Genomic DNA, 72,089 nt, shown 5'->3' with positions numbered 1-72,089 from the left:
TTTTCACATGATTGAATTCGAAAATAGAAAATCATAAACAATTATGCATCTTGCAAAAAGTGTGGAACACATAATTTTTATCACGCAATACGCTTTCCCGCTCGAGACTCCGACAAAACATAATTTTCCTTCAACATGCAATCATAAAATATAACGAAGTTGCAATGTCACTAACGATCCTGCGCGGAGCGTTTTTAAAACTGTGAAACATGATTAATTTTAATTTTCCATTGCTTGACATTACTTTATTTAACGAGAGAAATTAATTTTTTACATTGTTAATAACTGGCACTACCTACCTATGCTGGCAAAACCGGCCGCTCAAATTAAGTTTTTAACCCAGAAGTATAAAAATAAATTAAGAGAAAGGGCGACGATAGCTTCTCCATACAAACGTGGTCTCCATATTTTTTTTTCCTTAGCCTATTAGTGTGTCCCACTGCCGCATTTTAAATTTTATTGTGTAAAACATTTTTGAAGTGAAAACTTCTTTAGCGGCGCTGGGCACTTTTGAGGTGGGGAAAAAATGATAAACTCGAGACAGCGTAAGGCGATCACGTGACCGTAAGGTTTAGATGGCCACTCATTTAGATGGCATTTAAATCAATAAAGAAAAACTCAATGACATTACATGAAAAAGGTTCTAATCTTGTATGGGCTGAAATACGAGGATCTCACAGTTACATTCTAACTTTATATCACTCAAATATAATTCAATAAAGCTACATGTTGATGAAATCGCTAATAAAAGTGAACTTTAGTACTGGTGAATAAAACTCAAAATATCATGACCAAATATATTTTAGATGCGAGGTCTGCAAGGTAACTTTACATATTTAAGCTCACTGGCCAGCAATTTCGGAACTAAAGTTTTTTAATAGAAAGGAGCATCCTCCTCAATAAATACATAGTGCTGCAGACATTTTGGACTAGTCATTGAGTTTTCACTTCTGTCGGCACTCCCGGAGTGCAACCCGTTGTTTCTTTCCTGTCAGTGTCTAGACAGAAGGTAGTCTTCGTTTGTACGAGTATATAAAAGCGGTCATTCACAAATTTTTTAAACCATATTTTTTAAATTTCAAACAGAACAGCTCAGATTAAGTAAACCAATGAGAAGCCGGATTGGGGTTCATTGCATTATACGAATACTATAAAGATGATAATTCATTCAAAATAATTTCGTAAACTAACAAAACGAGTGGAAACTGTTTGAGAGAAATCCTCAATACTTTTTGATACCTTCAAAATATCTGCGGATTACATCGGACGGATTTGCATCTAAAATTAAACGTACGGATTCACCCGAAATCTCGAACTCATGCCAGAGGGAAAATTCATCCCAAATCAAATGTAGTTCGATTGAAATTAAAATAATCGAAGTGACTTATGTAAGCTCTTATAATTTTGGTTAAAATAGCAGTTTCTCTAGAGTTTTCGCTTGCACTGTGTGGAAGGTCAGAATGGCCGTGTCGCAGATCGCGTCTCGAAATTATTCTTCACAACTCTCCTCTGTCACAACTCACCTAGGTCTCCCCTAGACTAAACAAAGCAAAATCCGCAACACTTTCATAGCCAAGACCCTTTTCGTAGTCCCAACACTGAAAATGTCAACAATTCCGTTTATGTACGAATTTAATCGCGACATCTTTTGTGCTTGTGAAGTGCCCCTTAACGTTTCGTTTTCATTTTATTTGTACTTTAAATTAAGGCGTCTTAATTACGTTGATTGTTGCGTTCATGTTGTTTCTGACTTTTATACGAAATTTTGTTTTGGAAATTCTTAAAATGAGTTTGACTTTATTTGTACTTTCAAACGTTCTAATGAACACATTTGGCCTAAAAAAATTGTTTAACAAGTAGATACGTCTTGCGAGCGATATTCCAAATTTTATATTAAAGGAAAAAATGGAAAAAGTTACGTTTCCGGCAGGACTTGAACCCGCATTCTCCACAATCCGTGTGTTGCTCTTAACCAATAATTGAGCTACGGAAGCCTACCAGGACCTCGCAAATCTTTCCATTCCTTCCCTTATGTATACGCGGAAGCGTAACTTTTTCCATTTTTTCCTTTAATATAAAATTTGACATATTTTTATTTTCATGTAAATGAAAGATCCTGATAACCAAACACAGCATAGAAATCTATTATTTCTGTGACTACTACGACAACGTATTTTGAGAATTGTGTGGTACACCATTCAATTGAAAGATTTATTAAATAATCTACTTCTAAGGATCATATTTATTTATTAAATTATTAATTATGTAACCGTCTCCCCAGCTTTAAACACTGTAAAAAAATTATAACTTTTCTTTTTCATGAAGGATGGAAGTGATGGAACTCTTTATCTATTACTTATAACAGTTTTGAATCGTTCACGGTTAGCTTTACTAGACTTATATCGTCTGGGATATGAACCGTAATTACCTTTTCTTTATTATTAAGTACTTAGCTTTGCACGCGCTCCACTTTTCTTTATGTGTTACCTAGTAAATAAATGTGGCCTATTTCAGTAGACTTCTTACCTAAGTACTACTTACTTAAATCAACATATGTAGAAAATAACAAATACGTGACAAGTCACCAAATATGATAACATGTTGTCGAAAACATCAACTGCGTGTTTATTTAATAGTATGAAGGTACGTATTTACGTATTCATTTATTTAAATACGGTGTGTTTTCGTATAGCGGAAGCTCGACATCAAATAAACCTAAGGTTGTTTGTTACCTTAAGTTTATTTGTGACAAACCTCTATCTACGATTTGGAAGCCGAAGGGCTTTTACCTTCATTAGTAAGTAATAAGTAAAAGTTAGTTACTTTATTATGCATTTAAAATTTTAAGTCCAGTCCACGACGTTTATGGGTGGCTGGATCCGTAAAACCCGAGGGTTTTTTTGTAGTTCTCATGAATTATGTGACACGGATGATGCTGTATTACGATGAATGATGATGATAGGTACTAACGACCCGTTCTGTCTTGGCTTATCCAACAAGTCTCCATCGCCATACAGTGTGGCAACGCTGCGTGCGTGATGGGAACTTAATTGGACCGGACATAGCACAGTACAGGGAGCCCATTTCTCGAACGGTATTAGACTAATAGTATTATTCAATGAACTGTCAAATTGTATGAGTTACCATGGTAACACACTAATAATATTAGACTTAGGTATACCGTTCGAGAAATGGGCTCCAGCACAGAAAATATTAGTCCAAATACTGTGTATTTAAATTGTAATTCATTCATTTGTTCATCTCCTACCTTTTTACAATCACTACAGTAGTGATTGTAAAAAGGTAACTCTATGTAGCTGTGTACCTAATCATCTCAATAAAATTAACCCTTATCTTGGCATTGTAACACCCGTGATACATGGAACCTTAAAAAATCTAACAGTTTAACTTTATTACCTAACAAAATAATTCTGCCATAAATATGTCGAGCTACTCTCCTTTATTATAGAAAAAAATAATGGAGACAAGTGTCATTGTAAATTAATTAGTAATAATCAACATGGCGCCGCCGAAACAACAAATTTCGTTTCGTATTGGAAGTTTTGCACTTATTTCTTAGATTAATATGTATTTTCCCATAATCTACATTTTGATGCATTAACTATCTGTTAGTGTATAAATATTTCCATTGCGGTCGAATTTTAAAACATTTAATACACAGAATCTTACATGAAACTGTTATGTATTATAGTTGATACATTGCCAAGAACTCAGAAATGTACATGTCAAAAGGATTGTATTACATTTAATACTTTGCCAAGTTGTCATCAAAATAGGTTTACATGTTTTTAAATATTTTTTATATTTGTGGGGTTACAAAACATGTTTCAAATGTGACATATTAGTTGTCGTATTATTTAGTTACTGAACTTTGATTTTTTTAAAGTACTAGATGTTTCTTAACTGTATATTCGTACGCTGTAGCATTATTGCTACGCCGTAGCTCGTAGCGCGGAAAATTTTGTGTATGCCCAAAAATGCCCCCTAATTTTTTTTTTTTACTTTTATTTATTTGTTTACTTTTCCTATTTTAGACAACTTTTTGTTGACGAGTTTTTTGAAACTTTACGGGATCAAATTTTTCTTCCATGTGATAAGATATTCGTGGATATAATTGATTTTAGCAGGTTTAATAGTCCTCTGATGCTTTAGATTGTGTTTAATAAGCAATAAATGATGATTTCTGTTGCACTATATGTTTTATTTTTATTATAATCTAAATTTTTCTTCTAAAAAGTAGGTAACTGGACTTGCAATGAGGGATTGGCATTGTATCAAATATGATACATATGATTTTCCGAAACTGGAAAACCTAGGATTTTTTTCCTTATTTTTTTATAGTCTAAAATGATCAATAGGTGACCAAAACTAAAAAAATATTTATATTTAAGATATTTTGAGCCTTGCCAAGATAAGGGTTAAGCATGACGCAAAAAACCAAAGTTTTCATTAGTAATATAATTCATATAGGGGTCTGAAACAACAATAAACTTGACTAAAACAGTATTGTGACTTGCGTCAATACTGTCATTCAAAGCTGACATCCATTTAAAATGGATAGAGGCCAATCGATGTCATCTTGTTTTTATCTGGTACTTGTTCGTACGTGTATTTTTACGCAGGCGAATAATAACATAATGACATTAATGACAATAATTTTGACTGTTTATACGACAACGGTTTCACTCACTTGAATTTTTAGTCGCTATTGGCGACATGTCTCGGGCCCTTCGGGGGTCCATCTTCAGGCTCGAGTGCTCGCGGCGACTGAACTCATGCAAAAAAAAACTCGTGCTAAAAATTCAAGTGAGTGAAACCGTTGTCGTATAAACAGTTTAAAATATGTCTCACGGAAATAATTTTGACATTGAAATATACGAGTAAGTTCGTATTTTCCTCATGGGCATCGATTCCTCTGAGGGTTACGTGACTCTGTCCATTGATTGGTCAGCAGCCATTACGTGCAATAGACGTTTATCTGTGCTGACACGCGATTGGCTGCAATTATTAAACTACGATTAACTTAATGCTTGATGAATTTGTTGTTTTAATACTATGAAAATGTGTGTAGCATCAAATATTTTTTATGTTTTGTTTTTTGGAACAATATAGGGTTTCTATAAATGTAGGTAGTAGTAGTTACTACTAATCTAATAATAAACTAATCACTTTATTGTACCAACACAACACAGATTTACATAAAATTTACAAAAAAAAATGTTACACTTATTCAACGATTTAATTTAAAAAAAGGAAGAATTATGGCGCTCTTTAGAATGAGAAATTTAGCATGGTAAGAAGGTTAATTTTATTGTTAATTTTTTTTCTGACTTGCGTTAACATTTTTAGTAACAAAGGAATTCTGGAAGAATCACAGCATGTGGCTAAATTACACACACATCCCTGAGACTCGGGCCCACCGCTAACAACTGAGCTATCGAAGCTGATAAGCTTCATCGCAAACGGATACGTTTGCGATGAATATTTCACCTCAGCTATTCAAAAATCAAAATATCCCCAATCTATCACCAAATTTAACATTGATCACCAACAACAAGCATTTCAACTTTAAAATAGGTCAAAATCACCCCATTACGAACCCGAACAACCATTAACGGAAGCGCCGAGTACGCCATTACAAAAATAGGTTTATGATCAATTAAAGCTATTTACTAGTTCACTTCCTCTCTCGAATGAGAGCGAACGCAGCATTGGGAACGTTGCTTCTGTTGTTAATGTGCCAAATGACATGCATTATCTTGTAAGGATAGTGGAACCTCACAAACTTGACCTCGATAAGGCGAAATCTTCGTTAACACAAAATATAATACTATTTCCCTTCCCTTCAAAGCCCAAAGCCTCACATTACTCAAAATTAGTAACTTTATTTAAACGAAGTAAACATCCATCCATTCACGATTGTCCTATACAATTTTTGCCTCCATAACTCTAAAAATAACTTTAAAAAAAACCCCACGTCTTAGTCTGCGTAAAATGATGATAAAAACAATCCTGTCTCCTTCCCCGTTGAACCTTTCCGTAAATCCTGTCCCTTCAAATTTTATAAAAAATCAGTCACGTGCAACCGTCCACTTTCCTGTTCAGCAGGAAGTTATTTGACTGACAGAAAAATAACAAGAATGTCACACGAACGATTTGTTTTTTGACTTTCCCTCCTTGCTCCTTAGATTTAATATCCTGAAAGTGTATGATAACATTGATAACATATTAGGTACATAAATGTTTATTTAATCAAGCTGATACGCTTTCAATCGATACTTCACTTTTTATATTACCTATAGGCAAAATTCACCGCTTCGGGCAAGATTCGAAATAGCGACCTTTTGCAACACCTGTCCAATCGCTTTGGACGCCAACTGAGCTACCGAAGCTTACCAGAAACGTCCAAGTTTTTCCATTCCTTCCTTTTTGGGAACGCGTTAGATCATTTTACACCAGTTGTCGTATAAAGATAAAATATAGTTTATTCAGCATATTACAATGCGCTTATGAACGTCAAATAAAGCTGCACCGGCTCCAACCCTACACCTATGCCTCGAGAATATTTAAATCCCCCCTCAATTGGAGGAGGGTATCCCAATATGAGACCGGCAACAAGCTCGGCGGGACACATCTTTTCAAAACATTACATCTTATCGCATGCATTACGAGTAAATAAGAAAAATACAATTTAAATTACTATATAATTCATACATTCACTAGGTATTTACAAACGTTACGGATATAAATGGCTTTATAGAACCTAATCTTCCGACAAATCATCTAATGTTATCGAAAGTACGATCAATGATTTCAGGAACGAGAGATTGTTTCAAGGACCCTCAAAAGATTAAACTAACTGTGCAATAACAAGTTCGCTTTGAAACTTGTACAAGCTTCAAACTACCTTCAAACTGTTGAAGAGATGTTAACATTGTTGACTGATGTTGAGTTCATCTTCAACGTCCGCTTTGAGTTTTTACCAGTTACTGAGCTCAATCCAAGCTGTCTGCCAAGCTGAATCCTGCTCCGAAGTTGGTCACAGTACTTCATTAAATTTCGAGGACATTATTTACTGCTTTTAAGGTTTTACGATTCAGGAGTTTGGGACAGCGATTGACTGCTTCAGATAGTCAATATTTGCAAGATAAATAAATATGATAGGACAATTTTACAGAGAACGACCTAGTCCCACAGTAAGGTCAATAAGGCTTGTGATGTGAGTATATAATATAAATACTTAATGAATACTTATATTACATGGGAAACATTCATAACTCAGGGCTGGACTATTTGTGATTAAATACACTTTGTTAAGTACTTATATCTTCTGTGCTCTTTCAGCTTTTTTAATGACGCCACCAAAAATAACCAAAACCATTGTCAGCTTTACGACAAACCGACAAAACAAATTCAACAAAGCGTTCTTTCTCCACTTTTTGCTGATACTTCCACAGATCATTTGGCTAGATGGCTCATGTTTTACAACGCATTTAACAACACACATTGGCACTCCCTACTTATTTGAGAGAGACAGTCCATTTTACTTGCATTGACGTCTACGATTTTGCGTTACGAACGAACGAACGTTTGCATTTGTGTATCAGGGTTAAAGATGAATATTTTGAATATAATACGTTTAGTTTTAGTTAAATAATTGTAGTTTTAATAAAATGATGTATGGCATTTTGAAAAAGACGTGTAAGGAAGAAAAATATTCAAAAAAAATTGTCAATGTATTTTGGGCCATCCTGTTGGTTTGGGCCAAGTATTGCGGAGTCTCGTAGGTAATGGTCTGTGGGTATGTCGGAACGCATTGTCAGGTTCAGTTCTTTATTGGATTTTCCGCATTTTTTTACATATCGCAAATCCTTTGTAATAAAGCTAAATGCCTTCCGGCTCATATAGACTAAGAGCTTGTCCTGAAAAACGATATACAATTTTGAGTGCAACCAGGCGTGGCTCACTCCGCGATTTCGTCGCGTCGCTACAAGTACCTACAAGTACATTCGGCCCACACCAATTTTGGTGTCTAGCCATAGTAGTTGCCGCGCACAGCTACCGAACAGACGCCTGCTGCTCGCGCTTGTGCCACCTAGCGATCATATTTGTCGTAATAGACGTGTTTTGTTAGAGAGTGAATCTTCTATACGGCTACCATCAGTTTGTCACTGACATAAACGCTATCGAGAACGTAATTTACTTTCTATACATCTCGTTCGCACTAATATGCGAGTACGAGCGATATGTATAGAAAATTAATTACGTTCTCGATGGCGTTTATGTCAGTGCCAAACTGATGGTAGCCGTACTGTACAGTACGGCTACCATCGAGTACTATTATTTAGGCCTGCCAACCACAAGTTGTGATGATGAAAATGTTGTGTGTCTTGTAGAACTTGTAAGGGTACTTTCGGATATTTGACAGTTATATTCGTCTTCGCATGAGAAATTAAAAGACTGGTACAAGGTCTTTTAATTTTCTCATGCGATGCATTATGATTGGCGATTACTCCACCGACAAGAGTAAAGCTCTTAAGTTATGATGATGGTCATGATCGTCTTAATAGGACTACACACAAAATAGACTACAGTTTTTATTGACTTTAGAACCGTTTTCCTGGCTTGCTCCTGCATATATGTAATATGAATACCTCATAGACGCCCGATCTAGTAATACAATGTAAAAAGTTTCGTTCTAAAAATTGCAGAACTTTTTCGAAACTAGCTCATGGGTTATCTCATCCGCAGCTCGGCAAATAAACGAAAAAATCTTCTACTCCCGAAAAATAATTTTACTGGGATAATAAATTAATTTTCCTGAAAGAATATTACATAAATGTTAGGCTGTATTCCGAGAAAAGATTAGTAGCCGTACCACGAGTTGACACTTGACGTTTACGTCAGTGACGCAGTCCATCTCGCTCGCACTGGTGGACTCGTGCAATAGAGAGGGAGTGCGATCGAGTTCACGCGGACGCTCGCGTAAATGTCAATCGCCAAATCGTGATAGCTGTGCAGTTCCATTAAAATTTCAATCAATGTAGAATAAATAACTTACCTAGAACTTGGAGATGTTTATTTTCATTCCGTTTTCGAAAGGTTATTACATTTTACCAATATCATCCATTGGCAGATTACTTAGGTACTTACCTAGGTACTTACATAATATATTGACCAAATTATTTCTTAATAACAAAATGTTATTCCTTAGTACAGGTATGTCTAGAATTAGTTTTTGATCTGATTTCCTTAAGGCCTTATTATTATTAAAATTTGTCTCCTACTGGAGAGAGAACCTGAGGGGTACCGTGAAAACCGAATTTCGCAAATTGCGGGGATCTTTCTCTTTTACTCCAATGAAGGCGTAATTAGAGTGACACAGAAAAATGCCCGTAATTTGCGAAATTAGGTTTTCGCGGTAGCCCCTCTGCTGTTCGGTATCTCTAGTGATTTAAAATTGTGACGAATCCATAGTGTTTTGGTCCAAGCTTAACAGGATTGACTGGCATACAAATATTTAGCATTAGATTTTTTTAAATTTTGTTTAAAAAATATATTAAATGCATGAAAATGAATTTCAATTTTTTTTTGACAAAATTGACGATTTTTTCTGTGAATATTGCTTTCCGAAATCTGTAAACGTCAGTACCGAATTATCAATTAAAAAGGTAGGGAAAGCCTTTGAAGAACATTTATTTTTATTAATTTAGCAACACATGGTCTGGTGCTGCCCTCTGTGCCCGATTTTAAAAATCCATTGTAAAAAGCACATTACTATCATAGTAACTACCTAACATTTATGTAGAAACAAGCATCTTTCTTGTGAACAACACACCTTCGAACGAAAGATTTCGACGTAAAACAATAAGAAATAAATAGTTAACTACGAATCTTTGCCACTGTAAACTATACCATATTTACGACGCCATAAGATAAAATTTGAAAACACAGATAACATCTGAATTGGTCTATTCGGAAAGACATTCCTCATTTGGCACTGAAAGGCTACATCGCGTTAATGTTCACTTTTACGACTAGTGTTGGTTAAGACTCGAGTCCTATAAGACTCACTGATTTAAACACTGATTTAAACTTTCACGATTTTTACACATTATTAAATTGTACAACGGGACTTAATCGCGTATCTAAGTTTTAAGATTTACTTCCGACGTTTCGAGGACGGCGTTGTCCCCATGGTCTCGATGAAGACTGGCTTAAGTTGACATCAGCATCTTCTAACCGCGCGAGTTTTTCGAACTACCCGCACTTGGTCTTGTTTATCAGCTTGAACGTTTTGCGCACTAGGGATGTCTCTGTCGACACACAACACTAACGATATTCGATTTATCGATTGTCGATATTCGTTTACGCTTACATTTACTAATGACTGGATTCCATGTGGAGGTAAATCTTAAAACTTAGATACGCGATTAAGTCCCGTTGTACAATTTAATAGTGTCCTATGAGACTGCTTTAAGACTCGACTCACAGGCCAATGCAACGTGCACCTGCCATCAAATAATATTTTGTGCAGTAGGTACCCATATTTTACAATAATACAGGCCCGAGAATTTTTAAATGTAATTATGTAGGAACCTTTACTACTCTACTTCACTGGCTTAGTGACGCCACTCTGCCGTATTCTGCGTCGTGTAGGAACCTTTACACTCAATATTTTTTCTAAGACAGCAGTACCTACACCTAAAATGATAAATGCATGGGTGTATCTGACATCATTCAATAACGCCTATGTTAGTATACAAAAAGTTAATTTTAGCATAAACCTACAAAATGTTTGACGGTGTCTTTATTTGAAGGCTCGTGATAGAAAAATAGGAGATATCTGTGTATATTATATTTAAGACTTTTAAATCAAATAAAGTAAAAGTAAGCTATTTCATTATATTCATTGCAAACAATGTAATGAGGGTCATTTATTTACGCTGTTACATAAGAATATGATAATAGATTTAAAATAAAAAGAAAACAATACTTGGAATAAAACACATTTATTATATTACTTACATTATATTCTGACACCGCCAAGATAAAAATCCAGGACACCACTTATTAAAAATATCAGCCTCTTCAAGGTATCGCGATGCGACCACGAAAGTAAAATAATAGACTGAAGGTGTGGAGTTTAGCCGTCCAGACTTCCGTCGCTAGCTAGAGTCAGAGCGAGAATCAGCCCCTCCACTGGTGGACAGCCCTTTTTATGCTAAAATCCCCACCTTCATTCGAACGAAGTTTGTACAAGACAATTAAGACAACTTCCGGCTATCTATATTCAATTAATTTACTTATAAACTACTGTAATAACAATTCATAATTTCAGATAATTAATTTAAGATTTATCTAAGCTTTATTTATAATTTATTACATCACAACTCTATAACACATTACACACAACTAAAATGTACAAAGTGTACTTCCGGTTATCAAAATTAATTCACTATACGTTTAAGTACTTTTTATTATTATTTGTATTGCCTAATTATTAGTTTAAATTATGACTAAGTCTCTGTTGTCATTTATTATCTAACACGGCCATTCTGATAGATACTTCGTTCTCGAAGTATCAACAAATAATACTGATCATATACTTTTTACAATATAAATATACTTGTTAATATAAATACATATTACCGTTTCATAATCATGGATTCACTGGTAATTCGTAATCATAAATAATCATCCCATATCATACTGTGTACGGCCAATCACCCGCTGTCGATGAAGCTTAATCACCCGCGACAGTGATTCCGGACATCAGCCAAAGTAATACTCATAATAGTCACTTTATATTTCCAAGTATAATCATTTAACCACACCATCACATACAACCATTACATAATCGTTTATAATTGAATATATATTTTTAATACCTAAGTATTCAACATTTATTCCTCAAATTCACCAGGCCATAGCCGTAGCTTGTCTTTCGCTACGGTTATGTTCCTTAAATAGCCAATACCTCTTAATGAATACCTATCATTATCCTCTATGTTTATTATTTCATAAGGACCTTTATATTTAGGACTTAATTTATTATGACGCCTGTGGTCCTGATTAACATAAACAGTGTCTCCTATATTATATTGAATATTGTCTCTACGGGTTGAATCAAATCGGTCTTTTGAGTTTTGAGATACTATTTTCAAACGCTGTTGTGCTAGTAACCTATCAGCCCTAACATCTATTATTTCATCGTTATCATGTAATACCTCATCTAACCGAGCCTGTACAGTGGGGATATTAGAGTTCCTACCAACTAGTAACCGCATTGGTGAAAATCCCGTTGATTTTTGCACTGTAGTATTCAAAGAAAGTTGGACTTTACTTAGAACGTTCGGCCAGTCTGACACGTCAACACAGGTGGTACTTAACATGTTAGTTATTGTTGCCACATAACGCTCAACCTGCCCATTTCCACGAGGTGTACCCGTGGAAATCAAGTGGTGCCTAACCTGCCATTCTTCGAATAATTCTCGTATTGGCCGAGAATTAAAATTGGTGCCGCGGTCAGTTACAATTAAGGAAGGTGTTCCAAACATAATGACTGAATCACGAACTTTATTAACTAGTTCTTGAGCACCCATTGTTTTAAGCGGTTTTAAGATACAAAATTTGGTGAATCCGTCAATTATTATTAGCAAGTATTTGTAGCCATTGTTAGATACAGGGAAAGGCCCCGTACAATCCAAATGAACCGTATGAAACGGAATGGGTGTTTTATCAATAGGATGCAACATTCCTTGTTTTGGTCCAGAATGACCCTTTTTCTCGATACAAATTCGACAGTGATCTATATATTTTTTTACAAATTTAGAAATTCCCGGAAACCAAAAATACTCAAATATTTTCTGAAGGGTCTTTTCGGAACCAACGTGGCAATTGTCATCATGGAACAAACGAAGAATACTCAACCTACTTCCTTTGGGTACATACAATTTCGGTGCGGATGTGGGGTCTGCTTTGTAATATAAAATATTATTTTGAACCATGTACTGATTATTATCTAAATCACCCGACCGTACTCTTTCAATTAAAGCCTGAGTCTCTAAATCCTGATCCTGGGCGGTCTCTAACCAAGAACGCGGAGAGTTTATCAGATTAATAGATTCTGTTTTTGAAACTTCAGAGTTTACCTTTGCAGTTTGGGAAATCGCGGCTGACTTTTCATTCGATTCTGGGTTACGACTAAGGTAGTCTACATGACTAACATACTGACCTTTTCTGTACTCTACTTCAAACGTAAAATCTTGCATATAACTCCACCATCTAGCCACTCGTGGAGATATATCTCTTTTATTAAACGTAGATTTAATTGCATTACAATCAGTAATTATTTTAAATGTAATCCCCAAAAGGTAAGCTCGAAAGTGTTTTAAAGCATTGTATATAGCCAAAGTTTCCAACTCGTAGGAATGGTATCGGGATTCGCAGGGGCTTGTTCTTTTACTGAAATATGCTACAACTTTATTTAAACCGTTATGTTTCTGTAGAAGTATCGCGCCATAGCCTATTGAACTTGCATCAGTATGTAATTCCGTCGGTAATTCTGGATTAAAAATGGTTAATAAAGGTTCTTTTGTCAAATGGTCAATTACATAATCACGAGCCACTTGTTGTTCCGATCCCCATTCCCACTTTTGGTCATTCTGTAGTAGTTTAGTTATACAAGCCGTTCGATAAGCAAATTCCGGTATGAAACGCCTAAAATAACTAGCAAGACCCATAAATTGCCTAACCTGTTTTACGTTTGCCGGGATAGGGGAATTGACTAAAGCAGATATCTTTTTTTGACTCGGCTTAACACCTTGATGTGATATGGTTCTGCCCAAATATTCGACGCTAGTTTCAAAGAATTTACATTTTTTTATATTGATGGTAAATCCTGCATCACTCAAGGCCTTAAGCGTTTGGTCTAAATAATCAAGACCCTCTGAAATAGTCGTGAAAGGTATTAAAAGATCGTCTATGTAGACTAAAAGAAATCTTAAGTGCTTTACTGCTTTAGTTATGGCTTTTTGAAAAACTGAAGGACCATTGCAGATTCCGAAAGGCATCTTTAAAAACTCGTATTGATTATCGTTGGTAACAAACGAAGTGTATTTTATGGCTTCCGGTGCCACCGGAATCTGATAAAAACCGTTTTTCATATCAATGGAAATAAAGTAATGTGATTTTCCTAGACGATCAATCTGGTCTTCGATGAGGGGAAGAGGGTACCGTTCCTTTTCTATTATTTGATTTAACGATCTATAGTCAACACATAATCTGTCGCTGCCGTCAGCTTTTTTGACCAATAATACAGGACTCGCAAACTCAGAATCACTCTCTCGTATGATATTTTTTTGAAGTAAATCATTACAAATATTTTGTACCTTCTCCCTCTCAATCGGAGCCATACGATAGGGCCGATAATGAATTATTTTATCACTTTTCAATCTAATATTTAGTTGGCCCGTCTTTACTGTGCTCATATGATCGTCTCCCGGAAAAATAGAGGGATATTTTTTTAAAAATATCGACAACCCTATCCTGCAAAGATTTATCCAAGTGTTCAAGGCGCAATAAGAGATCACTCATTCCCGAATTATCTTCAATTAAGCAAACTTGGGGCTGTGGCTCATTATTTTTAGTTTGTACTAAAACACTACCAGTCGAGTCCGTTACTAACGCTACATTACCATTCTTTACCGCATTTCGCCCGATTAAACAGTCATAGTGAAGATCATCATCCTTAACTATATTCAATTCTAATTCTATACATACGTCATGTGCCCTGATTGTTGCTTTTGTCGTAGCAAAAACATGAAGCTTCCCATTGCCTATACCGTTATAATATAAAGAACAAGGTAAGAAGGAACACCCAAGACGTTTCGCCACCGATTCTTTAATAACACTACAATCAGCTCCAGAGTCCAACAATGATTCTATTACAACGTCATTAATATAAATTTTTGTTAGTTTCTTGTCTAGTCACTTTGATTCAGATTCAGTGTTATTAATGTTTTTGTCTTGCTGTTGACGTTGAAAACATCTATCAGGTGAATGGCCCATTTTCTTGCAAACTGTAAAAGCCACACGGTGAAAACATTTATCGAATGAGTGACCCACCTTGTTACAAAAAGAACAAGTGGTCTTAGTCGTTTGAATGTTTTCACTCACCGGTTCCTTATTATTGGACTGAGGAACGTTTTTAGGGCAGCGAACCATCAGGTGTCCATTCTTCCCACAAAGAAAACACGCTTTCTCTTCCCTACGTAAATCGTTACTATTTGATTTAAAACGTTTTAAATTATTTGAATTTGTCGATTGTGCAACAGTTTCTAAAGGTCTTTTTCTCGACGCCTTCTCATAAGAAGAAAGCAATGTTATCAAATCTTGAGTTGAACCTACCGCACTATTTAGACTCGATATCCTTACATTCACTTCGCTTATACCCCCACATACAAGTTCAATCAACTGAGATTCCGTGAAAGCTACCTTAGTGTTACGTAACAACCTTATCTTTTCCCTAGCGTATTCACAATAGGTATCGGCTGAATCGGAAATATACATAACAGCTTTAGACAATCTATCAGAAAGATTCTTTTTTTCAGGGTATAAATCTATAATGTCTTTACGCAAAACTTCCCAAGACCGTTCGGTCTCCGGCTCCCAAGTCTCGAACCATAATAATGCAGAGCCCCGAAGGGCCTTACCGGCTTTGGCGGCTTGCTGAATGCTGCTCCATTTCATTTCAGCACCAAGCTTCTCAATCGATCTGCACCAATCTTCTGCTCCGTTGTCGTTCTTTTCGGGGTCGTACAGCGGTAGCGCGACGTCATCGTGCCGCTGATTTGATGTCACTGCGTCGCGAATAGCTTTTACAAGCGATTCCAAAATCGGAGTTGGCTCCATGGCTTGTAAACATAGAAAAAAAGAAAAAAAATTAGGGGCGTGGCCTTAGATATTTCTCTTTTTAACGATCCAACTTCTGATGATAGAAAAATAGGAGATATCTGTGTATATTATATTTAAGACTTTTAAATCAAATAAAGTAAAAGTAAGCTATTTCATTATATTCATTGCAAACAATGTAATGAGGGTCATTTATTTACGCTGTTACATAAGAATATGATAATAGATTTAAAATAAAAAGAAAACAATACTTGGAATAAAACACATTTATTATATTACTTACATTATATTCTGACACCGCCAAGATAAAAATCCAGGACACCACTTATTAAAAATATCAGCCTCTTCAAGGTATCGCGATGCGACCACGAAAGTAAAATAATAGACTGAAGGTGTGGAGTTTAGCCGTCCAGACTTCCGTCGCTAGCTAGAGTCAGAGCGAGAATCAGCCCCTCCACTGGTGGACAGCCCTTTTTATGCTAAAATCCCCACCTTCATTCGAACGAAGTTTGTACAAGACAATTAAGACAACTTCCGGCTATCTATATTCAATTAATTTACTTATAAACTACTGTAATAACAATTCATAATTTCAGATAATTAATTTAAGATTTATCTAAGCTTTATTTATAATTTATTACATCACAACTCTATAACACATTACACACAACTAAAATGTACAAAGTGTACTTCCGGTTATCAAAATTAATTCACTATACGTTTAAGTACTTTTTATTATTATTTGTATTGCCTAATTATTAGTTTAAATTATGACTAAGTCTCTGTTGTCATTTATTATCTAACACTCGCATTATTGTTTTTACTAATTTGCTCTTGACTCAACAAAGGATTCGACTCGGGAGTTTTTTAAGCAGAGTCGCGTAAAAACGAGTCAAATTCTTCAAGTTTAGACTCAAGAGACTCGAGTTCTTCTCCACCCTATTTACGACCGCCGTAACCGTTGCCATGGCTACCGCCCACCTGTAACCTCTTCTCATTTTACCAATAAAAACCTTTATTTAGTCCTTTCGTCGCGATACTCTGAAAAGAATTATTTTAGCCCGTGTAAAGGTGACATTCAGAAGGCGATAAAATGTGTTCTGACCGCAACAGCAACGCAATAGGAGGTTAAACTCTGAACACACTAACTTTGCACAAAACAAAGACGAGCAATAAGACGTCTACCTAATGCACTTTTAAGTAAGGAACATAAGCTAACTTCACATCGGGGCCTGTTTACATATTGATTAGTGTTTATTGCGAGTTCATACATTTGTCACTTAACGTAAGTAGCAAAAAAAAATGGTTGTCTGTAAAGTCGGTTTACGGACGATAATTTTGCGTGATAACGTCATAAGAAAACATTGATGAAAAATTGCATACTTTTATACGTTACCATGGAGATCTGTCCACATCGTTACCATGGAGATCTGTCCACATCGTGACACTTTTTTGTCCATGCTACCGGTGTTCATCAATTTATAAGACGTTATCGCGTCAAAATGTATGAACCCGCAACAAACACTATCAATTTGAAGGCCAGCCACACTTGCTCCTATGCCACACTTAAGGATGACTCATGCTAGACCGGGTCGGGGCCGCGCCGGAGCTTCCGGCGCTTCGTTTTCTAAGGAAGGCACTACGTGATCACCGATAAGCCGTCATAGAAAATGACATGTCGGACGTCTCGGCCCGGGCACGGCCCGGTCTAGCGTGAGTCATCCTTTACTCGTATGCTATACTTACCCGCATTTACTTACTGTTAATTAGTGTTTTTTTTCTATTGTTCAGTAGCTATATTCATTGCATGTGTTCAACAAAATGTCTTTACAAAGATATCGTTAAATGCGACCTCGACCTCAATTTTACAGGCTATCGAAGTACAATTTTATTGACTCCCAGTTGGCAATTTACGACGGTACTCGTAATTCAACTAACAATTTATCACCCTTTCCTTTCTTTGCAGATGGATTGGCAGCAGTTTCCCCGAGCGTCCGCCACGATGACGTAAAATGCTGGCCCTCTTCAATACCACCGTCCAAGATGACCTCATCTCCACCATCGACCCGAAAAATGCCACCAATATGAACGCCTCTCACGTCCCAGGAGTCTTAATCCTCACGAAAACTCTCACCGGCGATGTATTCAACGTCATAGACGAACCCAAAGTCAACAAAACAACCGATCTCATAGACTTCATAGTCGTCCAAGTAGCCTTCTGCATCCTCTATGCCATCATCTTCATTTTAGGCGTATTTGGTAATGTTTTAGTATGCTTCGTCGTGTTCAGGAACCGAGCTATGCAGACGGTTACAAATCTCTTCATAACCAACCTGGCATTGTCTGATATACTGCTATGCATTTTCGCGGTGCCTTTAACGCCAATGTACACCTTCCTTGGGCGATGGGTGTTTGGAAGATTACTCTGCCATCTAATGCCGTATGCTCAAGGGACTAGCGTCTATATTTCCACGCTCACACTGACCTCAATAGCAATTGACAGATTCTTTGTCATCATATACCCTTTCCATCCGCGGATGAAGCTAAATACTTGTATTTTCATCATAGTTTTCATATGGATCTTCTCCTTAGTCGTCACATGTCCATATGGTCTTTTCATGGGTATTCAAATAACGAATAACAAGACTTACTGTGAAGAAAGCTGGCCCGCTGACAGATCTAGAAAAATCTTCGGAGTGTTTACAAGCGTGCTGCAGTTTGTCATACCATTTTTAGTCATAGCCATATGTTATACATGCGTTAGTATAAGATTAAATGACCGAGCCAGGGCCAAACCAGGTGCTAAAAACACCAGGAGAGAAGAAGCTGATAGAGATAGAAAAAAGAGAACTAACAGAATGCTAATTTCCATGGTAGCCATCTTTGGTATTTCCTGGCTTCCTATTAACGTAATCAATATATTCAATGACTTTTACGCGGCGATGACAGAGTGGAACTATTATTACATGTCGTTCTTCCTCGCTCACTCAATGGCGATGGCTTCGACGTGCTACAATCCATTTCTGTACGCTTGGCTGAACGAAAACTTCAGGAAAGAGTTCAAACAAGTCTTACCATTCTTTGAATCTACTGGAGGAGTCAGAAACAGTTACCACTCGGGTCGTATGCCTACGCATAAATCGGATAAAATTTGCAACGGCAACGATACTATTCAAGAGACCTTACTCGCTTCTTCATTCAACAGAGGACCGTCTTTAAAACATCGAATATTAGAAGGAAATGGGAGAAAAGACGGGGTCGAAATAGAAAATATTATTCTAGAAGATAAACCAATCTCTGCTTCGTACAACACGAAGAACGAAAATGTAAATCTACAGTTAATAGATGAAGAGTCGCAGCTGAGTGAGCCTAGGGATGGCAAATCTGTTGTACTTTAAATGTGAGTATCTAATTTTCTATTTTCATACATCTACCTTATAAACAAGTAGGTCCACCGTTAACTGAGGCGGTTACACATAACATACAAAACTAGTACCCGTTTTCCTCCCTGGATATTGATATTATGGAAAACATTTTTTTACAATTTATTAATTGTATATTTACTATTGCTATTCCCTTTCATTTGACTTTTTCCGATTTGTTGATATAGTTTTTTAAAAGCTCCTATCTTATGACATAAAATTATGTAAATATATTTTCTACAATGTTGCCATAATATGATAGGAAAAAAAAAGTAAATTTGGTAAGAAAACGTGTCCAATGTGCAAATTAGACTATTTATAGCCTAATTAAATCTATCTGAAAGTTTATACCTAGTTACCTGTATTGTGTCCTCTTGTTCCTTAGACGCGATAGAGGTCCCAGATAACCGGTAATTTCATCCCTTAAAATCCGTCTGATAATATCTCCAGCGTTATCAGCAAATTAGGTCGTTAATTAACTTTGTAGACTACCCTCAAAACTTGATTATAACATAAGTTTCCGAGATTTATTGGTATAGTTTCTGAAACTAATGATAATTAGTAGCATCAGGGACTACTCAGGTGAAATGCTCACTGTGGTCTACACAAGAGCCTGATTCAAATTTAGCAACTTGTGGTGGTTTTGATCTTGTTTTGATACGACTTTAAGACTCACGTTGATCGGTGCACGCAAAAGGAACTAAAAATATGGTTGTCTGTAAAGTCGGTTTACGGACGATAATTTTGCGTGATTTGAAAATTGCATACTTTTATACGTTACCATGGAGATCTGGCCACAACGTTACCAGAGATCTGTCCACAACGTGACACTTTTTCGTGCATGCTACCGGTGTCCATCGATTTATAAGACGTTAGCCTCCCTAGGGCTCATATATGGTGGAAATATTCGCTGAATTGGGTACGGTCTTGGTAGCTCAGATGGAAGAGCACTGTACTAGTGATCCAGTGGTCGTGGGTTCAAGTCCTACCCAAGACAGTGAATTTTTCCACTTTTAATTTATTTCGAAGCTTATTACATTCATTTCAGTTTATACCTAATTTATATTATTACATTGTGACTAAACTAAGGACGCAAAGCACGAATAATTTCGTTCATTGACCCGCCATTTCCTATCCCTATCGCACGCGCGTAATTATATTGCTGTCCCGCCCATGATGCCGGCGGTCAATGCCACTGTACAAGCCAGACAGCAATATAAATATGGACGTGCGATAGAGATAGCCGAAATGACCGGCCGATAACCGAAATTCTTTGTGTTTAGCGTCCTTACTTTACCTACAAAAATACAAGTAAAAAAAATACGTGATATAACATAATTTGATTTATTCCCTAGTCACATCACTATTGACGACAAAAATAGCGTTGATTTTTGTGAAGTAATTGCGGGATTGAATTGGGAACTTTGGGACTTTCTGGCCGCGGGCTTAGTATAAAACTACCTCCAATAGACTCCGCATATAAATAAAACTGGTGATATAATGCTTAAGATTGACGGCCTACGAAGCAAGAGGTCCCGGGTTCGAATCCTGGTAAGGGCATTTATTTGTCTGTTTATTACAAATATTTGTTCCTGAGTTATTTATTTACGTTGTCGTCTAGTACCTACAGGCTACAACATTATTTACACAAGCGAGCTCATTGTAGGACTAGGTTGATCTGTGTAAAATGGACCAAAAATATTTATTTATTATTTTGTTAGGGCCGGTACACCGGCATCCACTTGGGGACTATGCTAGCCCACCTGTCCGGATACATGCTTTAAAGCTATCACAGATTTAAAGAACTAGTAAAAACTGGCCCCTTGTGTGGCCACGAGTTTTCATGCTCCGTCTACGAAAAGTGATCTATGTATCTGGCTGATTACGTTATGGCCAAGATTGATTTATATTACGCCGAAATTGGACACCATGGGCGTCTGTCTGACGTAGGTATAATATATTCTACAGTCGCCATCATATATATCGGACCAGCCAAGGTGCTCACAAATATCTGAGCAAGCCTCTATTGTCAAGGTCAAGGCGTTAGAGTGCTTGTTCAGATATTGTGAACGCCTTGGCCGCTCCGATATATCTGATGGCCACTACATGTACACTAAGGTTTACCGCAAAAGACGGTCACAAAGGATGACTTACCTATGTTACTTGCTTCGGTCACATTGACCTAGCCATCAGATAGTTCGGAGCGGCCAAGGTGTTCATAAATATCTGAACAAAGCCTCAAATTATAAACTGAAATAGGTAGATTACATATACTAAAGAAAAAGTGACCAAGTCCATCGAATTCGATTTGATCCTAAGTTGGAAAGCCTCCATTATTAACGTGCATGCATGTTTAGATATTTTGAGCACTTTGACCGCTCATACATATTAGATGGCGACTGTACCAACCAAAGACAGACTTGCCAATTTGTGGGTCTAACCTATGCTAAGACTACGATGACATTCGTATACCATAAAACCAATCTATAGTCCAAAACTACAACTATGGTCCACAGTTCGATACCTACTTACCTAATTATAATTACCTGACTAAGTATGTTCTTTTTAGTTTTATCTGGGTTTTTTCTCCTATTTACGAAAACATGGTATGAATATAAAAAATAAAAAATAAGTAAATAAAATGTTTTAGAATCGCACACTTAGGAATAAAAACATCACAAGAAATTATTAAGTGTTAAGTAGCTTATGTCAACAGTTTTATTGTTGTGCTCATTTTGTTATTACTGTCCCTCTAATAAGAATAATATGTATTTATTAACGCTATTAATGAGTGTTAACGCATTATGTTAACGCTCAGTAGCCTATAAAATTCCTGCATGTATCGACTTATCTCAATAAGTGAAATGTAATATTTCTTTTGAGACAAATAGGTAAGTAGGTATAATATCTTTACCCGAAAATAAATATTATTATTATGAACACATATCCTAACGAATCTCTTAAACAAAAACTTTGTCTTCGAGCTCCAGTTTTCAACTATTTTCTTTTCTCAATTGACTCATTAAAATAATTATTCTTGTGTAAAATAACTGTTTCATTATTATATTTTTTTCTATAATTGACTAGGTACTTACTAAAAATAATTTACAAAGAGATGAAAAAAGGACTAGACATAAAGATTTTTTTCTACCTGAAATATTTCTACAGTGCCATTTTTAGTGTATTTAGGTTAATTAGTGATTATGTAAATTATGGTTATTCGAAAAATCTGAAACAAATATGTCTCATCGAAAGATCAGTGCTGGAAGCCACCAGCAACATGCTGAGATGAGGCCTGGTTCGTGGCCCTTTAATCTTATTTTGTGTTTTCTTTCATATTACGTAATGTCTCGTTTGTTTGTGCTTACGAATAAATTATATTGTCTGACCATGATTCATGGTTCTTAGTTCATTTTTGTACACATATTTGTAAAAGGCTATTTTTTTCTAAATAAATAAAAAAACTACTTTAAATTCTATTCTATGTAGGTATTGTATTCTATTTAATATACGTATTTGTATTTGTATTCGTAACAGTATTGGTTACATTATTAATTAAGATTACATCTTTGACGTGGTGGTAACAAATAATTTTGATAGTTTTTACTTACCTACTTGTTATTTATTTGTACCTACCTAATCAGGACACGTATCAGATGTCAGTAACCGGGTTAGAATATGTAATTGCTCTGAGATCAAAGACGGGCTATCTGAAGCATCTCATACGTCGACTGCCTAGGAATATAGCTGCAAGGAATGTAATAACGCCTTCATATTGATGAGATTTTGGTCCAGTCATCTCATGGATATATTGCAGCCAAATATTTATTTATTAATCTTTTATTAATAATGTCACTGCAAAAAATAGGAATGATGGATTTGATTTTTTCTCTTGAGATGAAATATGTCTGAAAACATCTTGGGCCCCACACCAATTATCTCAGCACGACCCAAGATTGTTATTCAAAATACTTCGTGCGACGCCGTACCATCAAGTGAAATTAATTTAGCCTTAAAGGCCTTTTGCCCTTAAAATATGTACAGTGGGTGTTTTTTCGACATTTGTATGGCAATTTTTTATTTTTGGAAAATTAAATTTATTATCATCGTTTTAGGAAGGATTCTTAAGAACAAAAAATATACTGTACGAGGTACCACTATACTTTTTATAGTTGGCTAGATATGGACGTATAAAGATCGACATTTGTATGGCACTATTTAGCAATTTTTAAGGCGCTTTTGACATGTATATGGCATTTTTTCGACATTGTATGGCAGTATCAATATTTTTATGTCACTTTTTATTAATGTTGTGGCATTTGTAAGACCCTGATGACATTTGTATGACGCCTTTTCGACATTTGTATGGTACTATGTCGACATTTGTATGCCATCGACATCTGTACGGTCAAAATAGCCGTACAAAAGTCGCCATATAAATGTCGCCAATAATATTTTTTGACGAAATTTCTTACACAATATAACTGATTCACTTATTTATTTTACTATATATTTTAACACTATATGTGCAACTATTATTATGAAATACACATTTTCATTTCGACTGTGTACCAACATATGAAGCGTCCATACAAATGTCATTGTAGTCGTACCAAAATATATTGAAAGAGATTCTTACCTGTTTTTACATAAATAAAACTGTTTCCGCGTGCATACTTAATGGTGATCGACGCCTAACTAACCGCACTATTACGTCGTAAATTCAATCTAATCATTATTCAATAGACAAAGAAGATTTTGGGGGGTATCTTTAGGTCATAACAAAACAAGTGCCGCGCGGGACAACGATAAAAAGGCTTCCCTTGTTTTATTAAATAACGCATTAAATTATCGAAGTGATTAAATTAATTCTCTAGAAAAAGCTCTTTATAAAAATATAAAGCTACTAATAATACGTTGCCTTCATCCAAAGTTATGATTTTTTTTATTGGGCTATGCCGCTACTGGGACACCCGAAAAACGGCGAAATTTGCCTTCGGACCTTCGAATGCGATTTTTTCAGAAACAAATAATATTTAAGGTACAGTAGTACATTATTTTTAAAGTTTATAATACACTGAATGAAAATATATACATATCTAGTGTTTAAGTCCTATGGACTTCGAGTTTTAGCCGCGGGACAGCAAAAAATGCCTATTTGAAAATTGACCCTGTATATATTATGACGCGCCACGCGAAACTTCCTCTGGCGTTGCGGGTGTTCATAGGCGACTATAATCGCTTACCATCAGGCGATTATATAGTTCGTTTTTTTAGCATTAGAAATAAGGTAAACAATCTTGATGTGTCTTTTAATTAAAAAACACATTTTAAAAATAAGTTACGGCAAATATGTAACAATTATGAACCTAATACGATCATTTATATTCCTCTGCTTTCATAAGTAATAATTTTTGATTTTTAAAAAGCGTTTTTTAATTAAAAGACATGTCAAGATCGCTTACCTTCTTGCAAGTTCTTTCTAAGTAAGTAATGCTAAAAAAAACGAACTATAGTCTACGCGTTTTCCCTCCATATCATAAAAAAACTTGCAACGGAAGATTGGCGTCGGGGTTTTTACCTTTTTTTCTCTTTTCTTTGAATGTGGTACATTAGTAAAGATGTAATAAAACAATTTTGTTCAGCACATCCTGCGTGAATAGGCATAGAAATAATGAGTTTTACCTAAACTGCATGCAAGTATTAATAATTAAATTAAATTTAACATTGAATGTAACCAAAGTAAAGATATATATTATAAATCATGAAAGTCACAAATAACAATGGGTAATATAATTCGATAAAGTGTCTCAAAGTAATCTGAAAATATAATTCTGACTAACGTTTTGCTCAGCTAACCCCAGGGCTATATCCTATATCACTAGCTATTTTGTACTACAGCTACGTATAGGTACTGCTTTTATTAAGTTATTAATAACTGCAATTTTGCGTTTTAGGAGTTTTTATTACAATTAGGGATTGCAATCCGGATCCGGAATGTATAAAATTATCCGGATCTGGATCCGGATCCGCAGTTCTTCCCATGCATTTCGGGTCCGTCGTGCAAACCCTAATTACAATAATTGGTCGTAAAAGTCTCAATTTTATTAATATGTTTTTCTCTTGTTTCAGGAACTGATCACAACGAGCATTTAATCTTTCTTACATTACATCGACTTATGTTGTTTAAATGTACGTAATTTGTAAAATTCTGTAATTTACTTTAAGTGATACAAAGCGTCATTTAACTCTTTTGTTATGGAAATGTTTATTGTGATATAAGAAATTAGGTATCAATAAAATTAGAAAGAAACAATGTTAAATTATTAATTGAATAAGAAAATAGCATTAGTATAAAATGTTAAAGGTATGTAGTTATTGTATTAAATAATTAAAACTACCTACATTATATGTGTTGTTCCATTATGAATATGTTTTGTGTATGACTATACTGGTCAGTCCGGCCGGTCTAAGGCATCACGTGATCTCGGGGATCCTCCATCCGTCATAGAAAACGAAGTGTCGGAGGCCTCGGCCCGGACCCAGACCGTTCTAGCGTGAATCACCTCTATATTATGTATGTACGTACAAGGAAAATTATTTATTCAGCTGTAAAATTACTTATTTTATAAAAATGTAAACCACTTTTATTAATACTACTTAGTCAGGATTCAGATGTTTATCCTAGATATTGTAAATATTCTAAAAGCAAGTATCCAGATGGCCTATTTCACAAATGAAAGTTTTTTTCATAAATCCTTTAGTAAATGGCTAGTATTAACGTAAAATATATTTATAAAGGTTTAATTATGAATGTATTTGATGTGTTTTATTAGATTGATGTTTTTAAATGAACGTTTGAGCCCAAATTTCAAACTTAAATGAGCCAATTTGTCTTAAGAGGAATGTTCTCTCAACTGCGCCCACATCGGAGTTGGATTATTAGTTGAAAATTTGCTAATTAAAGTTAATGTACATAATTATTAAATTCCTTGCTAGGTTTAATGCCTCTGACAGCAGCGGTTATCTAGTGAATAACAAAATATATATTTGTTTACATACACTTTTAAGAGCTCAGATTTTTCTATTTGTGTCTCTTTCTCATACTAACACGATTCTCTTCTGTCTTCTTCTTTCTCTTGTCTCGTTTTTGTTATTTATCTTTCTTTCTTTTATCTTATTCTTCTTCTAGTTCTCCTAATCTTCTCCTTCTAGGATCTTTAAGTTTAACCTTATTGTATTCTCAGCTGCTTATTCTCAGAAATGGGTCCTTTTTCTTATCCACCCTCTCTAGAATAGAAATATTTTAATTCGTAAACATAAACAAGATAATGGAGGGCAAAGTTAAGAGTTAGTTCCCATCTTATAAAAATGATTTCTTTACCTGCATAGATAAACGTGTATATGTAAAAAATATCTATGTTTTGATCTGATTTGACAAATCTATGCACTTAAAGAACAAAACGTTTGAAATTTTGTGTTTATTACAAAACATCAATCAGTGTAGATGTATTTGTTATTATGTACAAAAATAGAATTTATATATGCTAAACCTAGATTGTTATATGATTTAACGAATATAAATGTAAATACATTGTTTCTGAAACGTCTTGTAGTATAGGAAAATAGTTTATTGTATGGTTTATATGTTCGTTGTTGTTGTACAAAATTGATTGAGGATTAAATGAAGCTGAATGATTTGTACATTGATTTTTATTATAGGTACCTATACTTATTTACCGTCAGTGTTTCTTACACGAGACAAAGGTTAACTTAACAATAAGTAAAGTATACCCCTTCTTCTTCCTCGCGTTATCCCGGCATTTCGCCACGGCTCATGGGAGCCTGCTGAGGTTCGCTTGACAACTAATCACAAGAATTGACGTATGCTCTAGTTTTGTAAGTGAATTATACCTAACATTATGATGTTAATAATTATATTAAATGAAAGAAATGGAAAATCACATTAATAATTTAAAAATAAATCCAAACAGTTGAAACTAGGTAATTAAAAGCGTCGCGTCAGTTAACGACGTTTTGAATAAAAACAAATTAATGTAACTAATTATACATCGCGTGCTGAATTATTTTATAAAGAAAAATAAGTCTTAAATTTTTAAAATATGATAGTCAATTCATTTTGGCCTATTATACTAACTGTCCTAATATCAAAGATCGTAGATCGTAGATCGTATCAAAATAACTACACACTAGATAAAATAACAATAATAATAATTTGAGCCCATATACGTCCCACTGCTGGGCACAGGTCTCCTCTCATGCGTGAGAGGGGTTGGGCTATAGTCCCCACGCTAGCCCAATGCGGATTGGGGACTTCACATACACCTTTGAATTTCTTCGCAGATGTATGCAGGTTTCCTCACGATGTTTTCCTTCACCGAAAAGCTAGTGGTAAAATCAAATGATATTTCTTACATAAGTTGTCGAAAAACTCATAAGATAAGACACACACTAGATAATATTAACTCACATTTATAGACGGGTCTAACGCGAAATTTGTGTTTAAAACGCGAAAGTTTTAAATATTACACACTAGATAAGACAAGTATATTTCATTCTTACGAGGTAAGTACCTAGGAGAAAAGGAACTGAGATTGGTTTTAAAAATACATAATTTATGAAAGTTCAGTTAACCTCCCTGGCTGTGGCTTTTCAAGCCTTGTAGATGTAGATCTAGTGCATGCCCCGTAGACAACATGCCAATCGCTAACGCCCCGTAGCGAATGAAACGCAAATGTCTTTGTAACACTAATAATATGGAAGAGTGATAGAGAGAGAGAGACACAAAACGATTCGATGGCGAAGAGCAAGCGATTGTCACCTTGGCTAGGCCGCCATCAGGGACGCTCGGCAGGAAACAGGCAGCTGTCGATCGCTTATTGCATTTATTCAGCCCAATTCCCAAGCCTTTGTACTCTCATATCCTGTAATAAGCGCTCTTTGGACTCATGTTCATGCATCCTTTGAAACAGGAAATGAGCATCGTTCGCATCATGATGCATCCTTCATTTTGATGCACTTTGTTCAATTATATGTACCTGAGTGCAGTGCAGGCAGTGTATGGTCGAGTTCACATACATCTTTACAAGCCAACGTTTCAAAAATATATTTACACGTCTCTAAGACACCTACCTACTGAAAATAAGGTTGTGTTAATATATTTTGAACGTTTGGCTTAAAAAGATGTTTGTGAATTCGACCAAGTTTGATGATGTTGAGGTAAGGTGGGACAATTTATTCAAATAAGTTATAAGTATTTAGGTTACTTGCTCCAAGCAAGCATACTTTCGAAAATTCGCAATTTGCTTTTTAAATTAATAATAATCTGTTTAACATTTCATTGGCATAAATGTATCTGTTGGTGGACTTTACCTATTGAAAATATCAGGTGAAAAATCAACTAAAGAATACTAGGGAAAAATACTGAAGATTAGTTTAAAGGCAGAATTAATTGGTGTCATTGACGAAAAAGATATTTTATTGACGCGAAAAAAATTGAATTGGGCAGGACGTACAAAATAGGTTAACCTATTATTATTATTTTTACCACACCAGCTCGGAAAGGCTATCTTTACTCCTCAAAAATGAATAAGATAGTTGCATTTTAACAAAAGTGGTACCTAATGATATACATGCAAATTTTGAGTTGTTTCCTCATTTTGGCTGGTGGAATTCTGGTAACAAAATCGGGTACGGAGATTTAACCTTTGTAAAACACAACTATTTTTTCACGTCAAAAATATTTTTTTCTGCTTTAACCTTCTTAGAATATGATTTGATGGCGTTAAATGGATCATCAGTATTTTGGTTCGGTACATCCACATTCCATCATGAATAATATATTCTACTTTTACATATTCTGTGAAAAACCGAACCTCTCAGCTCATATCTATTCTAAGCTATCATTTCCGCTTCAGGGTTTTTACGAAACTAAAACTAAAACGGGCATAAACAAAACCGTATGTTGGCTTAACTTTTCTAATATTGAAGTTTCCATGGAGCATTTTCGTAAAATAGACGAACGGCAGACTACATACGTATAATACTTATGTAGGGTGAGTTATGCATGTCTATTAGTGGAGGAGACGTAACTCCTTATCGAGAAATTCTAACAAACTCAAACACATTTAGATTGAGTTGTTTTATCACAGAATTCGTAGTAATTGATGAAGGATGGCGACTGTATCTAGCTGAATTCAGTTTGATGGTACCATAATATCGCATTGTCATTTTACACGGAGATCTGCCTCCACTCTGCGCAACAATGTTTAGGATGACCAACAGGACGGCGTTCTCGTGTGTTGGAGGCCAAGACTCATTTTGGGTCATCGCGCCAGCCAAGTACCTAAGTGTAAGTAAGTAATTTATCACCTAACCAGGCGTGGCTCACTCCGCGATTTCGTCGCTTTGCTACATGTAGCTAAAAGTACATCCGTTCCACACCAATTTTGGTGGCTAGCCATAAGCCGCGCGTGGCGCTGTCGCCACCTAGCGGCCAATATCTGTGCTGATCGTAACAGACGCGTTTTGTTAGAGAGTGAGTCTTCTGTACCTAGTACTATTATTTATTCTGTGACCTAACATACATTATGTAAGTGAAGTTTCAGCTCCATCGAATAATGGAAAGTTATTACAAAAGGCATAAGGTCCACCGATATACAGTTAACAGTGTGGGCGATGGTACAACATTGAAAGTTACAATAAAAACTTGTAAAAGAAGAAAAGTTGCTTTTACATACAAATGTGCTATTGTACACTGTACAGTCGCCATCAGAAATATCGGAGCGGCTAAGGTGCTCACAAATATCTGAACACGCCTGTATTTTCACGGCGCTAGGTGCGTGTTTATTTATTTTTGAGCACCTCTGCCGCTCCGATATTTCTGATAGCGACTGTACTCAGTGTACTTACCTATAGCTAAATCACAAAGCGTTAATGGAGTCCCGCTTGCTCATACAGCTAACGAGCTAGTGCACGGCTATCCGAATTTGAGCGGCATTTGAAAACTAAATAGTTATTTCCGAAACAAGTGCGATCGACACGAGTTTCAAATTACCTTTTCGCACGTGTATCGTACAACGTTTTACAGCACATATGGCCTTTTAAATTTACGACGTGGTTACTTAATGTGCTTTTTATAGCACATTACGTAACTAGGTCGTAATTATACATTATGATATTTTCAAAATTGGATCGTAAGGGTAACATTCCATTTCTGACCGCAGCTGCACTACTGGTACTGAAAGCGTCGGTGTTACTGTCAATTTCCATAGTAAAATGAACAGTAGTGCAGCTAGCTGTCATTGGAAATGGACTGTCACCTTAAGCTTAAAATATTCGCTTGGAAAGAGTATGTTATACAAAACGATGCATTTGACTAAAATAATAATATATTGGTAAAATGAAATATCACTAATTATTTATTGAACAATAATTTGCCAAGTAAGGACTGGACTGGAAAATTGCGATAAGTTTTTTTTTTCTTTTGCCAAATGATTATTGGAGTTAAATAGTTTGCGATGTGTTACTTTGAGAAAAGTTAAATGCCATTTTAGTAGCACTTAATCCAAATACTCAAATATAATTCAAGTTAAGATAAGATTTTTTAAGTCGGAATGACGCTTCGGCACGCCCGAGGCACTCCATTTGCAGCAGTTTACAAAACACATGTTGAACGCAGATTAATGTTTCCTGAAACTTCGCTACGTTTTCAGACAGCCTGAAACTGTTTTAATTAGACACTTTAAAGTCTTTAGACCAATAAAAACAGATGAATTTGTATAAATATAAAACTAGTCGATTAATTTTGAAGTATCTTTCTTACAGGTATATTTATTAGGTATGAAACATTCCGAGTTTACAATACAGATAAACCATGTTTGCATATATATATCCCGTTTTTCTTATTCAAGTCTCAAGTACTGAAATAAGTGATGTAAAAAAAATATGGTTGTCTGTAAAGTCGGTTTACGGACGATAATTTTGCGTGATAACGTCATAAGAAAACATTGATGAAAATTTGCATACTTTTATACGTTACCATGGAGATCTATCCACATCGTTACCATGGAGATCTGTCCACAACGTAACACTTTTTCGTGCTACCGGTGTTCATCGATTTATAAGATGTTGTCACGTCAATATCTTTAGAGTTAGAGTCAATATCTTCACGTCAATATCCCTTAACAAAGTCAAAGTCAAAATATACTTTATTCATGTAGGTCTAGCAACAAGCACTTATGATTCGTATCATAACATACTTATAAATTATCTTAAGCTAATTATCAGAGCAATTTATTGATGTTATTATTCCATAATAATATTGGATTATTATACAAATCAAATTTAACACAAATTTCAGAATTTCACAAAAGGATCGTCAAACATGAAAAAAAAATGTATAAAAAATACTAGTCTAGATTGTTTCTAGAATAAAATCTAAATTTCAATTGTAACTTTTCTATGCCTACAGAAATACGTGAACGAGTTATACTATAAAACGAGTTATAACTACTATAAAGTGTGTACTTACCAGTCTTACGTTGGGAATCCTAGCAGCTTTACACATAACGGCCATCAATCATTGTGTTTGTGATATCCATCATGCTCCGCCTGCACGATGACTTGCGTAAACGTGCTCGTTCTGAACGCTAATTAACACAATCACTTTGTTAAGGCTTCTAATTAAATTGCTAGGGTTAAGAATATTGCGTTATATTTGGTATTCTTTGTGCAATAACACACATAGCACCGCTGTTTTAGTAACAACGACATTTAAAAGAATTGAAAAATAAACCCAAAACGCGATAGATCAATCAATACATATTATAAAACAAAGTCCCCTGCCGCGTCGGTCTGTCTGTATATTCGCGATAAACTCAAAAAGTGTAGTACGGATTTTAATGCGGTTTTCACATATTAATATAGTGATTCTTGAGGAAGGTTTTGGTGGCTAGTTAGAAATAAATTCTAATTAAGGTAAAATAGAAACTGTCGTATCTAATCTTTTTTTGATAGAAAACGATTCGGAAAAACTTCCCTTTTAGAGTCTGTGCGGAAAGAGAAGAGTCGTGAAATGCATGGGGCCCAATACAGTCCACGACTCTTCTCTTTCCGAACAGACTCTAAGTGTCATTAATAATCATTATCTATATAGCCCCAATAGACTTATCATGAATACCGTATTGCAAGCTGCTTTCGATCTGTTTAGATTTCGCGCCTAAGGTAATGCGACCTTATTACTGGGCGTACGCCGTTTGAATTTTCTATTTATTTCCCCCGATTTCAACCTCTTTTGCCTTATTCCACCTTAACCCCTCGTTTCCCAGGACCTCTCAAATCCATACAATTCCGACTCATATTGGAGCCACTGGGAACTGAGAGGTTAATAGATAAATTAGTCATAATGGTTAGTCTTTCAATATGTCAGTTAAAAATAACAGGAGCCATATTCAGATTTAACAACCTTGTTACAGAATAAAACAATGGGTCGGATAATATCGCGTATTGGCAAGGTGCGAAGTCGGTGGAGGGGGAAGTGGTGCTGATCGTCACAAACACAGGTAATCTTATGGAATGTCCGACATTAGTACTAGCGGCAGCCGCTTGAACTAATTTTACTCCATAAGATTTAACGTAGAAAGTCCGAGAAAATGAGGGCAGCACCAGTCGTGCACATAGCGAATAGTAAATTTAAAATACATCCCGACGTTTCGCACCCTTTGCCGTGTTCGTGGTCAACGGGTGACAGGTGGGGATTGAACATGGGACATGAATAACTATTGCGGTAACCGAAGACAATTGTTATTACGGTCTTGAACTTATTTTGTTACGACCTCGAAGACGACTCTCAGGACCTTGTAGATCTGATGTAATTTTGATACGAGTTTGAAGATCATGTGACACACGATTTTCATTTCATTTCGCTTTCTACCGGCATGAGCAATGTGAGGATTGTGAGGTCATATCAGAATGAGATCAAAACGACAACAAATTGTGAAATCTAAATCGGGCTCCCAGTCACAGTAAGCTGAACAGGCCTTATGTACACATAGCACAAGCCCTATTGACTATTAAAATACTAGTATACAGGGTGTTGCCTGTAACACGAGCAAATAATTAAAACATAATTATATTATACTCCTCAAACTATAAAACTTTTGTTAAGTAAATAACTTTTATAAATTATTAATTCTTTAGACTTCCTCTTTTTCATACAAAATAAATATTGCCTTCAATGTACGCTGACATCTGTGTGTTTGACGTTGCTTGTCACGCTTTAAACATAATAAAATTTGCAATACATTGCGTCTTAGAATAAACTTTAAAGTGTAATAAAAATCAAAATATAGGTAAGTTACTAAGTTATTTTTAAAAGTTGCTGAACAAATGTTGGTCAGTTTGAGGAGTATAGCCTAATGTTTAATTTATTGCTCCTGTTACAGGAAATACCCTGTATATATTGAAAACATTTACATTTCGTAATATGCACCAACATAAATGCCATTCCAAGTTTTGTAGGCAGGCCCATCGACTAGGCTCTTTATTAAGTAGATACACGCTTATAACTCCCAACTTACCAACTCATCAAGCCTCTAAAGGGTTCCTTTGAATGTTTTATTCAATATCCGGATGTCAGGAACGTCAGAAGCAGATAAGGTTTGCCCAGTTCAGTAAATTATATTGTAAATTATATTGTTGTTCAGCAATATATTTATACAGTCGTCTATCTTTAAGAAGAAGGTGGACGGTAGACATAATAAATTAAAATGGCTAACGAGGCCATGTTGCAACACGCTACCAAAACTTCCTGCCTCGCACAGCTAAACTGTGGAATGAAATGTCGTCGGTATTTCCGGACTGATACGACCTTCAAATATTCAAGAAAAGAGCTTTACCTATCTTAAATGCATAGGAGAGGAGTTCTGTGCCCAGCAGTTTCAGTTTCAGTTTATTTATTTGCAATAAAACATACTTAAATGCATGCAAATACAATTATATGGTGCACAATAAAATCAACATAAATTATGTATAATAAAACAATCACAACAATAATAATGCATTACAGATTAAAAGAATGTCAGAGTCAGAATTACACGTAGGTACAATATCGATGTCAACAAAGTTTAATCTAAAGCATTTGCAAAATATTCTTTAAAAGAATAAAACGGTTTATTTATAAGGCAGTGGGACATATACTTACAGGCTAAATTAATATCACCTTGTAGGTCACATACTGTACCTATCATTGTTATAATCTAGTGGCTGTGTGATCTGTAGACCTTTCGGGCATAGCTAAACGGAATAAATATATGGCTCCGCCATTTAAATATAATACAAAAACTGAATCGACTAAAAATTACTATTTCATTTATGAACCTGCTTAGAAAATTTCAAGAAAATTGGTTGAGAATTGCGACCAACAGAGGAGGACGGAGGATGTGTTGAAAACTGATCGTTTATGGTTGATGATTTATGATCGCACATACTGTTTTCAAATTACATAAATACTCGTATTATCTTGTAATTAACCTAATAAAAGATAATTTATGTAACAACATTTTAATGAAACATGTTTATATAATTGAAAATATAGACTACAACACAACCCAGACTTAGGTAAACTAAAAAAAATCACGCCGAATTAGTTTTTATTTTCGCGAATGTCTGGAATTCCGAGATAGGTTACTGTATTCAATCCTTACACTGTGATATTTACGAGTAAATAATATTGATATTGGCAAGAATTTGTACAGACTCAGTGGATCCACGGGTCTTTGACAAACATAAATTTCATTGACATAAATGATTTTCAAGACTCTTGCAGTTAAATCTGTGCAGATAATACTCTTAGTTAAAGTAAAATGCACATTAATTGAAAATGAAACTGAACATTTATGTTTGTCAAAGACCCGTGGATCCACTGAGTCTGTACGGACAGTCGCCACCAGATACGAACAGAACACGCACTCTAACGTCTTGACAATAGAGGCCCGTTCACTTGTTCAGATATGTGTGAGCACGTTGGCCGCTTCGATATATCTGTCCGATGGCGACTGTACTTACATTTGATCTATAAACTTCACTGCTCATTGTCTACAGAGGTGACCACCGGGTATCATCTACTACTTAATGGGACATCATTAAAAATCTGGATTCTGTTGAACTGTCTAATCTAATATTGTTTAATATTTAGTTATAACGTAATCAGACTAAACAGCAATGTTCTTGTATGGTCTAAACCTGGTCCATACCGCCGGAATACACCTTAAATGCGCCATTCGCTATGCGTCTTTCGTCTTGACCTCAATTTTAATTTTAAACGTTTTCCAATTTTAATTCGACATGTAAATAAGCTTTGTTTTAATTTTCGATTGATTGTATATATAATTTTAAGTTTAAGTGTAAGTGTATAATTTATTTGACATGTAAATTGGCTTTATGAATAAACGAGTATGAGTATGAGTATGAGCATTCATCTCTTCTCATGCCTAATTAGCACAACTCATGCAAGGTTCACATAAAGCGCACAATTTACAGCAGATTCTTTCAGTTCATTATTCAGTATCAACTTCAACTCATTCATTCATCCATTCATTCGCTCTTTAGCTTTCAATTGCTCGCCTGCGGAATTTCTGTACGGGTATTTTTAAACCCGGATTCAACACACGTACGAATTCGGACTACTGAATTCCGAATCCAATTTGCGAGAAAATCTATGTAGGTATAGTTGGTCAAACCAATTTGTCAGCCAGTAAGAACCAGGAAAACTATACTCATCCTTTTCTTTAGGGTGCTAGTACTAGTGTAAGACATAGATAGTATGATTATCTCGTCCATGTTTGAAATGAGGCAGTCCTTTGACAAACTATAATCAACATAGATTTGCTCGTAAAATCTAATGTAATGTAACCTAACCTAAACTTACCACCCGTCTAATAATAAAAGTTATTTGGGAGCAAAATTGTTGTTTATCCTTCGTGCTGGTAGTGCTGATAGGTAACTGAGATCAGAAGCATCTGAAAGTGTCCAAAATTAAACCACGAGAGGGTAATGAGCTTTTCAAACAGTGGAGCTTCGAGCGATGCGAGATTTGTAAGGCGCAAGACGTGATAGGACGTGAAATAGCATAAGAACCACTGTACCATGTTTATTGCAAATAAATGAAATGAAATGAAATGAAATCACTAGAGGACAAAATGCTACTTTATCTAAGTGCGGTGAAAACGATTAAAGGCACAGGTAGCAAATATTTACCTTGGTCAAAACTTTTTTTACTATGCCTTAAGGCAGTGGTTCCTAACCTGGGGGTAATTACCCCCGTGGGGGTAAAACTGGTATTTTACGGGGGTAATAAGCTAACCTAGTTTAACAATACAACAAACGTACACGTTTTATTTTTTATTACCATTGGGAGGAGGGGTAAAATCAGGTTCGCTAGTTAGTCATAGGGGTGACCGGACTGAAAAGGTTAGGAACCACTGCCTTAAGGTTATTGTTTCTTGTAAACATCATAAACGCCCTTTCCCTCGAACGATTTTGACTTACTTGGCCCCGTAGACAACATGCCAATCGCTAACGCTACGTAGCGAACGAAATGCAACTGTCACTGTCACACTACTATGGAAGAGTAGAGAGACACAAAGCGATTTGATGGCGAAGCGATAGCGATCGTCACCTTGGCTAGGCCGTCTGGCCACGTAGCCAACATGCCAATCGCTAACGCTCCGTAGCGATCGAAACTAATATGGAAGAGTGATATATAGACACAAGGCGTTTCGTTATCGAAGCGATAGCGATTGTCACCTTGGCTAGGCCGGCTGTATTATTTAAAAGCCATTATGCATTAATGGCCCAAATTCCGTATCGCACTCGGAACTTGCCCATACGTGGCATGCGTGGGCCTTTCATTTGCATTTTAATTAACCTCGCTGGAAAATCCAGGACTTTTTGGCAATAAAATGAATCGTTCATTGGCCCGTATTGCCATGTTCGGTGGGTCGTACGAAACTTTAAAATTGCCGAAACGAAGTGATTTATATTGAAACTATTGTTTATTACAATGAAACAAAAAGGTGCCATTTTTTTAAAGTTTGGGTACATTTTAGAACAAACTTAGTGGCATCCATAACTCAGGAACAAATATATGTAACAAACACACAGACATTAGCAGGATTCGAACCCGGGACCTCCCTGCTTCATAGGCAGGGTCACTACCAACTAGCCTAGAGGCCGTTAAATAAAGGACGACACACGCTAGACCGGGCCTGGGCCGGGCCGGAGCTTCCGGCACTTCGTTTCCTATGGAAAGCGCCACGTGATCGCCGATCAGCCGTCATAGAAAATGACATGACTCGGCCTGGGCACGGCCCGGTCTAGCGCAGCCTTTGAAAGCTTGTAACTCGAGGGGCATCAGCTAATGGGCGAACGACGGATGCAATATACGTCAAAATCATGTTGTCTTATTTAAACCAATTTTAATTACGTATATCGTGACATGATTTTGACGTATATTGCATCCGTCGTCCGCCCATTAGGCATCACATAGTCAGTTTGTCTATCCGTCTGTGTGTCACATCACTACTTTTTTTCTACCATAACTTCGTAAAGTTTTTCCCTTTTATTCCGTAGCCGCGTAGGCGGATACTTTACCCACTCGACCTACACAAGGGCCCTACATTTCTCCTCAACTATGCCCTTTGTTCCAGCATTATGCGATACTGTAAGCCTTCACAATGGAAATGCAAATGAGGTATCGGAAATATTAATCGCTGGGGAAATTTCTAGCGAGCCTTAAGGTGCAGTGTGTGTTTTTTTTTAAATTGTAGCGCTTTTTAGATTATAACACGGTTGCCAAAAAATATTAATAGCAATTTTGAGGCCTTTCTCTATTCATTTCATCGATTTGAGACCAGGCACAGCCATCTCGCTCACGCTTACGCTCAGTGCGAGTGAGAAAAGAGCCTGAACCCACGGGGCCTTAATCGCTGGGGAAATTTATATCGAGTCGTAAAGCTCAATCACTTTATTAGATTATAAAATTTGATCGTTGTGACCGTCGAACGGAATTATGTCATTTTCGTAAGATAAAACGTTGGAAGGTTAATATTTATCTTTGTTAGACTATACACGGACTTAAAAAAATCCCTCGCAAATATACCTAGTCCAGTCTCCGTGGAGTTTTTTTATGGCATGCCCTTGAAATCAGATCAGTAACTGACAAAAACATTGATCAAAACGAACACGCAACAAAGTTGTCAACAAGTGAGATATCACTGCGATCTATCAAATAGGTTTACTAATATCGAGTTTGCGTGCTCTAACTTTAGTTTACTTAGTTGACAAGTTTATTAAGAGTACACGAACCTAGCCTAGCTAGTATTGTAAGGTGCAGGTGCATCCTGGCAGGTGCAGCGCGCTGCCAGTGCAGCGCGAGGCCGCACTGGCAGGATCGCCATGTAAGGTGTGGCGTCAATGATACAACTGTTGGTGTCTAAATACGAATATATTCTGTTAAACTAACGCGTACATGCTATTATATACTACCACTACGTACGTGTGTGGGTGAGGCATAGTACACACACTACAGTATTGTATACAATATTTCTACTCGCTCTGTTTCCTTTTACATAGATGTCGTGGCCATATAGACAAAATAATGTTAGGGATGTTGACCGACGTTTAAGTGGATGGTAGACCCAAAAAACGATGGATGGATTGTGTGAAAGAGGATATGAGAAAGAAAGGAGTGAGTGCTGAGGTGAAGAAAGATAGACTAGAGGAGAATAGAAGAGAAAAACATGTTGTGCCGACCCTATATAACGTGGGATAAGGGCAGCAAGAAGAAGAAGACATGTAGTGGCCAGATCATAGATTTTGATAATTTCATGAAATGCCATTTTAGAATTGATCACTTCATGACGTAGTTAGGTTAGATTGATTTAAACTAACACGATTTTCACTTAAGCGTAAATGTACGCGAATTCCCGATTCAGTTTTATAATTTACGACCCGTCCTGGTTTTGCACGGGTTAACAAATTATACATAAACCTTCCTCTTGAATCACTCTATCTATTAAAAAAAACCGCATCAAAATCCAATGCGTAGTTGTAAAGACCTAAGCATACATAAGGCAGGCAGCGGGAAGCGACTTTGTTTTATACTATGTAGTGGTGACGGTTAGGTTTGACTTTTTCATAATGGGGCCAACCGATCAGAGAGAGAAGCGGGCGGTCGCTATCTTCGTTAAAAAATGTTACAAGCAAATAAACGAATTTACAATTTTCTTACTGACTGATCAATTGCTTACTGACGTGGGTGTGTAAAAGAATAAAATCCGTTTTATTAATCGTGCAAACATCTCTTTGAAAGTAAATGAAGGATTAGTGACGTGGAAAATGTTTGCCAATAATAAATATTACCGCAAATTTAACCTTAACTTCATAAACTAATAAAACAAAACAGACGTCTAAACAAAATCACGTTCCTCCAATATTCAATTTATTGCCAGATGTCACATGCGAAATGAAGTGAAATAAGGACTTTCACTTCATTGCGCATGTGAGATGCGCGCCAATAACCAAGACGAAAAACCGTCACAAATGTATGAATCTGAAGGGTTTTTTCCGTTCAATCAGCGCCATCTATTGAAGGAACGTGATTTTGTTATATTAGTTCATGATTATTGTTTAACTAACTTACTTATTTATTGGTAAATATTTTTTTATATTTCACTCGAATAACAAACAAACCTATTGACCCCAGATTCTTTATACGCCACGAATGTATTCCTACAATATTATACATGTCTATATAAAGTCTTCTTTTTTTTAGCTTAATCGTTATTTAAAAAATATTGTAGTTAAGAGCCAACAGGAGTGGTCATATCTCCATACAAACGTACTCGACTGTTTCCTGCGTGGGTTTTGAAGCTAGAGCAATAATTTTTTCAACACAGATTAATATTGTCAATATCTGTGTCGGACCGTTTTGCTTTTCTTGATATTTTTGTTTTTTAAGGCGCTAGAGCCCTTCAAAAATGGCCAAAATGGCCTAATTGACTATGCTGCAATGAGAGGCGCGCTATTCAAAACTTATATCAATTAGCCAAAAAATCAAAACGGTCCGACACAGATAATGTCATAATCATTTAGATTTCCAAATTTGGTTACGATGGGTTAAGTTTTGGAGGAGGAAACAGTCGAGTACGAAACCTCGATTTTTGAGATTTTTACGCAGGACTTTTCGCCTTGTCCTTATCGCAATAGTTTTAGGAGCCGCTTCCGTTAGCGAGACGAGTATATCTGCCTAAAATATTTAAATCTCTGCTCCTGTTGGCTGTTAATTCAAAAGCCGAATAAACATCGCAATTAATTAGAAATTGATTTCGCTAATGACTGCCTTCAATTTCATATTTACTTATACGAGCCTATAATCCGTCGGCTGACATTTCAATCTGCCAATTATAAATTAAACTTAATTTACATCGAAACTGCAGAGCAGACATTTCAACCTTGAAAACATTTAAACTTCCAATTACTTAGATACTTTATATAATAGGTATTTATTTAATATAAATACTTAAATACATAGCAAAGACATAGGTATGTAACTCCGTATAAGATGAATAAAGTTTAAGGAAAAAACGTGCCTCGGAAATCAAGAAAAAGTCATTCTCGGATAGATGGCGCACACACCTTTGGCCTATGCTCGACTAGATAGCGTTGACAACACCGTTTGATATTTAACAATTTTAACACATAGGTATCAATGAAAGAACATGGGTCGAAATGATATAAAAATAATAAAATCATTTATCCATATATGTACATTTTTTGATAGTTTTATACATTTTAATTTTGAGTTTTAATCGTGTGTCGATAGATGGCAGTAAATTTACCGTAACTACAAAATTTACTATGACAGGACCCCTCTATAGTATCTATTCTCTATGGATGGACTCAGAAAAAAATATCTGTGATGAACATACAAATAATTTTTTTTCCCAGGATTTGAACCCAGGACCTCTAGTTTCGAAGACAGGGTCACTACCTATAGTTTATATTGTCTGGGAGAGGACACTGACTTCTGTAACACAGGTCTTTACCTAGCTCAGAAATCAGGGACTTCAACACCTACCTTGTAACTTGTTTTATTTTTTTTATAAAAATATTTTGTTATTTTTTTTTATTTACCTATACCAACTAGGCTAGATGGTTGTTATTATTATAGTGAGGTGGTTTAGCTAACGAATGCAACATTAATGATTAATACGTCACGAGTCAGTTTAGATTAATTCAATTATTCAAACTTGAACGTTAACATCATACGCTAAAGTTGCTTTTGGAAGAACTTCACGTATTTAATCGTGTTATCAAGACATGCGAAGTAAACGTCAAGCGTAATTTGACAATAAACTGACATGGCGGGTATTTATTATTATATCGTAGGCAATTACTAAGAGTGACATGTCTAAAATTTGGCAGGTGGGCCAAACACAAGTAAATAAGTTGAGCAAAAGATTGATAATTGACAGACTATTTATATTTCAAGCTTACAGTTAGATAACAATTTTGATTTAAGATTTTTTTACGGTTTTGATGTTATATTGATACGACTTTAAAAATCGCTCGCGCTGATTAGACCATGCGAAAATGAATTAAAAGTCGTGCGTGAGATGCACGCCAATCACCAAGATGATGGTTAAGGTCGTATCAAAACCATTTCAAAACCATAACCGCAACTAATTATGTGCGTAAGATATCATTTTATTATGTTACAGTGTAAGTTTGTATTGGCATCCATGTCTCAAAAGAGTCTTAGGGCCCGATTCGGATTTTGAACTAGATATCTATTAGATATCTATTAAGAAAGAAAGAAGAAAGAAAAAGCATTTATTAGCACAATAACAAACTTAAAAACTAACAAAAGAGAACACAAAATGAGAGGTTGCGCTAAATGGTCCTCACTCAGCTAGGTGTCACGGTATTAGATATAGAATAATAGATATCTATTAGACATCCCACAAAAACGTCACTTTTGACACTTGTTTGACACTGACATATCTTGGTGATGTCTAATAGATATCTAATATTTTATGTATCTTAAAGTTCGAATATGGCTGTTAGCTTAGTGCCACAATCGCAAAAATGTCTCCATGCGGGCCATTAGTAGGTACTACCAAAGCTTGATCAGCCACCATACATCTAGACTACCACGCGTATTTACCGTAGGCAAATAATTATGGATTGTGAGGGGAAAAGTCTTAGAATTAAATTGTGCCTTCGTTTTTCTTTGACAGCTGAAATAACGCTTCACTACGGAATATATTTTGTTGTAACTGGGTTTAAATATTAATACGAGTAATTGAGAAAAGTCCATTAACCAAAACTGTATTTATGAAAACCGGGATGCCGGTAAGTAAACTCACGGCTCACTGTAACATCAATAGACTAAGGGGTTTTTTTCTACTAACAAAATTTATTTGCCACACCATAAATACAGTTCCTTGGACCTTGCTCTTTTCTTTAAATTTTTGACACTGTTTAAAATACTAAACACAATAATAACACTATCTTCATTTACAGGACTTCATTTCATTTCATATCATTTATTTGTTGTGACATTATTTTACATTACATAAAGTCAAAAAAGTATTAAATAATTAAATAACGTCAGTCCATGACACCCTGCTAGGGCACACCACACCACATACTTAAAACTAATTTAAAACTAATTAAATTAGGTGAAGAAAAATTCGAATTAATTAAAACAAAATGATTTAAATTAAAGTAACAATAAATTGAACAAAATCCATCAGAATTCATCGCCAGTTATTAATCTGACGCCGATCACCGTTTACCCACATACCCAACTGTTACATTAAATTTCACGTCTATATTAGCACCAGCATGTGTATCCGTGGGACACGGCACAAATTCAAACCCATCCAACATTTCTTCGGTCTCAATGACGGTGCAGCCATACCTAGCCTGTCTACCTCCACCCTGCACTAGCGCTATGTTTTTGTTGTTGCTTATTCTTACATTTTTGGTAATTAAACGTGATTTATATTAAAGGTATCTTCAAAAAGCTTAAACCTCCAAGCTTGTTCAAAGCCCTCAAAGAACCCTCTGTTTACTTCAACGCTTAAATTAGAACCATAAGAAACACAATATGCACCAAACGACCAAATTGCTTTCATCCTCTGAGCCCGTAATAAAAACGGATTAAAATAATGACTTACCTAAAATGAGGCAAAATTATACTTACATTTACTCAGTCTTTTGTCGGAGGACATTACTTTGAAATAAAGCTTATAACAACCAGTAGGAAATCCGTTTGAATTTGGACTTTATTACACGAGAATATGGTTCGTAGTGTAGTCGAATGAGTTTTGTAATGGCAGTTATGGTTATTTTTTGTACCTTGGAATGAGGTTGTTTAGCCAAATAAAGCTGTTGTTAGTACAGTACCTACATTCTCTTTTGTGGGCAGATTTTTATTTTGTTGTCGAATATATTTTTGCCAGATTTGGATAAAACTTTACTGGTTTGTAAGATCCCTATTCTGGCTGTAATAAATACCCACGAAATCACGTGTCCCGTACTAAATAATTGTAAAAAAAAATCATCCCTATTCTGGCTGTAATAAATACCCACGATCCCTATTCTGGCTGTAATAAATACCCACGAAATCACGTGTCCCGTACTAAATAATTGTAAAAAAAAATCTGTTGAGGTACGAAAATGAGACACGATTACGTAACTCACAAGACGATTTTTTTAAACATACGATGAAATTGCGAATTAATTAAAAAAGCACTTCATTTTTTTCAAAAACACTGCTAACTGAACCCATCGCACCTAAAATCAAAATTAATAATGAATATGGATTGACCCTTAACTCATGCATATATGACCTACTTATATAATTGAGGCCAAATAATATATAAAATAAATACTCCCAATTTTATTCCCTATAGAAAATAAAATTATTTCATAGCATCAATCATCAAATCAAATTTACGAAAACACGCTGAAAAAGGTCAAGCATGTTTTTACGAATTCAATATTCAATTTATTTTTTAAATCAGCAAAACCTCATTGAAAGTAAGTGGAGTTTGTTTTCACGGGTTGAATTTCTCAAATAAATAACATAGGTATCACATTAAAAGTGTAAGTAGCTACTTTGACTAGCTATGTGTAAACAACTATAGGTTTAATGTTCAGCTGAGGCTGTTTATCTTATTTATTGTATTTTTAAGTTAATTATATTATTTGGTATATATATTTTTAAGTTTTATTTATTTAATTTTTCTACTGTAGACCCCTTCTGGGTAAAAGCCTCCTCCAGCTGTTTCTATTCTAGGCGTACTTCGCCCTCCTCACTTTAAGACTGACATTTACGCTATCGAGAACGTAATTTACTTTCTATACATCTCGTTTGCACTAATATGCGAGTACGAGCGAGATGTATAGAAAGTAAACTACGTTCTCGACAGCGTTTATGTCAGTGCCAAACTGATGGTAGCCGGACTTACGTTCACATTTTAAAACGACATTCTGAAGTTTAACAAATAAAACTTGGAGTGTGGGCACCCATTCACTAATACGGAAAAAAACATCGATAATTAAGTTTATCGATATAAATAGAAACTTCCTACCTGTCATTAAATTTATCCCCCTAAAATCCGATGAGTGTCAGTCAATGTCCATTATAGTCCATACATAATGATCCACATGTAGTGAATAGCATTATGTACCGATAATTGTTCGATAGAGTTGTCAGCTGCAAGAGCCTCGGAAACAATCACAATGGCGATCAAACGCATCTTTATGCATTTGAGTAAGCCAGGAGGCCTATTGAAACCTTAGTGGGGGTACGGACTAACTTACCGAATTCACTTGTTCTGATGGGTTCTTGTGGAGCGTCCACTGAACGGCGGTACTTGGGGATCCCCTTGGGTCTCTTTAATTGATTTTATTTTTGCGACGCGATCGTATTATATTATCGAATATTTTAAAAACCTGAACGCAGGCCCAATCAATCGCCAATATATGTATAATAAACGGCAGCTGCCGCTCCGTTAGTGGATAGGAACTGTGGTTTAAATAAATATATAAATAAATATTAATTGACATTTTTACACAAGTTGACTAAGCCCCACGGTAAGCTCAAAAAGGCTTGTGTTGTGGGTACTCAGACTGATAGATATAATATACAAATACTTAAATACATAGAAAACAACCATGACTCAGGAACAAATATCTGCGCTCATCACACTAATAAATGCCCTTACTGGGATTCGAACCCAGGACCGCGGCTTCACAGGCAGGGTCACTACCCACTAGGCCATACCGGTCGTCAAACAAATCTCTCTCTCTATCTCAAACAAATAAAAAAGGGGCAGTATTAACGCTTTCTAGGCAGAGACCAGGAGACCTATTTGAATTTTAAAAATAGCAACTTGATTTGCGTCTACTGTACTGAGACTTTAATAGTGTAAGTAGCTTTTAAGAAGTAGAATGTTGAAACATTATAAGGGTCCGCCAATAAAATTAAGATTTAAAGGCTATTTACATTATGATGACGTCCACAGGAAAATCGCATAACCAACTCATACTAAAAAAGTATTTGCCCAAACCTCGTTTATCTTAATAGTTATACGGGCTAGTTAAATGGCGGCCTGTTTACTAGACTTTGTACTCTATCGAAAGGCTCTAGGTTTCATTTTCGTATAACGATATTGTGAAATTTCAAGTGTCAGTCCAATTCGAGTTTTAGTTATTCGATCCGTTTCTAATACGATTTTGATCTGTCAGTGTCTAAAATGACATTTATTTAAACGTCACTTTTGATACTAACAGATCAGTATCACATAGGAACCAGATCGAATAACTAAAACTCGAATTGACCTGTATTGCATTTGTCTCAATTTATTAGATGTGCTACGAAGGTTGCACGTAGCGTAGCGTCGTAGCACTCGTAACATGTGCTACGGGGCTACGTCTGTGTACATTACCGTGATATCTGGGGCAATCGAATCTTTGTGTACAGTCAGCATCAATACTGGCTATTACTGAACCGGTGACTCCATCTTAGGATTGTATTCCATCTGTCCAATATCTTGGTGCAATGTGTATTTGCGTCTCACATTTTGCTAAGTGAGAGAATGAGACGCAATGCACATTGGACTAAGAAATTGCCAAATTGAATAGGTGGAATACCATCCTTAGGCTCTGTCCACTTTGCATCAGGTGTGCACTAAGGCGAATCGCCGATCAGTTAAAAAAACACGCTGAAAGTATTTGCTACCCTGGAATACATTACCAAATAGAGATAAATCAGTACAGTCCGCGTATCTGTTACAATTTAAGGCGCAGTAGGTTCATCCAGCAAAGTTTTTGAAAAACCCTAGCGCTTTTTTAGATCATAATACGTTTTACAAAAAATATGAATCTTGGGGCCTTTCTCTAGTAACTTCATCGATTCGAAACCTGATTTCGAGATTTCGCTCGATAGAAAAATATCACGAAAATCTTAGGTATAATCTAAAACCCACCTTAAAAATTTGTAACAACTTTTGCACAAAAACGACAATATGACAACGGCTTTTAAAAATGCGCAATTTTATTTTTGATCGAAATCATCTGTAATTTTTTGTTGCTGTTAAAACTTACTAAAAATAACAATTCAAAATCCTGCTATCCGCGATCCTGAATACGCATAGCCATCTCGCTCACGCTTACATTCAGTGAGTGAGAGAATACCTGAACCCTCGGGGCCTTAATACAAACTCTGATCTCACGTGGCTAATCGACATCTACCCGGCTTTTATATAATTGAAGAATGTTTGCACGTCTAGTACTTTATCTATCTGTTTGCTCCGCCAGTATTGATATATCTGATAGGTTCTGGTATTTGCTGAGGGATAAGGGTTAAGAAAACATTATTTTCAACACACTTGCTTGTAAGTAGGTACGTAGTCGAGTCGATTTCACTGACTGAAGGGCGCCGCGGCGCTTCGCGTGCAGCAAGTTTTTAACTGAACTATATAGTTCGTTTTTTTTAGCATTAGAAAGAACTTGAAAGAAGGTAAGCGATTTTGACATGTCTTTTAATTGAAAAACACTTTAAAAATCAATAACTATTACTTATGAAAGCAGAAGACTATAAAAGATCGTATTAGATTCATAATTGTTACATATTTACCGTAACTTATTTTTAAAATGTGTTTTTCAATTAAAATGTGTCATCAAGATTGTTTACCTTATTTCTAATGCTAATAAAAACGAACTATAGTACGAGTAGTGCAACAGTAACAGTACTTAAGTTACCTAATGTTACCGAGTTGCACAGTGTTGTTCCACAAAACGTGCGGTATGGATGCACCTTTAGAGACCTTATGCCCGACGCCAAGTCAAATGTATTTATCGTTAAAGCAAAAAAAGAAACCCTACTTTATCCAAGGTTTCCTGAATTTTTATAATATTTTATTTTCCCACTTCCTTAGTGAAATTAATGCTTAAATTCATAGCAATAATGGTTAAGGAGCCGCGGACAAACAGACCGACTCACTTGGTCATTTATTACCTACGGAACCTCTACAGATGTTTGTATAAGCATTTTAAAAGTTTCTTAAACCATAAAAGTTGTACGCACAATAATATCTCGGACGGAATGTGCTCCGCTGCGAGCATTTACAGAGCTAACTTACTTTTTATTACTTTTCCTTCGTCTTTTATGTAACTTTATTAAGCATTTCAGTTCAAAAATGTTTTGTATTTCTTGTAAACAGTCGAACAGTTTTGCTTTCATTTTTGGAAATATATAATATTACTTAGAAGTAATGGAACTATTAGTTATAATACCAAGGATTTAAATTATAAATTTGTTTTTAAAATAATCTTAAGGTGACAGTCCATTTCCAACCGCAGCTGCACTACTGTTCATTTTACTATGGAAACTGACAGTAACAGCGACGCGTTCAGTACCAGTAGTGCAGCTGCGGTCAGATATGGAATGTTACCCTTAATTGTACCGTATTGTACATTTACATTCATGTGTTTTATATAACGTAAGAATAATTATATTTAACTAATTACACAACATCTCGAATTTATTCAAATTAAGCCCTTTGCTATCAAATACCCACTGGGGCGCATTATTATTTTAACGACCGAATGCAAAAGGTCGTATGATAATTTTGTAATTGCATATACGAGCCATTTTAATTAAGAAAAGCCTTAATAAAGGCCAGGGACTGAGACTTTCCTTTTGGTCCCTTGATACACATAATAACTTATTTGTGGGTTTTAGCAGTCATTAATTTTAATTTAACGAATATGAAACTTAACCTAAATAACTGCTACACTTATAACATATTTTTAAGAAGAAATTTATTTATTTAATCCTATGACATAGTATAATAAACGCGGGAAGCGCTGGTGGCTTAGCAGTAAAAGCGTGTGACTTTCAATCCGGAGGTCGCGGGTTCGAACCCCGGCTCGTACCAATGAGTTTTTCGGAACTTATGTACGAAATATCATTTGATATTTACCAGTCACTTTTCGGTGAAGGAAAACATCGTGAGGAAACCGGACTAATCCCAATACGGGCCTAGTTTACCCTCTGGGTTGGAAGGTCAGATGGCAGTCTCTTTCGTAAAAACTAGTGCCCACGCCAATTACTGGGATTAGTTGCCTAGCGGACCCCAGGCTCCCATGAGCCGTGGCAAAATGCCGGGACAACGCGAGGAAGATGATGATGACATAGTATAATAAACAGAAAACAAACAGTTATAAATACAGATTATTCCAATCAGCCACTTGGTGGAGGATTGCCCCATAACGCGCTATGCCAATGGACCTCCTGAAGACACCTTTTAATACAGTGACAATAATAATTATGAGATCCCTACTTCACTAGTGGTTTTCAATCGGTACAAAATGGCAAATAAATTTAATGCCTTGACTGTACCACCAGACTGTACACAATGCCAACTAAGTAGGTATTAAATAGGGAATATTACGCAAAAGTCTGCGTAGGGGGCGCCACATCAACAACAAGTAAACAATCTAAGGGTCTACCGCAAACGAGAGAGTCGACATTTTGTTATCCAACCTCTCTATCACTCTTGCATATTCGAGCGATAAAGAGGCAGATAGCTGAGTTTCGATTTCGCGTTCCCCGGTAGGCCCTTTGTAAGCAAATCGCCTTGATGTATCATATCAATGTCATATTTGATTGTCTGTGAAAACTTGTCAAAAAAACAGTTTAAGGTACAGTATGTATAAGTTACTCTATGGTATACTTAAGTCACTAGTGCTGCACTCTGGCGGCAAAACATTGCAGTAATACTCCCTATTGCGAAATATGTGCGATCGTCCTTAGCGACTAGACCTAGTGGCTGATTGGACTTAAGAAGAAATATTGCAATACTTCTGCAGTTAAGGAAACTTCTTTGACAAGAACCAATTGTTTTAGGGAATCTTAATTTAATAAATAAACTCTTTGAATTTAACAGTATCTTAACATTATACTGTCGAACCTTCGTTCAACAAATCTAAAATCGATATATTTTTCTCGGCCCCAGCCCATTCTGTTTTTAAAAATGGATGTGGTTTTTTATCTCATTTCAATACGACGATGAGCCGTGTGATCAGGCATCTCACGCAACAATTATCATTATGGACGACGCTGGTTGCATTTCGTCAGCACTAATTAGTTAATTTTGTATTAAGCAGAAACGTCTGCAAAGGATACAAAGCTTAGAAATAAATAAAAAGTGGAAAAATTCAGTCTCGGGCGAGACCCGAGCTCACTCTAGATCACTAGCCCATCGCTCCGCCAACTGAACTTACTGAGACTTGATGACAGCGAACATTTCTACCATATCACTCATAAATGCATACCTTATTACTATTGAAATGTAAATTGAAACCCAAATAAAATATTTTTCATTAAAAAAAAATTTTTTTTTTCTTTTTTCATTTTCATTTTTCAATGGTGCTCAAGAGCAACGTCGTATCAAAACAAACTAAAAACTATTTATTACAGAATCGGCGTCCGGTTTTATTTTGTGGTGTAGGTATTTTAATCGCCTTGGGCATCAATTAGGAAAGCCGCTTGTTTAATTTGCGAAACCCAAGGGGTTTAATAGCAGAAAACGTACCGTTATGAAAATCATCCGATAATTTTATTATAAATTTTGTGTGTAGCTTCAGGTAAAACCGGTTTTTGGTAATCCATTTATGTATCGATATTAACGGAACTTAATATAAAACGACGTCAGTTTTTCACAAAAAAATATGAACCATATGAATTGTACAGTCAGCTTTTTTATGATATAGGAGGCAAATGAGCAGACGGATCACCTGATGGTAAGCGATTACCGCCGCCCATGGACACCCGCAACACCAGAGGGGTTGTTGTATTTCTATGCTGGTTCAGTTATCTCTGCAGCTGACTGTACTTACTTACTTACTGCTGTGGCGCAACGACCCGAAGTGGATCTTGGCCTCCGCCACCAAAGACCGCCACGCTACTCTGTCCAAAGCCGTACAAATTTGAGCTGACTGTACACATTTAAAATCAAAATGTTTGCTAATAAAGTCTTCTATTCTGTACAATATGGTTGATATCGCCCACGTACAATGCCGCAGGGCGTTTCTGCATAGTAAACCCATTGCACTGCGGAATAATCTCCGCTCCTGACGTTGGTTCCTGTCGCATTGTAATTCTCTAATGTAAACAACGCTGAGCGCCGTTGTGTATCTTCGTAGTTCCGAGTAGTCTAACTTGGTAGCAAATATGTAGGAGCTAGAACTAAAGCTCTAAATATTCAGCCATTGGGTAATGTCGTATGTTCTGTGTACCCAGGTACGGGCTCCGCTGTTGCATTTAATAAATGTTGCTATGTACTGCCTGAAATAAAAGCTTTTTATTTATTATTTATTTATTTATTTTTCATGTCACTATGTAAACGATGCAAACAAAACAAATTAAATTATTTTATTAAATAATTTGATTTACGTTTTTCTAAGTTGTCACACTAAACTTAAATAGATGTCATAGTGACCAACCCTTCCTGGCGTAGTCCGAATTCGAACCGGCGCCTTCAGACATAAACGTCACTTTTGACACTTGTTTGACACTGACATATCCGATCCATATCGTTTCGATATCTAATATTTGACGTAATTTAAAGTTCGAATATGGCTGCTACGCGTTTGCCTTAAGTCTCATTTTCTATGGGATTTTGAACAATGCGCCAAGCGCGACTTTTCGGAAACTCAAAACGCGTACGTCACATCACGCTGTCGAATAAAATTTACACTAGGGGTACTGTTTACAAAAATGTTTTGTGAAAAAGACATGCAAAAGGGAATAAATATGACATAATGCATACAGATCACATACTGACAAAGGATAACTTACTATTATTATAGCTTTAACTATATTACATTTTGGCATCTCTCCCCCATTTTCATGCAAATATTTACAAGTGTACAATGAAACTACAACTTAGCGTCGCATAAAATATTATTTACGATCAAACTACAATGCACCCATAAAAATTCACTACGCTCAGAATTCATGTGTTTTGCATTTTCCGTAAAACTTTTACATGATACGAAGACTGTACTCCTGTAATATTATTTTGAACCTTACTATAGGTTAGAATAAAGTTCAAATTAATTTTGTATTGATCTATTATAAATACTATTAGCATACTCATATATTCCTTTTGATATGAAATCTAGTTCAATATTTAAGAGCAAATAACTAAGGTTATGAATTGGAATAACCGGCCACCAAGAAAACGGAAAATACATAGTTTGAAGGTACCTAATATATCTGTTTTTGTTATAAATGTCTAAAGAGGCAGAGGCAAGCTACGCTCGATTTCAGATATCGTTACTATCACATAATTTGCTTTCGTATTTTTCTTCAAGTTGTATCGAATTTTAAAAATGGTTTAAGGGGCACTGAAACTGATTAACAGTCCGCCGGACGATATCGGCCTGTCAGTTAGAACAAAAAGTTGACAGCTCCGAACAACTGACAGGCTTATACCGTCCGGCGGACTGGTAATCAGTGGGCCCCTTTAGAATCTCCTGTTCTGTGATATTCAGTGATCGTTAATTTTCCAGCAATTTTGGTGCAGCGTAGTAAAAATAAAGGATTGTCTTCAATTTTTTTCTAGGGAGAGTATTGGTTAAGGTTAATATTACTGTTATTAACCCTAATTATCTATTCCACCTAGAGTAGGGCATACAGATGCTTTTAACCAACAATGCTGCACCAAAATTAACGATCACTGGACTGATATTCTAGAGTCTAATACTTAGTCTGGTATTAAAACTGATATGGGAGTGATTTTTTTTCGGATTGTTCTTGAGACCCTTAACTGGTTACAAAGTAAACAAAAATCAAAGTAAGTAATCTCGCAAGTAAGCTTTTGAATAAAACGGATCATTTCACGTAAACGTAACAACTTGAAACATTTACGACTTGAAGGTAATGGTACTAATGGTATTACTTTCTACGGAACTTACATTGTGTAAAATACGGAGAAAGTTTGTTATTACGTGCTAAGTACATATGGGAAGAAAGCGGGAAGAGTTTTAGTAAGAACAAAGTACTGAGGAATGAAACTGAGTCATTGTATTTACTTATCGGTAACTTGGTTTCACGTTTTTACTGGTTTGTGCTTAAAATAATCTATACTAAAAGTACAGACTTTTCAAAAGATTTTTAATCGTTATTTAACACACACTTGTTTGATACAAGTGCGAAGGAAATTCGAAAAGAGTGGCAATAAATTAAATCGACGTGAGTTGCGAATTACCTATTCGCACATGTATCGTACAATCATTTACCGTACATATGGCCCTTTTAATTATGGACTGTAACATATTTATGGCCACAGTAAGTCTCAAGATAATTCATGGTACTCTAATACGGTTACGGTATAAGTAGTGTTTTAGTCATAAGTGAGTCCTCGAATGTTGCTTATGTCCATGGGCGACCGTAACCGCTTCCCATCAGGCAGCTCGTCTGCTCGTTTGCTGAAAAAAAAACATACCTTATGAACTCCGAACAAAGTTCTTTGACTTATATAATTATTAATTATTATCACTTTAACGCATCATGTTTTTCATGTGTTAGCTGAAAGCTTCAGATCGTGCTTGGAATACACAAAGAGGCCGCATTCGATTTAAAATCTGTCCAAGATTTGATATTAATTAAACTGATTAGTGTTGAGTCGCTCACTCGTGAGGCACCTCATTTGTACCACTCATTTTGTTAATTTGTCGCAGTACTTCGTACCGCAAAAATGTCTTACTTCACTCCTCTATTCATTTTAATTGATTCTAAAATTATCTTTCTCCTAAAAGTTCTATTCTTAACCTCCAGAATTGCACTCCAATTAAATGTTACTATTTATTTATTTATAAAGGAAGTGATGAATACATAAATATGTATATACATTAAATATTTTTGTCGCCGTTGGAATTAATGGAATAGTCGACGCTGAAAATATGCTAGTACCTCACCTCATTTGAAGTAAGACATTGTAACACCTCATTTTAGAAAATGAGGTACTCATACAAACTCATTTTAAATTGATGTCCTACCCATCACTAAAACTGATATACAAAGTCAAAGTCAAAGTCAAAGTCAAAGTCAAAATATACTTTATTCATGTAGGCCTAGCAACAAGCACTTATGAATCGTAACATACTTATAAATTATCTTAAGCTAATTATCAGTATCATACGACCTTCAATTAAACCTTCAAGAAAAGAGCGTACTCTCTTCTTAAAAGCCGGCAACGAACTTACACCCCGTCTGGTGTTGCAGGAGCCCATGGGCAATGGCGATCACTTGCCATCAGACGATGCGACTGCTCATTTGCCTCTTATATCATAAAAATTCTCACCTTCGACATCGGGCACGACCTTGGAGGATATAATCAAACGGAGACGCCATGTCTGTAATTTTCTGTACAAAACAGTCTGCCGATTTTTGCGGGGGACGGGAACGTCAAATGTATGCGTAACGTAAAAATAGCCATGTCAGATAAACGTCAGTCCATACATTGTGTATGACCGTTGGCCGCCTATTTTCGACAGAGGGGAAAGCCTGTTAATGGCTACTCCGTTTAGTTGTATCCTCCAAGATCCTGCCAGCTATGGGGACGCGGCTGTCGCTCTCGCATTGTACTTACTAGACATTTACGAAAGTGTCGCACTCTTATGAACACTGCTTAAGAGGTGGCGTGAAACCAGCCAGAAAGAAACAAAAGATATAGCGCGCCGCGCGAAACTTGCGACGAAAGATTTGAAAGATTTTTAAGTATACGTTATTTATAGAAAATTTTAAAACTTTTCGATAGTTATTATCGATTTTCCTCTAATAGGAGAACAGACGGACATACGAAAGCATTCGGCCCAGCTGAGCTGTAACGGAATATTATTCGCTTTTGCTCGGTCAACTACAAATTCACATCCAATCAAGATCAGTTTTGTGAAGTTCAAATAGGTACGCCACAAGAGTGTAATGTTCATTTTAAATGGTTCTCACGTAGTAGTGCCTAATTTGTATTCCCTAGCTTTAAGTAAATAGGTATGTAAGTAAAATGTAGGTACGGGTGCAGTAATTTGTCGAAGCAAGTCACGACTTGTGCCTACTTCGTGGTTTCAGTCAGAAGCTTTATCTCGGAAACAAATCTACAGAGACAATCCTAGTCTCGTATTGTAGCAAATGTAGTCTAAAAACGCTCTGAGAACAACGTACTATGAAAAACGACTTAGTCCTTTAGGGTTAAAATCGCCCAAATTAAAAAAAAAATCTTTGTGTTTTTCGATTATTGAAAAAGTTGCGCTCGAGGTCCAAGTTCGTGACCTCGAGCGACTATTCATTGAGCCAACATCATAAACAAGTCTGCAAGAAATCATAACTACCGGATTTGACGTAAACAAGCCCCGTTACAAAGGGCGACAAAATTACTGGATTATATAGGAGAATAGCCGTAAAGTCGGACATGAGAAAGCATTTGACACAGTTACGCTTCGCTCTTACTACCCGCTCGCTTGGTCAATTAGGCCCCTAAGTAACCACGTTATAACAATTTAATACGGACTGTAGTAGGCTTGTTTGAGAGCAAATTGAAAAAAAGGTTTAAATTATAATATTGTTGCATCGTTTTCTAAAAGAACAACTATAGGCACTATTACGTGAATAACTCAAAGTTTAATGAAAAGTGGGAAACGCGTCTACCGCAGTTTGTACGGGAAGTTGGCAAAGGTAGGTATATATAATAAACAGTATATTTTTGTTAGGAAGTTGGGACAATGTTAAACAGTAGTTGCGGAGTTCTCACTAGCGGTATTCTGACATTAAAATATATAATTTTTAACGCTCGCATGAACTGTATCAGATTTTTGTTAATTTATATTTTGTTGCTAATTTTTGCAGGTTGCAGCACGAAAATGGGGGAGTTTTATGTGTTATAATAAAGTATTTGTTTGCGAGTATTATTTTAGAGAAAATGATTAAATAGAATCATTGATACGGACAAAGCATATTTCAAATTATCGCCAGGTTGTGTTATAAGTATAATTGAATTATGCAATAAATATATAAATAAATAAATAAATAAATATTAATTGACATTTTTACACAAATTGACTAAGCCCCAAGGTAAGCTCAAGAAGGCTTGTGTTGTGGGTACTCAGACAACGATAGATATAATATACAAATACTTAAATACATAGAAAACAACCATGACTCAGGAACACATATCTGTGCTCATCACATAAATAAATGCCCTTACTGGGATTCGAACCCAGGACCGCGGCTTCACAGGCAGGGTCACTACCCACTAGACCAGACCGGTCGTCAAAACCACCTATAAAATATAATATAAAATAATACCTATTATTATTTCGTGGTTATTCGGAAAGTAACGCTTGAAAAAAAAACACGATGATGAGTAAAGTTTCAAAAATCATTTTAAAATTTTGTTTGTTTATCATACTTTTAATAAAATTATAATTATGTTCCTACTGTCACAAGCAAAACTTAGAGCAATCACTAGTATATGAGAAAAGCATGAATATATATTTTTTGCTATAAAACTCCCGTGTTACTCGAATACATTAAAATAACCAAATAATAAGAAAATAATAATTATAAAAATAATTTTAATATGTTTTAATAATTGAATTTATCATTTAATATTAACAAATTCTCTATCTGTCATTTTAAGTTTGCCACCTAAAATCCGATGTCTGGCGTTGGAACGGATATTGAGGTATTACGTTGTGTGGTGTTTTGAAAGCTACAATACTTAGACTCTCCCTGTATTGCCAATTCAATTACAATTTATTTGCATAAAGATCGAACGGCGGTGATCATCAAGTGGGTCTACCGCGAATACCGAAGAAGTACGCAAATTCCGGGCATCTTTCTCTTTTACTCCAACTAAGGCCTAATTAGAGTGACAGAGATGGATTCCCGCAATTTGCGATCTTCGGTGTTCGCGGTTAGCCTTCAGTTTCAATGCAGATTAACAACATAAGAGCGATGATACCGCTTAATTGACTGTTGAATATTCAGAAAATGAGTAATATCTGGGGTGATATTGCTATCCCTTACCGAGAATAACCCCATCTTTCTCTCTCATTTCACCACTGTTGCTAGTAGCACTGCGAAAATGGCTGTTTTTTTACCTGGTTTAAGATAATTAAAAAAAAAATACTTTGAAATTATACTTGGTCAAACCAATTTGTCAGTAAAGGAACAAAAAAGATACTCATCCTTTTCTTTTGGGTGCTAGTACTAGTGTAAGACAAAGATAGTATGATTCTCTCTGTCTATGTTTGAAATGAGACAGTCCTTTGACAAACTATAAATTCCTTGACCGTACCTCTCAAAGCTATAGGAATTATTTAACTGGATCAAGAAGGAAATGTTTGCATATTTGGCCACGCGAAAAACAACCGTATAACTTCATCATTAGAGTACTAAGAATGTAATGGATAGTCAGTATTTCCCTTTTGACCTTTTGATGAGATTGAATATTAATTGCTTTATTCTAAGACTTAACCATAAATTTGAATGATGTTTATGATGGTTTATTCAGGTAAAATTAGAATATCAATTTTTAGACAAGCGGTCAAAGCAAGCGAATGCCACAAGCGTTGATCGACAAAATGGCGATCAAAAGTTAAACATGCCTCGTCTCAAACTATATACTTATCAAATTTCATCTAAATAGATTCAGCGATTAGAACATGACGAGGTAACAGTCAGACATGGGCCAGATTCCGATTTTGAACTAGATATCTATTAGACATCACCAAGATATATCAGTGTCAAACAAGTGTCAAAAGTGACGTGTTTGTTTGAAGAAACGTCACTATTGACACTTGTTTGACACTGACATATCCAATCCATATAGGAACTTTGAATCTCTCAATCAAAATGACGGTGAATAGCTTCAACCCGTTACCCCAATTAAAACCCAATCCGATAGTTTAACTTAACATCCGAGTTGGGAATTACACGCCAACAGTTCAACCTTTATCGGCCTTTTAATGCCTCTCGATTCAAATGGTCCTTCACTATGGGTGTGCTCCGGGTATCCAAGTGCCTTGGCCGTCCAGTCAATTGCAACAATAGTTACAATATAGGGTATTTAACTGTATTTAAAATAAATTATTTTACACCATGCATGGAATAAAGCACCAGAAGATTAATAGAGAAACGTGGACAGTAGTTATTTTTAAACAAATTTATATTTTTAAACCCGTATAAGACTATAAAGAGTAGGTAATTTGATTGTGACGTCACATGCTAGTGTTTCATATAAATTCTATAGTAGCAAGATTGTTTTGAAATTTCGAAAAAAGAAACTTATTTGACTAATAGTCAGGTATCCTATTGCACAAATTAAAATTAAAATTTATTTATTTCATGTGATTTACACACATAGCTATATACAACAATAAACATACAAGAATTACACACAGCACAACAGTCAAGAAAATATTAAGAAACAACATAAAACTGTAATAAATTTATTTGTTACTCGTAAAATGTCAATAGGTCTTTTTTTTAAACAATAATATATGTATTATGAACAATTCGTGCAGGTGGTATATAAATGTACCTACTCGCTGACATCGCTTTTTTGAAAACGCGTCCCCCCTCGCCAAGTGATTGCAATCTCTTTCAAACAATGTGATATGTGGTAAAAAAACAATGTGATATCGAGACTTATCATTGAAAAAAAAAAGGTTATTTCAACAGGAATAAAGCGGCGCTTATGCTGTTTTTAGCGAAGGCTTGTAAAGTTCGGGTGGTCGTAACAGAAATCCAATTTTCGCCTACACTTGTTAGGCTGTTACTGTGTTACTACGGGTTTTTATAATATACACAACACTAAAAACAATGAAAACGGGCCACTTTGCATAGAAATGTTCATTGCCCGTGAGTGTAGACTGAGTTTTTTGACACTAAAGATAACTGTGAGCCTTTTGTTACCACGGAACTTAATAAACTGCTTAAGCGATTTTTTTAAAAGTCAAAATGCCAAAATTGGATCTTTTTATTGGTTTCGTCATGTTTGTCTGTAGTTATTTTTTTTATATAAATAAATAAATATTATAGGACATTAATTACACAAATTGACTAAGCCCCACGGTAAGCTCAAGAAAGCTAAAATCATAGCTATGATCATAAACTATTTATAAGATTTTGTGTAAAAAAAAAACAACATTATTAATACCCGTATCATTGTGAGCAGGTTTGTAGCGTTTGCATGATATGGGGCCCGTTTCTCAAAAGCTTGTAACTTGTGAAATAAGCGGATGTCACTTTTTGACAACTTTTGTTAGAAAGGGACTTCCACTTGTATTACAAGTTACAAGCTTTTGAGAAACGGGCCCATGGTATAACAAATACATGATAAACAACAACTCAACTCGATACTAACACGACATAACATACTAGGTACTCGATAAAATCATTTTTTATCTACCTACTAATTCTTGTGTCTCGTCAAGTTTCTTGCTGTTTCCAGATTAGAATACCCTCCTACAATTTTGGAGGACGGTTAGAGCCGGCGGCGATAAGCGCATTTTAATATGCCTACTTGAAAAATAAAGTACCTATTCTAGGCTACTTCTAAGATAAATGATCTTAGAAGTAGCCGCTCAAGACGACAAATGGAGAATTTTTCTGCGAGCCCTCTCCCTAAATGAGGACAGAAAACAGGAATCCATCATCATCTTTATCCATTTTTGCTTAAGCGTTGCACCTATTTAACATTCGTAGTAACGCTGCAGAGATGTAACCCGTATTAAAATGTGGGGTATCACGCTTCCTACATTATTCGTATCTTCTCATAGTCTCACACTTCGTCATATTCGCCCAAATATTTATAATCTCCTAAGAATATAATATATTATGTAGAAAGAGATAAACCGCATTCGAATTCTACCTAGTTCTTTTGTTATTATTTGTTTGTATACAGGCTGCTTCCTGTAACAGGAGCAATAAATTAAACTAAAGGCTGTACTCCTCAAACTAACCAACATTTGTTCAGCAACTTTTAAAAATTATGAATCCTTTAGACTTCCTCTTTTTCATACCAAATAAATATTGCCTTCAATGTACGCTGACATCAGTGTGTTTGACGTTGCTTGTCACGCTTTAAACATAACAAAATTTGCAATACATTGCGTCTTAGAATAAACTTTAAAGTGTAATAAAAATCAAAACATAAGTTATTTTCAAAAGTTGCTAAACAAATGTTGGTCAGTTTGAGGAGTACAGCCTACAGTTTAATTTATTGCTCCTGTTACAGGAAGCACCCTGTATATGCGTATTCTATTGAAAATCTTTTTTCATTCGTTGGATTTCTGAGTAGGTACTTACCTACTTACCTAGCCGCCGCGCCGCCATACAACTGAAGTTTAAGTTTCAAATACAAAACTTCCACTCGCTCTCTTTTCTTGGTGTAACAATTTTCAGTAACGAAAACTAGGCGGACATAGATAGACATACGTATTTAATGTTCATGCCAAGTTTAATTTAATTTAATCGTGTATTTTTAAAATGAGAGCGTTAGATATATTGTATGGGAACGGCTTTTTTGGACTAGGATTCATTATTGATATACCTATCTACATAAAAACGATTCTTCAAGACTAGGCCAATTAAGAATTCAATTAAATGAGACCTGAATATTTTATTTATCTTTGAGTGCCTATTTTGAATTTTAAAATAGTAATAAAATAGCCTAAGCAGTCCTCTAATCTAATCGATGTCAATAACCAAAAGCTTTTAATCAATTATTCTCTTGAAACTTACTGAGGCTAATTTAAACTTACTTCAAAATGATATCTAAATGATATTATGTCAGTTGAGTATGCATTTCGCTCGTACTTGACCGTACATGTATTGGCGTGAGCGAGACCGGGTGACTGACATAACTTAGATATCATTTTGATAACACAACGTAAGTTTGAATTGGCCTCACTGTCGTTCTTAATGACTTGTTCCAGATTCAGACTGTGAGCGTGGCTGGGCTTCACATATAAACAATTCACAGAAAGATTAGTGGCTTGCATTTACTGTCTTTATATATTATATACTAGCGACCCGCCCCGGTTTCGCACGGGTTAACAAATTATACATAAACCTTCCTCTTGAATCGTATCTATTAAAAAAACCGCATTAAAATCCGTTGCGTAGTTTTAAAGATCTAAGCATACATACAGACAGACAGACAGCGGGAAGCGACTTTGTTTTATACTATGTAGTGATTATGAACCCTATCCTAGTAAAGGTGACAGTCCATTTCCAACCGCAGCTGCACTACTGTTCATTTTACTATGGAAATTGGCAGTAACAGCGACGCGTTCGGTACCAATAGTGCAGCTGCGGTAAGAAATGGAATGTTACCCTTAGGGTTTCGTAGCCAAAATGGCAAAATCGGAATACTTACTTATAGTTTCGTCGTATCCGGCTGTCCGTTCGTAAGTTCGTTTGTCTGTACGTCTAAGCTGTACATGTGTCATAAGCATTTTTCTCATTTATGAACGGTTTATTTAAAAAGTAGGAATTACAGAAATCAGTAGCGTTATAATCAATGTCTCCTGTACAATAAAGCACGCGTTTTAAAATCAACTGGTAATTCTGTTGTTCTCTATAGTAACATGTGTTAAGCAAATTAAAAGTTAGTTGATTGGAACCCGACTCGGGGTGCGCTGAACAGACAAAGTTTATCTTTGTCTGGCGCTGCGGGAAACTCTGCATAACACATAACACATGTTAGGCGCAGATATAATGGTGCTGCGTTTCCACTAGAGATGTGCGAGGACGTGTAGCGAGGGATGTGTTTGTTAAGAACCAATAGAATCGCTGACTAGAGCTGCACTGAGCTAGGAGAATGAAGTGATTCTATGGATTCAAACACATCCCTCGCTTCGCATCTTCGAACATCTCTGATGGAAACGCAGCCTTAGGCTGCCTTTTCACTCAGGCGGAGATCAGAAGAAGACAAGAAGCAGAGAAGACAGTATCAGCAATAACTTACCTAATCTAATGTTATGTTTCCCAGTAATAACTATTTTCACTCTCTCCTCTCATCTACTCAGGTTAACCGGAAGAGATCCCTCAAAGGGATAACTTCCCCTTTGTACTTCTTACTAATTTAATGTTATTTTTTAATGTCTTTTTGTACAACAAAGAGACTGGTGAAATTGAAAAAAAAAATGTATTTGTAATGTAAATAAAATCGTAATAACCTAAAGAAGGCAAAGGTTCAGAAACGATTGTAAGCAGAATATTAGAAATGCTAATTTACCACCAAAAAATCAATAAGATTGTGAAAGACCGGACCATGCCAGGGTAACCATAAGTTAGTCGAAAAATTATGGAGCCCAATAATATTTTTTTACGTTTATCCAGGCACATTGATAACATTGAAATGAATATTTATGCAAATAAATATTTTGATTGATTGTTTGATTTATTGAATGAAACAAAATGAATGAAAACAAATCGTTGTCCCATTATCCCATAAATAGTTTTGCGAAGCAGCTGATGTCTAAAATTGAGATGCCATTGCCATCATTCAACCCTGTAAAGGTGACAGTCCATTTCCAACCGCAGCTGCACTACTGTTCATTTTACTATGGAAATTGACAATAATAGCGACGCGTTCAGTACCAGTAGTGCAACTGCGGTCAGAAATGGAATGTTACCGCCCAAATCCAGTGCTTGATTTGTGTTTTTTATGTGTATATATTGTTTTACTGTTTCCCTGTATTTTCTTTTATTTTGTATTTCGAAGTGTCTTGGCTCTATTGTAATGCTGTGTTACTAATTAGATTTATTAATCGAAACACTTGAGAAAAACCTTACCAATTATTTAGTATTCTTGTCATGGCTCGAAAGTTGGTTGTATTTTGTATTTGAACAGGAGCTTGATTCTGATTTAACAACTTGTTATGGATTTGATCTTATTTTAATAAGACCTTGAAGATCGCTCACGCTGATTGGTTAATGAAAAATGAAATTAAAGTCGTGAGATGCACGCCAATCACCAAGACACGTCAAGGTCGTATCAAAACTAGTTCACAACCATAACCATTTGTTAAATCTGACGCGGGTTCCAAGATTATTATAAACTTCTTTGTCAGTTTGAAAGTTTCTTCAATAAGTACCAAATAAGTACGCTTAAAATATTTACTGTATAAAGCATTCATATTCTGTACAAGTATTGGAAATTCGCAGTTTTGGAAAACAAATACTTGTAAAATCTTTATTATAAAAACTTCTAAAACTTTGAAACAAAGAACTTCAGATTAGTATTTACAAAGTTTTTAACAAGAAAAAATATTTTTTTGCTCATTTACTATGTTTCTACTTACTGTAAACCGCCCCAGGTGGCTCTCGACGCAAAGGTGTCCATCACGCTCGCTGCGTTGAATTGCGATGCTTTGCATTAGGAAAAATCCGGCAACGACCCAGCTCTCGGAGGAATGACTTTTCTTAATAGGAAACGGATCAATGACTTTTCCATACAAACGTAGCCCTCCCGTAGAAAATATTTTTACACAATTTGATGTATCTGTAATATTTTTACACAGCTATGCCCGCTCGCTTGAATTTTTTTGATTTTTTAATTATTATTAAGCAATTCCATGCAAATTCTTAAAGTCTACTAACTCTTTTTTAAATATTAGTTAAAAAATCGAAACAAAAAATTAAACGAGTGATTATAGATTGGGGTTAATGATACATCTAAACGTGTCAAAATGTTATTATCCTAAGAGGAAAATGGGGATTATACGTTTGTATGGAAAGGCTGTTTCGGGGCGGTCCATTTACGTCTTAAAAGTTGGCAGGCGCGATTACTTTTTCCTCACAATATTTGCTGACATGGACACCCTACCCTCCTACAAGTTAATTTGAACGTACGAAAACCATTTGAAAACATTGATTGCGTCTCACCGGACTCCTGTCTCCCCACTCCTCTTACCCACTAAATTACGTCGGACCAACTTCATTTGAAGTAAATTTTCTGAAGCGCCTTATTTTTTGGCGTAGGGATATATTTTACGTGGGTATTAAGCTAATACGGTTTTAATTTCTTTGCCTAAGTTCTTTTTTTTGTAAGACGATTTCTTAATGAGACTTACGACGACTTTGGAGCTTTAAGGTAACATTCCATTTCTGACCGCAGCTGCACTACTGCTCCGACACTACTGCAGCGGCCTGAACGCGTCAGTGTTGTTGTCAATCTCCATAGTAAAATGAATGACAAGCCCGACTGCACATTTTAACGTATCATTTTAACGCATTTTAACGTATTTCCGACCGCAGCTGCACTACTGCTCCGACACTACTGCAGCGGCCTGAACGCGTCGGTCTTATTGTCAAATTCCATAGTAAAATATTCATTTTACATGCAGTCGGTATTGTCATTCGACAATATCGGTATTGTAGTACATGCAGTCGGCTGCATGTAGCATGGTGATGTTTGTGTATTTGATGTAGGTACCTATTATTGCAACTGCAGCTGCAGACCGCACGTCCAATCTGTCACCTGTACTGAAATGTCTTTGGTTACAGATACTAGTAGTTTTAAGCAAAGAGGATATAACCACTACGTTCTAAGGAGTTTATTACACCCACGGATAAACAACCCGATATTACCTAATGTTAATGGTCTTCCTTTTCATGTTGCATTAGCATTATTGTCACTTGCTTATTCTCGTAAAATATACAAAAGTAAATTAGTATTTTTATTTAAACATCTGACACTGACACATTATTCGTAACTTGACGTTGACAAGCAACTAACGGAGGCCGCAACGGTCGTGCAGCTGCGGTTGGAAATGGACTGTCACCTTTAGGCATTTAATTGTAAAAAAAATATAAAGCTACTTTTAGGCATGTATAGCTAAACTATAGGTAATTCAATTTTTTTTAAAAGAATAAACCACATTTTATATTATACTCCAAACGCACCCCAAGTTTTGGCCCATATTTTATTACCAAGTAGGTTAATACGAGTATATTTAATTATTTAAAATAGTTTATGTTTTTAAGCAAATGATCCCAAAATTAAACCATGCGCGTAACGAGTGGCTCGTAAATTGGAATCTTGGGCATTGCGAGGGTTTCAAGGTACAAACTTTGCTACTGATGAGTGAAACACATTTTTTTTTTACAACATCACTCGAGGAAAATACCTACTAACTGTAAAACATTATAAAATCAAATCCAAATGATAGCTTTTAAATATTTAACACTGAAAATCATCATTTCAAAGTCAAATATATCAGTCAACATGAGCAACAACTCTAAATTTACATCAGATTACTTTGCCACACATGTGGGTAAAATGCATATTCCTTATCAGGCTTTGAAGTAAGTACAGTCACCTGCAATAATATGTTACTCTTCGAAAGCCGCGAAAATATGTGACACGCTCTTATGGGTCTACAAAATAAGATCGTGACAGATATTTTTGCGGCCTTCGTTGTATAACATATAATTGCAGGTGACTGTACCAAGAGAGTCATTAAGACCTATAGTGTGCTGAAAAATAAATGATTTTGGGCCCGATTCGGATTTTGTAATAGACATCTATTAGATATCTTTTAGACATCGCCAAGATACGATAACGATACCTAATGTTTAAGATCTAACCTGTCAAATTTGACATTTCCGCGATTCTGGAGATACTCTTGAACGATTTCCACAAGATATTACTTTGAGATCTAATTCACATCTAATAGATATCTAACACGATCTATCGTAAAAGTGACATTGGTTGCCCGAATTGCGCTGCAAAAGAGAACTAGTTGAAATCTAAACTATAACGTATCTAGAATGAATCTAGTACGTGTCGTCTCTTGTGAATATCTTGAAGTTCGAATACGGCAGTAAGTCCTGTTAGAAAATTTTCACTTTAACTTTCATTATACTCTTAAAATAAACTTTAACCCACAAAATACACATTTAACTTAGCTAACTATCCCAAACATTGAAATGCTTACGTTTATTATATTTTGCGGTTCACACTTTCAAACGTTCGTTCGCTCAAATAGTTTCACTTCATATTTCAAAGGCTGTATTTTACAGTTACCAGAAATGTATAATTTTCACAGAAAATAGAGAAAACCTCAAATTAAAAGTTTTTGTAATGGATTAAACGTGCGCTTTCGTTAACTAGGTATTAGTAAACTTTTTACCGGCTGTGTTTCTAGTTCTAACTAGTAGTTTTTTGTTAATTAACTAGTTATCAATTCAATTCAAACGTATTTTAAAGCAATTTTAAATAGTTATTTTCGATACAAGTGCGAAAAAGATGAAATTCGAAACGAGTGGCGATAAATTAAAACACGACCGAAGGGAGTGTTTTAAATCGACACGAGTTGCGAATTACCTATTCGCACGTGTATCGAACAACGTTTTACAGTACATATGGCACTTTAAAGTTTCGACATACGCACGAAAAGTGCTATTTTACGCACTAGTGCGGAAAAGTAGCCCCATGTGTTGTACTGTAAATATTTTTACAGTACATATGGCATTTTAAAGTTTCGACATCGCACGAAAAGTGCTATTTTACGCACTAGTGCGGAAAAGTAGCCCCATATGTACTGTAAATATTTTTTCAGCAACATGACGGTGTCAGTCATGTGGACTAGGGAGAGACCGTTTTTTGTAGTCAAGAGCTATATACATATTCCGCCGCTGTCTAGTCTAGATCATATGTTAGGGCATACACAGCCGTATTTACGTATAATGTTCCTGTCCATTAGCGCCCTGTATAAACGAAGCCTTGCCCCGCAAACAGTGGTATTGGTTTAGTACTCCAGGAAACGAGGTTTTGGCGAAATATAGTTTTAATATAGTGTTCCTTAAATTCTGATTAAGGAAAAAAGGCCAAAAGAAATAGATTAACATACCGATTTTTATAAAATTAATATTTAACACGATTTAGACGTAGCTAAGTACCTAACACATGAATAAATAAGCAGCGCCAAAATATTTATTTTCGATTTATACCACAAAATACACCATTCTACATATAGATACTCAATGCTCAATTGGCATTTTCTACTAGTCAACCATAGCACCAAAAAGAGGACGTACAAACGGTAGGTACCTACAAAAAAAACTTTTATTTTATCTTTGTATAAATTCCATTTCATTCATCTTTTGTTCCATTCACACCTCATTAGCTTTTCCCATATGTTGACCTAATATACATCAGCTTACCAGTTTTTGTGTTGTTGGGGTTATTCATTGACTGGTCTATGTTCATTTGTCCACAAACCAAGGATCGTTTGTCATTTGTTTATACAGTTGTCAGCTTGATGATCGCCTGTGATCGCTCAGGGGCTAATGACCTTCGCCATTATATGAAGGTTAGCGTCCGTCATAAATATGTACACACTTGGGCACTGAAAGGAAGTGGAATGAGATGAATTGTGCTTTTATCACGGCAATGATGTGGCGGTATCCCTACAAGTTTCTCTTGCTTTGCCTTTCCCTTGCCTTGATTTTGCATTTTTTTTAAAGTCACTTTTTCTCGACGACCTACAAAACTTTTGATTGGTGCAATATTTTGTTGAATGTTTCATTTGAGTTTGAAATTTATTCATAACAAAGTTATATTTTCAGCATTGTTACCAAACAAAATCTACGAAATCGGAACCCTTTTCTCCTTCCTTGCGTTATCCCGGCTTCTTGCCACATCTCATGGGAGCCTGGGGTCCGCTTGGCAACTAATCCCAAGAATTGGCATAGGCGCTAGTTTTTACGAAAGCGACTGACCTTCCAACCCAGAGGGTATCTACGAAATCAGAATACCTTTTAGGTTTTATTACACTAAGGTGAAAAACAAATAAATTAATTCGTCTTACCAAGGGCAGATCCTTATAAATTCATTAAGGTCTAGGATTTATTCGAAAGGGTCGCATAAATAAAACCTTATTTGGATAATGAACAAAACGCCTTTGTATGGAAAGTAGCCCTGGAAAGGGTTTGTTTGGTTGAATTTTGGTTTCGCTTAAATAAGATGGGATGTCTTAAGATAACTTATTCATTAAGTTTAAGGCCAATATGTTGTTTTTTTACAAGCTGAATGCAAAATTGGGATTTTAAAAAATTGCCTAGGTTTTTACGGTTCCGTAGCCAAATGGCAAAAAACGGAACCCTTATGGATTCGTCATGCCTGTCTGTCTGTCTGTCCGTCTGTCCGCCCAGCAAACATTTTTGGTCAATATTCCGAGAAAGGCACCTATTTTAGGTCGCACAATTTAGGTGACCAAAATGAGGCACCTCGAATCGACGTCGAGTCCACATAAATGGGGAAAAAAAGCACGTGCCGGAGACGTATTTATTGACGGCAATTTAGTGATTATAACCATTAGGTCAACATTAGGTCATGTTTCCGACGTAGATTCGACGTCGCCACGACGTGCCGCGTAGTTGAAATGTACTAATTTGGTAATCATTACCACCTTTAGACGTGGTGGTGACATATTTTTTACCATATAATTACTCTGCGAGGCAATGTTTAGATGAGACGCGATAATGAGAAAAAGAGACACAAACATTACGCTTATATATTCTTTTCACTCAGAAACAAAATGTCTGACAAGAAAACAACTTAAAGTTTTGCAATGATAATGGCGGCCACTAAGTCATGTAATAAAATAATTTACTTAGGCCGATTACGCAGATGAAGAACGATGAAATCTAGTGCGCAGAAATTTTTTTCGTGCAGTAAACATACTGCACGAACCTAACAAGGTTTACATACAAAACTATCGATGGGCGATCTAACAAAAAAAGCGCTGGTAGCCTAGCGGTAAGAGCGTGCGACTTGCAATCCGGAGGTCGCGGGTTCAAACCCCGGCTCGTACCAATGAGTTTTTCGGAACTTATGTACGAAATATCATTTGATATTTACCAGTGGCTTTTCGGTGAAGGAAAACATCGTGAGGAAACCGGACTAATCCCAAAACGGGCCTAGTTTACCCTCTGGGTTGGAAGGTCAGATGGCAGTCGCTTTTGTAAAGACTAGTGCCCACGCCAATTCCTGGGATTAGTTGCCAAGCGGACCCCAGGCTTCCATGAGCCGTGGCAAAATGCCGGGACAACGCGGACAACAAAACTATCGATGGGCTCTTGAAATATTTAAGTTTTCAACATTTTATAAAATCAAAATGCATATTATTAACGCCGCTCCAATACAATTGCGGTGCTATGCGACGTAAGCGCCAAGTGCCATAAGGTACCTTTTCCCGTGGAACGTCACATATTTGCTTGTAATTGAGTGTTGTAATTGAATATTTGTATGTGTGAGTGGATTGACTCGATCAAAAATATTGTTTTATTTTGAATATTAGCAATATGAAGTACCGTGCGATGGCACCATTCAAGATATAACAACTTAAATTATGCAATTTCATATTTTGCATCTCGTTATAATGAAAGAAAATGGCGGCACGACCTTATGGTGTTGATAGTACTTTACAAGTGTTTTTAACTATATGGTCGCAATTTGGTATCTATTTTAAGTAACATTTACCTAAAATTAGTAGCTAAATCGACATAAAATCGACGACCCAAAGGTTTGCTTATAAGAAATATAATAATTACATCGCAAATACACCTAAAATGTCTTATTAGTACATTTGACCTATTGGTCAGAGTTTGAAGTTAATTTTACAAATTATTTCGACTTATTTTCAACCATTAAGTCCCTGACTTCATGGTCCCCGTATAAGAAATAATTACGTCGCATATACAGGTGTGTGCATTTTAGGTAAAATGCCTTATTAGTACATTTGACCTATTGGTCAGGGTTAGAAGTTAATTTTACCTAGTAATTCGACTTATTTTCAACCATTAATTCCGTAAATATAAGCTTTGCTTAGTTTGGGGCTAGGTTGATCTGTGTAAAATGTCCACTCATATTTATTTATTTACTAGCGACCCGCCCCGGCTTCGCACGGGTTAACAAATTATAGGTACATAAACCTTTCTCTTGAATCACTCTTAAGTATTAAAAAAAAACGCATCAAAATCCGTTGCGTAGTTTAAAGATCTAAGCATACATAGGGATAGACAGACAGCGGGAAGCGACTTTGTCAATCTGTCAGCTCCCACGGCTCATATATGAGCCAGAACGCTTATGGTGACGTCATATCGTGGGATTCGACAGGTTAATACTAAGTATGTAGTGATATTAACTTCGCAAAATATGGGTAGTTTTAAAACATCCTGTTTTGTATTATAAGTTTTTATCGAGTTCCTTATAGCGACATCCAAGGAGCCATTACGGATAAATATCGCTTGTAGCAATCTTCAGACAACTTCGACCTCTATGATCAATCGAGCTTCCGAGAAACAAAAAAAGCAAGCAAGGATAAAATTTAACTTTATCGATATGTGTTTGAATTAAACTTATGAGAAACTTGATCAACAGTTGGCTATTAAAAAGATAATGTTTTGTTAAAAAGCCAATACGTAATAAAGATACGAGCACTGATATTAACTCAGAAACTCGTAAAACTGTTTGATGTATTACGTCGACGTCATATGTTTACATTATTAGGCTGCCTTACCACTGAGGCGTAAATGAGCTGAGATGAGAGAAGACGTGGTCGTTGTAGTCCAGCGGAGCGGAGAAGAGAACCATTGCTGTAGGTTGATTCCTGCACGTCTGCTCTCAGCTCCGCTGTATTGGAAAGGCAGCCTAAGACAGGGAAATGTGCCAACATATATTTGTCGTCGATTGATTTTGCCTATTTGTTTGAAAATTGTAGGTGAAACTCCCCAAATATTACACATACACCACCCCAAATATTATACACATATCAAAAACATTATAACAGCTAGTCCACTGGTCGCCACACTAACGAAATCTCCAAACTTTGCAAAACAAAGCCGGGCTCATTTAGACGGTGCGAGAACTCGAATGCGAGTTTCATTTCATTGCGTCATTTGATCGGTCGGCTGAATTGATATAATCTCAATGGTGCGCAATGTATAACTAAAATCGTATACAAGTTCGCGCGCCGTCTAAATCAGCCCTAGATATTTGCATAAATTCCTTTAACATATGTAATTCGACAAACACGAATCCGAAACCGTAGGGCAAATTAAATTCCAAGCGTTCAAATACTCGATCAAAACATTTCAATTCAATATTATTGAAAGCAATTCAGCTTACTCGGCACTTGGTGTTGTAATTAGTGATGTGCAGTGCCCAAGTGGGAATATTCCCGTAACCTACCCGAAAGCTTAATTTTACATGTAATTTCATTTACAATATCACCTGTCAGTACCTGTCCCTCGTAAAGTCAGCATCAAATGTAGCGAATCAGACTTCTACGCGTCAAAAGTACTCATTTTCCAATAACTTAACAAAATGAGTTGTCTCAATATGTAGAACAATACCTAATATGAAAGAAACATTTTCAATATTCTGGTAACTCAATAAAAAATATTTAGTTCTCGCGTTGTTCCTGTATTCCACGTTCCCTTGTTTTTAATATTCCCGGTAATGTTATTCTTTCTCTCACTAGTAATGTAATGATCCGATAAGTGGGTAAAAGGCTTGTTTATTCTGCCAGATACCACCAAACGGCGTTGTAAGCTGAGTCACGTTTCAGTAGTTTAACCGGATTACAGCGATGAAAGCCTGTTCAAATTAGGTTAAGATATTAAGCCTTAAGAGGCGCCGCGCCGCGTCCGATTTGGTCCGAGGGGCATGAATAGAAATTTACTTTATTTGTGAGATAATTTTGAAATGAAAATAATTTTATTTGAAACAACAACATATGTAATATAAAGCTTTTTCGAAAGTTAAAATACATAAGCACGTTCTGCAACGATGCTAATTTTCACTTATCAGTGTACACTTGAAATAGAATATTGATAGAATTTTTTGTGTCAATATGTTGTGTCATTTGTATATATGTATAATAAATATAACACAGTAAGTAACAGCAGGCGTATTATGGATGGCTTTATCCACGTGATAAAATAACTGTCACTTTTTAACACCGCGGGATAGAAAGTGACGGACACCGTTTTATCACGCTGTCACGTAGACAAGACTGACCAAGTGACCATCATATCCGTACAGAAGA

At 35.9% G+C, this 72,089-nt stretch overlaps 1 protein-coding gene across 1 annotated transcript; it reads left to right on the top strand.

The window, feature by feature from the left end:
• Positions 1-17,789: 17,789 nt before the first annotated feature.
• Positions 17,790-25,642, top strand: LOC134652516 (prolactin-releasing peptide receptor-like). The gene is made up of 2 exons (XM_063507712.1): positions 17,790-19,336; positions 25,491-25,642. The coding sequence occupies exon 1, from the start codon at positions 17,949-17,951 to the stop codon at positions 19,332-19,334; it is 1,386 nt and encodes a 461-aa protein (XP_063363782.1). The 5' UTR covers positions 17,790-17,948; the 3' UTR covers positions 19,335-19,336; positions 25,491-25,642.
• Positions 25,643-72,089: the final 46,447 nt, after the last annotated feature.

This window comes from Cydia amplana, chromosome 11 (genome assembly GCF_948474715.1).
Source record: "Cydia amplana chromosome 11, ilCydAmpl1.1, whole genome shotgun sequence".
Classification (NCBI taxonomy): Eukaryota; Metazoa; Arthropoda; class Insecta; order Lepidoptera; family Tortricidae; genus Cydia; species Cydia amplana.
This window is presented reverse-complemented; position numbering and strand designations above follow the sequence as displayed.

Excerpts from the sequence above, each read along its gene's own strand:
- LOC134652516 (XM_063507712.1), top strand. The coding sequence starts at position 17,949 with ATGCTGGCCCTCTTCAATACCACCGTCCAAGATGACCTCATCTCCACC.